The 72,089-nt window shown below is 32.2% G+C and overlaps 6 protein-coding genes across 8 annotated transcripts; 3 read left to right on the forward strand and 3 right to left on the reverse strand.

Annotated features, from left to right (window-relative positions):
• Positions 1-6,903: 6,903 nt before the first annotated feature.
• LOC132746062 (uncharacterized) lies at positions 6,904-14,564 on the reverse strand. Of its 3 annotated transcripts, XR_009627937.1 has the most exons (4): positions 14,438-14,564; positions 12,531-12,564; positions 8,740-12,144; positions 6,904-8,684 (listed from the first exon to the last, which is right to left on the reverse strand). XR_009627937.1 is itself a non-coding variant. In XM_060735123.1 (3 exons), exons 2-3 carry the CDS (start codon positions 12,541-12,543, stop codon positions 9,692-9,694), a joined length of 2,466 nt encoding a protein of 821 aa, XP_060591106.1. In that variant the 5' UTR covers positions 12,544-12,564; positions 14,438-14,564; the 3' UTR covers positions 6,904-9,691. The 3 variants fall into 3 exon arrangements, 2 of the variants coding, with proteins under 2 accessions (XP_060591106.1, XP_060591107.1); XM_060735123.1 differs by having other exon boundaries at positions 6,904-12,144; XM_060735124.1 differs by having other exon boundaries at positions 6,904-12,144; positions 14,447-14,511.
• On the reverse strand, positions 14,348-20,226 carry LOC132746055 (uncharacterized). Its single transcript, XM_060735114.1, has 7 exons — positions 19,938-20,226; positions 18,293-18,368; positions 17,618-17,690; positions 16,976-17,053; positions 16,126-16,215; positions 15,533-15,664; positions 14,348-14,524 (listed from the first exon to the last, which is right to left on the reverse strand). Exons 1-7 carry the CDS (start codon positions 20,053-20,055, stop codon positions 14,348-14,350), a joined length of 744 nt encoding a protein of 247 aa, XP_060591097.1. The 5' UTR covers positions 20,056-20,226.
• A 4,244-nt stretch (positions 20,227-24,470) lies between these two features.
• LOC132746056 (uncharacterized) lies at positions 24,471-34,315 on the forward strand. The gene is made up of 11 exons (XM_060735115.1): positions 24,471-24,999; positions 26,515-26,575; positions 27,200-27,260; positions 27,805-27,882; positions 28,335-28,424; positions 28,664-28,768; positions 29,311-29,388; positions 29,785-29,862; positions 30,997-31,071; positions 31,437-31,473; positions 31,893-34,315. Exons 1-11 carry the CDS (start codon positions 24,870-24,872, stop codon positions 34,313-34,315), a joined length of 3,216 nt encoding a protein of 1,071 aa, XP_060591098.1. The 5' UTR covers positions 24,471-24,869.
• Positions 34,316-37,794: 3,479 nt separating this feature from the next.
• LOC132746057 (ras-related protein Rab-8B-like) lies at positions 37,795-44,271 on the forward strand. The gene is made up of 8 exons (XM_060735116.1): positions 37,795-38,100; positions 40,028-40,088; positions 40,875-40,935; positions 41,347-41,424; positions 41,917-42,006; positions 42,300-42,404; positions 43,915-43,962; positions 44,266-44,271. The coding sequence occupies exons 1-8, from the start codon at positions 37,977-37,979 to the stop codon at positions 44,269-44,271; spliced, it is 573 nt and encodes a 190-aa protein (XP_060591099.1). The 5' UTR covers positions 37,795-37,976.
• Positions 44,272-45,558: 1,287 nt separating this feature from the next.
• Positions 45,559-47,760, forward strand: LOC132746058 (probable serine/threonine-protein kinase pats1). Its single transcript, XM_060735117.1, has one exon. It carries the CDS (start codon positions 45,559-45,561, stop codon positions 47,758-47,760), a length of 2,202 nt encoding a protein of 733 aa, XP_060591100.1.
• A 1,525-nt stretch (positions 47,761-49,285) lies between these two features.
• LOC132746063 (uncharacterized) lies at positions 49,286-59,428 on the reverse strand. Its single transcript, XM_060735125.1, has 3 exons — positions 59,107-59,428; positions 51,205-51,701; positions 49,286-50,645 (listed from the first exon to the last, which is right to left on the reverse strand). Exons 1-3 carry the CDS (start codon positions 59,210-59,212, stop codon positions 49,647-49,649), a joined length of 1,602 nt encoding a protein of 533 aa, XP_060591108.1. The 5' UTR covers positions 59,213-59,428; the 3' UTR covers positions 49,286-49,646.
• Positions 59,429-72,089: the final 12,661 nt, after the last annotated feature.

Below are 72,089 nucleotides of genomic sequence, written 5' to 3' on the forward strand. Positions count from 1 at the left end.
CAAATCAGGGTTTATTTCATATATTAATTTAATGATTGTGTGATACTGTGCTTTTATAGTCCAATGTTTATGGAAAACAGCATCAATTGTAATTGAAGAATGGCTGAGGAAAACAGGGTTGATTTAAATATTTCATAAGTTATAGTGGGAGATGACCAGATTTATTTTGCTCGTTTGTCAACGAGCCCATTCCAAACAACCCTTGTAAGTATTGAAGAAGTTTTAAGTATTATTTGCATTTTTACGAAAACACTTTTCTATATCGACCACACAAGATATGTATACGGATTCTTTTGAACTATTTGAACCAAATGTACATTGAAATTTGTACTCATATTGGTGAAATCAAATAAATTTCTCATAATCTATAAATTAAATTCAATATTTTATAACTTTGGGTATGGATCAAGTGTATTGTTGTTCTAACGTATGTTGGTTGGGATTATGTTTTTAAAGCTCACAGATCGATTTTCAGCTTGAGGAAGACCTCCAGTGCCCCAACGTGCGTCATATATTTCAGGCACGAGCACCCACTAAAGAAGAACCACCAACCTGCCATAATAAAACTAGTATTGCAACTTCATCAGAATAATTCATAATCCATGGCAAATTCGAAATCACGTCCGTGAAGGACAAGTTCGATGTAAGCATATAGCCTTAACGAGGTCCTTATTGTTTTAAAATAGCAGGCACACAACGTTTCAGTCGAACATATTATGTTGAGATGTAAATAAAATGTTGAATTTTATATAAATTTATGCAATAAAAACGTTTTAATTTAGTTTACAATAACAGATGTAAGCAAAAGTTTGCCAAATATTTTAATAATGGTAAAAATATATCTATCTATTTCTTGCATATCAGAAAGGATTATCTACCGTTTACACCGGTGCTAGAAAACCCTGTTTTACACGAGTGAGACTAAATAAAGGATTGGAGCACCACACTTAATACCGTATTCCGGTATATACCGGACAAGGCGCTTGAATCGTAAAATGCCAAAATCTTGCATTTTTACGCAACGGAATGAACTTTAATAGGTCTTATTCATCTTTTCACACTGATTTATGTATGATAATGCATGAAAAATGTTAAAATCAGCGAAAAAAACGATATTTGTCTATCTTGTGATCATGATTTCTGCAAGCGTCTAGAGGTACTGCTCCAATCCTGTATTGAGCTAAATCCGTTTTACACCCCCATGTAAGACAAGTCGCTTGCCTTAAATGACGTCATTGCTGCGCGCCTTTTATGAATGGATTGCGCACTTAGGATGACATCACTTAACAAGTATGAATGAAGTTGTACGTTCATACGCTACTATAAGAAAAACGTGCAGACTGTGGTACAGACGGGAATATCTAGCTCTCGGGTAATTGTTTAGCGGAAACTCGGCCGAGCCTCGTTACCGCCGTAAACAGTCACCATCGAGCTAGATATTCCGGTCTGTACTGGCAGCCAGTGTAAGATTCATATAATATATAAATGTAAAATGCTTTATATTCCATTTTTATCCATTCTGTTATTTGAAATGAATTGTATAATTATGACTTGCGCACAAAGTCATAACAACGTATCATGTATTATAAATGTTCATGTTTGTTTGTATTACATCAGTATATATATACCTTTATACTTATTATTCATTCGTACAAATCCGACAACGTTAAATGTTCTTTAACCGATTTAATGAAACTAATTCGTACTGCTTTCAATTCGGAACAGTCGGATATAACATTAATCTGAACAATATAGTTCTAACATATTTTCTAGATACAATACAACATGTATCATGTTTATAGGTTCAGTAGAAGCTGGTCAGTATGTTGCAAGAAAGAATTTTCTCCTTGATGATCAAAGGATTTGTCTGGAAGAAATTTTGTTAAAACATTTCTTTATCATACAGCATTGTAATCACTATCAAAATTAACTATTTATTTATCAATCTATTTATTTTTTATTTATTTTTTATTTTAAATGAACTATTTTATTGATTTTTCTTTCAACATTCACTCATTATTAAAACCAAAGAATACTATATGTAAAGGTTACATATGACACCTTACAAAATACAAAAGCTGACACATTGTTAAATGTTAAACGTGATATTAATACATATATAATGTGGTAAAACATTACTCACAGTAAAAACTTTATTATATGTGGCAGCATGAGGATAATTTATTCATTAAAATAATTGAAAAATGTTTATGAGAACAATGTTTCAAAGAAAGAGAAGAAACTGATCAGTAGCCTAACAGACCTCAACTAACACCATAAATCATTATCAGCAGCGTGTTTTTATACTCGGTCTAGTATGTTCTAAGAATGGTAATATGGTAAGAAAATAATTCAACTTCTTAACATAAATTACGCAAGTGATTTAAAGGATTTATATTTATTTAAAATTTGTAAATTAAGATGAAAGGATTTTGTGTAAACAAAAAATATCATAATGATTTTCTTTATTACTTTTCTAGGTTGCTTACTTCCGGAGGCAAATGAGAGACTCTTACCAAGTTTAAATAATTATAGTTCAATTTATGTAAGTCGGTACTTATCGAATAATATTAGAATATTGTGTTTGATAAAACCTTTAAAAAAGCCAAGGAGCTGGAGCTTAGATATTTGGCGTGAAACATCTTCTAGTGAGCGTCTACCAAGTTTGTTAAAAAATAAAGGCTCTAGGGTCAAAATTGGCCCCGCCCCGGGGGGTCATTGATTTTCCTTATATGTATATAGGAAAAGCTAAAAAGTTTTCTTTTAAAAAACCCAAGGAGCTAGAGCTAAGATATTAAGCATGAAACTTCTGCTAGTAAGTGTCTACCAAATTTGTTCAAATAAAAGCTCTAGGGTCAACATTGGCCCCGCCCCGGGCATAATTGATTTTCCATATATGTATATAGTCTGGACTAGAACCTTATTATTAAGCATGAAAATCTTCTAATGGGTGTCTACCAAGTTTGTTCAAATAAAAGCCCTGGGGTCAAAATTGGCCCACCCGGGGTTCATTGATTTACTTTATATGTATAAAGTAAAAACTTAAATAACTCAAATAGATATAGCTAAGATATTTAGCATGAAACATATTCTAATGGGTGTCTTCCAGTTTGTCCAAATAAAAGCCCTGGGGTAAAAATTGGCCCTGCCCCAGGGGGTTATTAATTTTCCTTATATGTATACAGTAAAAACATAAAACTGTCTTGTTTTAAAAAACCCAAAGAGCTAAAAGCTTAGATATTAAGCATGAAAAGAAAAATCTTCTAATGAGTGTGTACCAAGTTTGTTAAATAAAAGCCCTTGGGCCAAATGGGTTAATTTTCCTTATATGTATATAGTAAAAACTTAATAAAAATTCTTCTTTAAAAAAAATCTAGAACTTAGATATTAAGCATGAAAAATCTTATAATGGGTGTCTACCAAATTTGTTCAAATAAAAGCCCTTGGGTCAAAATTGGCCCCGCCAAACGCGGGGGGTATCAGTTCCTTACGGAAGTAAATGCAACTAATACTGGTAAACTGCTTGAAAGGCCGCCCAGGAACGATGCGGTGGCTGAACTCAATGCGGCTTATTGCCGTGATCTAGAGGTTAAACTACTCACACCACCACCACCACCGTTAATAATTATATTTAAAAGGAGTCTCTTTATATGTTCCAGAAAAATATGCTATGACAAAATATGAATCCGGCGTTCTGAAGAGAGCTAACATCTGTGATGTATGTCCAGCTTGCAACATGTGTAGAGACGGATTGGTTAATCAGGTAAATATTATTATTGTTTATGCTAGGCTATGTTACATTCATATTCAAAGAGACTGTGTGAATGCCACCTCCCTTCAAATGCAACGGTACAATTTTTTCAGAAATAATAATGAACGTCACACGAACCTGCTTGAGTTCACTTATGTCAGCTTAGACCAATTTAAAGCATGTTTAAAGTCGGAAATCTATTTGTATTTTGCTCTTCCCCAGGGAACGAAGTTCATTTATGTCACAGCGAATACAACAGCCCGAAATTTGTATTTGCAACACATTCATAAGATGATATTGTTTAAATGAAAGTTTATACCATTACTTTCTGTTATTTTTATCATGCATAATGGTTTTTGAATCAGTATTACAGGGTTAAAAAAGTGTTGTTTTAAATTGTTAGTCCTTGCAAAATCATCAAAATTATGTGTCAAATAAATCAGTCTAATTTGGAATAAGAACAACGAAAAATAAAACATCATTTGATATATTTATAGACTTATTTTTCTATTTTCAGATTGGGATTGGGCGATAGAAACAATCAAACATGAAACGCCAGATGAGAGAATTCTTTTGAAATTTGTTTGTTTTGATGATATGATAATATAGATTAAAATAGTGTTTTTGTTATTCTATACACCACCTTCCATTGTTCGAATAATCATCTTTGGTAATTTAAGCGTTTATCATTACATTGAACTTTTTTATCTTTTAAAGAACAAATGAGCAGTTTCATTATATACCTGAACACATGCAACCCATTAAATAACGTTTTCCTTGGCATCGTACAAATTTGTCCAATTCTTTCAAAATGTCAATGCGTAAATTAAAGAGCGATAATTATCAATAAATTTTGTTCAAGATATCCTTTAGAATTAAAAATAATTCATTCGCAGTTTGTACTTTCTATGGTTTCATATACACATTAACATCTGAATTTTGCTAGGATTAGTCATGCTTGTTTAATAATATTTTACGCTCATGGTTTATTTGAAAACAAGAAAACAAAAAGTTTGATTAATCAATTTACACGCAGTTTACATTTATTGTAATTAATTACCGTGTTGTAAATTCAAAAATATGGATATTTTGTTTGAATATATAAGAGTCTAATTCGTCCGAAATAATATAATTGTATTGACTTACTGGCCAACTATTGAAACGGCCAGCACTGTTTTACATCATTACATTATGCCGTTAAAAATGTTTCTTTTTCTGTCCCATTGATTACTGGCGTTGGATAGTTTCTCATGGCCTTCTTGGACATTTTGTGACACCACTTCTTCAACATTGTGATAAATTTTCATCAAAGTGTTATTGGGATTAACTTCACAAATATGTTCAATCTGTCAAGCTCATGTCATGGAAAATAATGTTGGTTCACCGACGTCGTGCCCTTGAATTTGATTTAAGGTAATTTCAAGGACAGATAAAAAAACAGAAGTTGATGAAAATTATTTTTACTATTATTTGTATTTCATTCTTGGTCAAAATAGAAACAGGTTCATAAAAAGGGAAAAAGTCCTTGCTTACCTTAATTGTGGACTATCTGTCACAGAAATAAGCAAAATTTTCAAATTAAAGGGCAGATAACTCGAAAACGATCCTTTTATACATCTCAAAAATAATTATACATTAAATTTGTTGTACATGATACGATATAACATATATTTATATAGCAGGTAATAAAATGTTGTAGAATAAAATATTATTATAATGATATAAATGTTTATTCTAAATCACTCACAACTTTATCAACATTTTTTTTAATCAACTTTTTATAAAAAAAGTCCAAATAATGCATTTCTATAACAATCGTATTAATAAATATTTGAAAACTTTTATTGAAAGGAATGTTTTGCACTTTATAATCCAGGAATCTTCTTTTGTGTTGAGGAAAAAGTGAGATTTCTTAATAAATTGACAGCAGCCGTGTATATAAAACTTTATAATACTGCACGTTTGTAACGTCGCTTTTCATTGGATAATCGTGACGTTTATATAGTTTTATATACACGGCTGTTGTCGATTCATGAAGAAATCTTACTTTTTTCTCTAAAAACTGATGTTTGCTGTATTATAAATTCGTTATAAAGATTGTTGACAGGTTATATGGCCGTATATAAACGGCTGTTTGCAATATAACCCTCGCCTAGCGGCTCGGGTTATATTTACAAACAACCGTTTATATACGGCCATATAACCTGTCAACAATCTTTATAACTAATAATATAAAAGTCACGATTATCTAATATGTACAGTATATAAAAAGTCATTAACTGTGGCATAATGGGCAAGTGAATTTCAATATATAACGAATAATAGAAAATTTCCTTAAAACGGAGATTAAGAATTGGAATTAATATGCTTTTTTATAAAACTTTATTGATGATTTTTTTTTACATCAATTGAAGTTTTGATTTTATTTTTGTTTATAACTTTACTATGTGTGCCTTCAATTCAAGCAACTTCCTGTTGAATGTTGGTGTGTAAGATTTCATTTTCGATTGTGAATACTGCTTTTAATCATAAACATGTTTATTATAAATTCTTAAAACCCTAGTTTATTTTAAACATCTGTCAGATGAAAAGTTTGTATCCTACCTATGAACACATTCCTTTTGAACTCACACCTTAATGATCTGAAATTATAGCTTTCTAAAATTCTAAATTTCCAAAGATTTTGTTGACTTAGTATTTTCAAAGGTACGAAAAATGAAAATCTTGAGAAAGAAATATCTTCCAATCTTGAAATCCTGGAATACTGACAGGCACTTTTTAGATAATGTCATAAATTTAATATGAATACTTTCTCAATGTATGTCTCCCTAAACAATATCCAAATTTATATTCTAAAAACATTTAGTTTGGATAGACTAAATAGTGCCAACATTCGCTTATAGGAGTATGGCATTAAATAGTACAGTCACGTCATTGAATATAGTTAAATATAGCTGTAATTGAACCGTGATAATTATACGACAATACCACCAGCAGAGCTATTCAATAAGTGTCTTCTTACGTCTGTAAGAAGGCACTTATATTCCACTAGGATTTAGTACAGTTGAGATATACGGTGTCCTGCTTGGGCCAGTTAATGGACTCCTATTGACATGCAAGATATTCTATAAGTCTTATCCCGTCTTTCTGTATTTGTCTAGATAAAGTAGCAAGATTTTACATTCTCTGAAGAAACTTTTTCGCGCCATTCAACGTTGAATTTGTCTCAGGCTTAACTTTAATCCTCGTGCGAATCCAAATGTAAATATCTCATATCGGTGATTAACATTTTCGCATGTATTCCCTTTTTTTCAAAAACTGTAGCATATTTACAGTATACCAGTGACCATAGTGTAAAGTTCTTCGCAAGAGAATGTTATCTATAAACAACAACTGCTCGACTATTCGCAGTGCCTGATAGAATAATAAGGTTCTGAATAATGTAAAAATTTCTAAGTTCAAAAAGGACCATAGTTCTATCAAAATTCACAACTACAATAGCTCTCCCTTTTTTTCAAATAGTCGAGCTTAAACAAGAGTTTTAGTCAGTCTTAAATCTTAGCAGGCGATATTTTAACTGATTCAAACAGGACAATATAGAAACCGACGGAAAGTCGTAGCGAACTTGATAAAGCAACTCATGAGTAAATTCAGTTTATCGAGAAATGAATCAAATAAATTGTATGGCCATTTCCAGGACAAAGTGACTGTTTATTTTAGCATTGACGAAACTAACAGTTATTCGCATAGTGGTTAAGGTGTCTGCCACTCAACCCAGAGATCATGGGTTCGAGCCCTACTCGGGTCACGACCATGTTTCTTCATATGACACCAGTACTGGTTGGTTCCAGGAAGCGGACTCGAAAGTGATTAATATAAGTTCGCAATTGAGCTTAAATAAATATGTTTAAACGAAACAGTTATTCAAAACTTTATCTTTTTCGTATATCGTCTGACATTCTATATATAAAACAACATTAACATGACATTTGCTGCATCCCCCCTCTCCTCCACAAAAAATCAACGGCCATAAACAGCTGAACATTGCGTTAAGCTCAACATGTGAATAAGGAATCTTATCAAATTTGGGGTAAATATGACTTTCCCTTTTCAGCCATTTTAACATTGAATATCATGAATGAAAGTGAATTATGTCCCATTTAAATGAGTGAACGAAAATTCCGTGCGAATACAATTTACCTACACATGCACTATCCAAAACTTAAAGGTCTTGCAAATATTTTCTATAGTTTTATATTTTCAACGTGAACATACAATTGATTTCAATTAGATCTATTTATGATTAAATGTGTTTATTAATTTAATATTCTTTGCACTTAAACGTCGTAAGTAAGATACAGTTACTTGTATGACGTGAAGAAGACAATTTGCTATGACAAAAATCAATTAGTCATCGGCTTCGCCTCGGACAATTTTTTGTTTATTCTAGCAAGCTATCTCCTTACGTCTTTAAGAGAACAACTCGTACTTTATTCAGATACAATTGCAGAATAAATCATGCATGAGGAACAAGGGGGATAAAACTACACAATGTAGTGTATGATTTCGGATTAAGAGTTGTCTTTCCACTAGTGTTCTTCATCTTAAAATGTTTAAAGGTAATAGGGAGATAAAACTAATGGAATTGTAAACAAATATAATTAGAAAAGGCATTTTATGTCGAAACTTCATGTCAGCGGCGCATCTTTTACACGTGATATTGTTTTTTTTTCTTTAGTTTAACATCCGGATCATAGAGGTTAGCCACAGAAAGTTAAGCCATTGCATCTTTCCTGTGCATGCTATGAAGCAGGTTACTAGTATTAGATGCCTTCATTTTCGCATGGAAATCTTACTTATGTACATGCAAGAGCAGCGACACAATGCGAATGACTGTAGGAAGGGTTTCATGATCGATCACAACGTATGTGACCTGCACCGTCCGGGAATCGGACCCAGGTCTCCCGATTCTCAGTCCAACATTTTACCAATTGAGCTTACCAGGCGGTGATTTATGTTACTAGAATTGATTCATCGGTCGTCCTGAAATCGTTCAACGAACCGACCAATACCGCCTTCTATAATATCCCTTTACATTTAGGTGAAGTCAAACAATGTGGGGTAATTTCGTTGGTCAGTGTTCTCGAAAGAACTTGAATTTTCTACTAAACCACTGTTTTACATTAAAAAGAATAATTTACAAACTTTTTCAATATTGTTATGCCTTCAATAAACATACAAGTTGTCAACAAATCTTAATCAATTTCGAATTATTCCTTTGACAAAAGGTTATCTAAATTCAAATGAACAAATACAAAGTGATCTATTATTGGCAAATTAAAGCAAAAAAATCTGTGTTTCTTAAATTGTATCAAGCTAAATATTTACTATATAAAACTATTGTTTGAATTCTAAAAAAACTTCCAAAATGCTTGAAAGAAATATGCAACTAAATTGCCATAAAAATGAGAATGGCGAATGCATGGAATCATTGCTAAATTGCTTAAAACATTATTTAAAATAGTAGCATAATTTCGGGTGTTTTATATCGCAACATTTTATTCTATAGAAGTAAAATATCTATGTGAGTTAAATAACAGAGAAAATCTATGGCACTACTCTTTCGAGAATCTAACGTAATATTATAGGAACAATACAATTTTACTGTCGATTAACGTTTTAAAAATAGTCCATTAGATACAGCTTTATACCCTTTAAAATATACCATGTAGATTAAAATTTTTGCATTCTAAAACATGCCTTTGATCTTTTTGATATAGTACACAATGTAGAAACAAATGTTTTGACTGGAATCCTGATTATATTTGCTTTAAATCAAATTTAAGTTTGAGGAAGTTTATTTATTTACAATTTACTTTCAAGAAAACCTGTTAACACAACCCACAACGTTCAACAAACGACAAAAACCGGCCTCAGTCTTTATATAATGCCGTCAATAATGTTTCTTATTCCGTCCCATTGAACGCTCAGAGTTGGGCAGTTTCTCATGGCCTGAACTAAAACATCAAGAGTCGCCTTCTTGGACATTTTGTGACACCACTTCTTCAACATGTGATAGATTTTCATCAATGTGTTATTGGGATGATCTTCACAAATATGTTCAATCTGTACATGGGTAAGGTCAAGCTCATGTCCAAGTATTTGCCAATTTTCTCCTATACAATGCGATATCTTGCTTATTAACTTGTCGTTCAATCGAAGGTTTGGGATAGTGTCTGCATCCCTAAAGCCTCCAAACCATTCCGCTTTTGCATCAATAGCGTTCAAGTCATGTGCCATTAAATCTGGACATGGGATAATCTTTGAGTCGTCCAGACTAGATATGGACTCGGTGTTATTACTACCATTTCCGCAATGACTCTCATGGTTACATCTGAATTCCAGTGTATAGGGCCGAAAACCTTCAATACTGTCCCGGAGCTTTCCAAATTCATGGAATATAACTGCTTCAGAAAATCGTCTGAAAAGATCAGCCTGTGTGCTTTGCACTTGCAGCGATGGACATAGGCTGACAATTGACAACTCGATCACATTCAAACGATGTTTTGCAATTCCAGCATGCATAACGTCAAGACGAACAACACATAGGTCAGAGAACAGGAGGGGTTTACCACTTGTACATACATTGGACCATTTTGCCATTAAAGCGGCAATATATCGGTGAAATATTGTGGCAACTATCTGATGGTTTTCAAATGACATCACAATTGTGACAAGTGCTTGCTGTTTACCTTGAAGGAACTCATGAAGTTCTGATTCATTTGACTGGTCTCGAAGAAGACTTGGAACAATATACCACCCCAGTCCAGATGATGTTTTTGATGTTTCGTCAAATGTTGTGGCTTCCGAAATAACATGGTGTTTTGTAAGAAACGCAAGAAGTATATCTTTATACTGTAGAAATAACTTTGCCTTGTTGTTCGGTTGTCCCCATTGCCGCTCTATAAGACATTTTTCTAGTCTTGCCTCAGTCATCAGTTTTTTCCAAACTTGTCGCAGTTCTTTGTCTAAAGAACAAAAACGCTCGCTAGTTATTATAGACTTGAAAGCATCTACAAGATACTGTGGATCTAACACGACGTATTCAGATATTGGTTCTTCGTCGAAGTATACAAATGTTCCTTTCACGTGGTGGTACCTTAGGAACAACTTTACCTGATCCAAATCGCCCAAAGGATATTCATTTTCACTATCAATGGCCATGATGAATTTCATGGAAAGTATCTTCATATGCATCCTTTCTTTCATATTCTTTTCGAGATGGATCCATTTAGCCGGTACCTCTAAAACGCATGTTTCATCCTCTGCAATTTTCGTTATTGTTTCTCTCAGTAACGCCATGGACATATCTTTTGGGTCTGTGTTATCAATTGCAAAAACCTCTGGGTGTAAATGGTTTAGCAGAACAGTTCCGTCAAAAAGTTTTTTGATGTCATCGAAATAATTCTTCACATATCTTTGTTTCTGTTCAAGGTTTCCTTTGACCTTATCTTTATGTGTACCAACTAAAATGACTTTTGGTTGCCTTCCATCAGCCGTGCCAACAAAAGAATGAATTGACTGCATCCAAAACTGGAGAAAATATTCCATAGACCTATTGCCGGATTCAGTTGGAAATTCCTCATCTACAACGATGTGTTTAAGGTCTAGAGATAGATCAAATACCAAAAGATATATTGCTCTTCTGCTATGAAATATGGTATGTGTAGCATAAAAGATATATTGTCCACCAAAGTCCCATACGTCAAACGCAGTTTGCGAGTGTGTGTCAGACTTAGCTGATTTCTTATGAAGTGCTTTTGTAAAGGAATATATCTCTTGATCTGAGCGCACTGTAGCTTTCCTTGTTTTCTCGATTTTCTCATGACTACTGTTAGTTGTGCTGCGCAATGTTGTTGACTTTCCATCGACTGATGTCTGTCTATCATATGTACATGCAGTTCTCTCCGGTTTACTGTATCCCACTTGCTGCTTACGCAAATCAAGATTTGATGCAGTAGCTTGTTTTAGTGACTGACTGAGCGAAAGCTGCAGCAGCTCTTGATCATCATCCCATTGCTTTCCATCAGTTTCTTTAGAAAGTGCCACTGAAACTAGCCTTCCAACAATATCGAAGCTTTTATCGTCTATTTTTCTATAGCTGTATTTTCCATTTTGAGTTTTGTGACACGTATAACGCCCTATTTCTATGCCATTTGTACTTCGTATATCACGCATTTTATTGCCAAGCAGTCTCTTTGTTAAAGATGTTTTACCTTGTCTGTAGTTACCGACAACATTCACACGAATAGACTGATCTTTCTCTGTGCCGTCTTTAAGTGCTTTCTCATACAATTCTAGAGTATAAGGATCTGGCTCTAATTCATCTGGAACTGAAAACATATGTATGTTTGAGCTACTTTATCTGTGATGCAAATGCATTTTAATTGTATTTACCGTTTCAATAAATAGCAAAAAGAAAAGAGTCATCTACACTAAATAATCATTGTTTATATCAGATAACCGTACATCATCTCTACATAAAAGAAAGTAATTTAGATTTCTTAGGAGCTATCTCATTTCAAGTAAATGGTCGTGATTTACTGGCTCCATATGCGAATATATATAAACGAAACAAACCTGAGCTCCTTTTCTACAATGCATACAGACAATCACGTTTGTACTTAGGTGTGTCATAAAGGGATATGTTTATATTTAACATAGAAAATGATGTCAAACGCTACTTGTAAAAGAAAATGGACTAATGAATGATGAATACCTGACTTTGACATCCCTTGGAGCGCTCCAAATATCTGCAATAACATTAAAGGGTATTTCATAAATGTTTTGAATATATCAATGATGTTATATGCTAGTTTTGTCGTAAAATGTGTATTTTCACTTTCTACTCAATTCTAATACATAGCATCGAACAACAAACAATAACCCATATAAATTTATATACTTCATAACTGTTCTTACCCAATATATATATATATATCTATTTTGGGAGCTATCAGCTGCCCCTGGTGATATTAATGCTTATTTGGTGTAAATATTGTGGTGAAAGATATTTCACTGGCATGATTTCGTTATCCAAATTTGGATTTCTGTTACCTTCAGATTCATTTACAATTAATTCAATATGTCAAATTTGAGAAGTTGTCTTTTCGAACTTTACTTAAATGCTGATAAGTAAGTATGGTCAGGATGGTCTGTTTAAGTCATTTCAAGGCAAAATTTGAAAACAGTGGATAGTTGTATGGTACACTATTCGGTTTACATGTCTGTTTTATCGTTTGGTAGGTAAAAGACATAAACCAATCTATACACTTAACGTATACACGATCCTTGACGTGGGCGGGTGAACATTTGCGTTTTCTTTCTTTTAACTCACCATACCTCGTCTGCATTAGTACTTTCTTGCAAGGCGCTATTTAGAGATTAGTCCCGGGTCAGTCACGCATGATGTCGGAATTTCAAATTAATTAATACAATGTACAAAAATTCGGCAAAGCTTCACTGTCTTTAATTAATTTAACTTTGTCACTTATAGACAGTTCTCGTCGAATTCTTTTCGGCCATGGTATAGAACTTAGCGCCGATCAATGTCATTTCCGTTGTGTTGTCATTTAGGAAATGAATATACAAAGTGCATAGCAGTATAAAAAATACTCCATTTTTTTATTCATACTGATTTTAACTTAACAATTCCTCCTGCATTTTGGCATATATAAGACGGTAACATTTATACCTTACAATAAATCAAACTGTGCTGTCTCTTCGACAAAAAACTGTCGAAACTTCTTGATTTCACAACTTTGCTGAAATATTTAGTAAGACGCAAAGATGTTACTCGCATTGACAAATAGCTCACGTAATTCAACAAAGTTTTTTTTGCAATTATTAAAAACTTGTACTTATTACGTATTTTATCATAACGTCTTCATGGAATGTTTTATGTATTACGTATTAACCATAACGTTTTCATGGAATGTTTTTGGTCAAAACGAGAAGAAACAAGTTGACATGACGTGAAACTTTTAGATAAGTGGAGGCACTGATAAGCTTCCGTAAATACATTCCATGAAGATATTATGATTAATACGTAATACATAAAAAGATTCTATGAAGACATTAAGATGTATACGTAATACGTAGAAGTTTTTAATCATTGAAAAAAAACTTTGTTGAATTACGTGAGCTATTTGTCAATGCGAGTAACGTCTTTGAGTCTTACTAAATATTTCAGCAAAGTCGTGAAATCAAGAAGTTTCGACAGGATTTTTGTCGAAGAGACAAAAGCTTCAAGCAAATCGATAAAAATTCAGTTGCAATGCCTAAAAGCTTTTCATATTTGTTAGTAAATTTTATTGAGAAATGCAAAAACATCTTATCAATGCGAATAAAAATAAGTTGACTTGGCGCAAAAAATCTCACCGACTGTAGGCCTTGATACGCTTCCGTAATCTTCCTTTTAACATCTTTTCAAATCTTTTATAAAATAACCTCTCAAATACTATTTATTAGGTCGTAATATTTAACAATAAACTCTTAGTCGAGGTTCTGTAGTTCTAACTATTGATGTTCAAGCATTTATACAGTTCTCAATATATCGCAATTTATTTCAATATGTCTGTGAATATCGCAATATATTGCAATATGCAATTTCTTTAAAATACCCACCCCGACTACTGGATTTAAAAGGCGATTGAAAAGTCCCCTTTGTCTTCCACTTTCAGCTTCTTTGTTTACATCCGGACATCCTGTTGACTGAAATTACATGAGATGAGATAAAAAAAATATTTTTTTCATATAAACATTAAAGTCAAAAGATGATACAGAAAATGAAGATAATTACACTTTGTAATTAAATGAACATGTAATTTCTTAAATATACTTAATGTCATCACGTGATAATTTTGTTTGTTGATGTGAAAAAAGATGATGAGGCATATCCGCCCTTGAGAATAAAAGTTATTGTGATGTACATTTCACATACATTTTACATTTGCCCTACTCGAAACAATATAAAATATGAAGATATTAAGAGGATATTTTTTCGTTTTTCGTGAAATATGGAATATATTTTCACGAAACATGATAAAATGCCACATATTTTCACGAGCCGGGACGGCGAGTGAAAATATGAAGCATTTTATCATGTTGAGTGAAAATATATACCATATTTCACGAAAAACGAAAAAATAACCTTTTTATTTAATTTCACTATCAAAGAAAAATGGTTATGAACCCCCTTGCCTGCTACGCAACTGCAATTATACAGCGCGCAGTAATATAAGTATCGTCTTGTTTTGCACGCGATATTTAGCGCTAGATTGTGACGTCAGGTAAACAACTTTTTAAACGTCTGTACAGCGTTAATGACTGAATTAAAGATATTGGTGTTCGGATTTATTTTCTTAGTTAGACCATTTTCTATCTTTCTAGATAGTTTTCAAAACAAAATTCAACAAAAAAGTTGTTTGTATTTATCAGATTTTTCAAACAAAATGAATGGCGAAAGAAGTCCCTTAAAATAAATATGAGTTTTGACTCCGCCCACTTTCATATTTATATTTCATATTTATTTTTAAAAAAAATATGAAATATATTTGACTGATATAGCACCATATTTCATAGGTAAAATTAAATATATATATATATATATATATATATATATATATATATATATATATATATATATATATATATATATATATATATATATATATATATATATATATATATATATATATATATATATATATATACATTTACCATTACCATATTTCCTGAAAGCTTTGGTATGTCATACATCATATTGTTAATTATTGTTATCATCAACTGTTGAACGTCATCATTTGTATTTGAATCTGCTTTGATAAAGTTCACATTGAAGGAATCTGCAAGCTGCCAATATATATCAAATGACTGACATATTTATATCAGTTGTTCAAAGCTATGGATAGATCGATCCCCATATGACCTTTACCTTTCTTATTTAAATTATTAGATTAGGCATCTAAATAAGAATATTGCTTTACAAATAAAAACATGCGGTTAAATCAAATAAAAGGTCCCAGTAGGGATCTATCCATTGTTTAGAAAAAAATATTACATTAATATGTATATCCAGATTGTTCAAAAAACAATTGTTGTTTCAACGTTCAAAAATCATTGTTTCATTGTTTAATATTGTAATTTGACTGTTTAGCATTTGTCTAATTTTACAAGTATTCACTTTCTTTTTCACGGCCCATGGAAAGTGAAAATATCACATCACATGAATTTTATTTTTTTTATATGAAAAAGTTTTGATTTTGTCCAACTGTAAATTAAATACTCGTATGTATATGGATTAAAATGATTACCTCTTTTCCTAGTTCGTAGTTCACAATATTTTCTGATGCATTTTTCCCACTGATCATGACAAACGTTATTTTGATGTCAGATCTTACTTCCTACAATATACCAAACACTTTCATACTTTTATTTACATAAGATATACTTTAAAGTTTGAAAATTAATATTAGATGTATATCTATATGTATATGTGTTTTCTGCAGTGCACAATTATTATAAGACATCAGAAAAAGTTGAGACACCTCAAGAGCAATTAGAACATATTATTTATTTTAAAAGGTTGCAGACTTAGTTTCAACAGTTTTCAAGCCACCTAGCACCGGCTTGAGCAGTTTTGAAAGATTAAACGACAAACAAATTTAAATAAGCATCTAAAGACCGAAAAAGAGGTTAAATAATTATTTGATTATGTTGTAATTGACAACTATAATGAAAAGATGATGTATATTAAGTCGACGCTCACGATGCTGATAAAAGTATGAATACCAACACGAAAGAGCGGAGTTCACGGGCAACTTCCATCACGCAAAACCACTTTAAAAAATCTGGATAAAGTGTGATCCCTCGAAAGCATGAATCACAACAAAATAACTTGAAAATTGCAGACTTGGTTAAAATTAGTCTGAACATGAGGGATAATAAAAGTGCAACATCGCCCATGACCACTGGCACCGGCTTGAACGGTACTCAGCTGTCAACACTTAAAAGTGTTGGAATCAATGACCCCGAAAGACTAGAAATATATAATAACACTAAGTTACCAAGTACCTAGGACAGCGGACAGAAACGATGCAAAACTGTAACAACATACTAACAAAATTAAGCATAAAAATAAGCATCAATATATAAGTTTCTTACTGTTCTCAATTTCCGAATCGAATCTTCTAAAGTATCAAAGGACATACTTTCTGATGTGTCATGTACAATAACAGCTCCCTACAATAAATATATAAAAATCTTAACAGGCTAACTATAAGGTATTACAAATAATAACATTTTCGAAAGCAGAACTTCAAGAAAGAAGAGATAACTCAATGTGATTTATAACACTTAAATGAGTATCTATATGTAAAATCTAGAAATATTTGTCACAATGATTTATGGGTAAGAACCAAGGTCAGGATCAGGATCAAAATTCAGATCACAAAATTTCTTGCTTATTTTAATACATTTAATATTCAAAAGCTACAGTGGAATGTAATGAAATTTGAGGGGGAAAACATCATTACTTTAAAATTTATGCACGTTTAAAAGTTGACCAAAATACATTGTATTGCTTTTTGTTTTATTAGTCTTAATCCTAAATTCTATCTAAAATAGGTTTAATTATTTTCAAATCAGCATTAAAAACAAAATGTATGTGTACCATACTATTTCAGACTAATATAATCGGTGTTTGTTTCATACAACATAATCGATGGGAACATAGAGAACTGAGTATGGAATATTATTATTTACCAAATACAATGTTTTAATATTATTTGATAAGTACCGACTTACATAAATTGAACCTTGCAACAATGATTGTTTAAACTTGGTTAGAGTCTCCCATTTGCCTCCGGAAATAAGCAATCTAGAAAAGTAATAAAGAGAATCATTATGATAATATTTGTTTACTCAAACCCTTTAAACTCAAATTGATATAAATGTAAATCCTGTAAATGACTTGCCTAATTTATGATATAAAGCTGAATTATTTTGCTTACCATATTACCCTTCTTAGAACATACTAGACTGAGGATGAAAACACACTGCTAATAATGTTTAATGGTGTTAGTTGAGGTCTGCTGGGCTACTGTTCAGTTTCTTCACTTTATTTTAAAACTTTGTTTTCATAACATTTTTTCAATTATTTTAATGAATAAATTATCCTCATGCTGCCACATATAATTAGGTTTTTACTGCGAGTAATGCTTTACCACATTATGTATGTATTAATATCACGTTTAACATTAAACAATGTGTCCACTTTTGTATAATGTAAGGTGTCATATGTAACCTTTACTAAATAAAAGAAATATAGTATTGTATGGTTTAAATATTAATTGAATATAAACGAAAATCAATAAAATGGTTCATTTGAAATAAAAATAAATAAAAGATATATAGATTAATAAATAAACAGTTAGAATTTCGATAGTGATTACAATGTTGTATAATAAAAATTGTTTTAACCCAATTTCCAGACAAATCCTTTGATCATCAAGGAGAATATTCTTTCTTGCAACATACTGACCAGCTTCTACTGAACCTATAAACATGATACATGTTGTATTGTATCTAGAAAATATGTTAGAACTATATTGTTCAGATTAATGTTATAAATATATCCGACTGTTCCGATTTCAATTATAATAAAATTAAAGCAGTACGAATTAATTCATTATATTAGTTATAGAACAGTTTAGGCTGTCGAATTTGTACGAATGAAATTTTTGTTTGTTTGTTTTGGGTTATACGTCACATCGACACAGTATAGGTTATATCGCGACGTTCCAGCTTTACTGAGGAAGACCTCAGGTGCCCTTCGTGCATTATTTCAGACAATTACGGGCACCTGAGTAGAACCACCGACGTTCCATAAGCTAGCTGGATAGCTTCCTCACATGAAAGAATCCAAAGTCCCTGTCGGGATTCGAACCCACAGCGGTGAGGGCAAGTGGTTTGAAGTCAACGACCTTAACCACTCGGCCACGGAAGCCCCGCTACGAATAAAATAATAAGTATAAAGGTATATATATACTGATGTTAATAATACCTACATGAACATTAATAATACATGATACGTTGGTATGACTTATTTCGCAAGTAATAATTATACAATTAATTTCAAATTAAGAGAATGGATAAAGATGGAGTATAAAGCCAACTATTGTTAGTACTGTACCAGTTGATACAGAATTACATTTGAATTTCCTAAAGTATATATATAGATAAATATATATTTACCATTATTAAAATAGTTGGCAAATATGTGCTTCCATCTGTTATTGTAAACTTAATTAAAACATTTTTGTTTTATAAATTTATTATAAATTCACATTTTTATCTACATCTCAACATTATATGTACGACTGAAACGTTTGTAGTAAAAGTGTATGTCTGCTATTGTTAAACAATAAGGACCCCATTAAGACTGCTTACATCGAACTTATACTTCACGGACGTGTTTTCGAATTTGCCATGAATTATGAATTATTCTGATGACGTTTTAATACTAGTTTTATTACGGAAGATTGGTGGTTCTACTTTAGTGGGTGCTCGTGTCTGAAAAATATGACGCACGCTGGGGCACTGGAGGTCTCCCTCAAGCTGAAAATCGCTATGTGAGCTTTGAAGATTAACAGTTACATAATCCAAACCAACAAACGTTCGACCAACGATATGCTGGATCCTTACCAGGATCCTTTTGCCAGACTAAAAGTTACAAAACATTGAATTTAATATATAGATCATGAGAAGTTTATTTGATTTCAGCAATATGAGTACATATTTCAATGTACATTGGGATCAAATCGTTCAAAAGAATCCGTATACATAATAATGAGCCGCGCCATGACAAAACCAACATAATGGGTTTGCGCAGTCTGATCTGGATCCATACTGTTCGCTTACAAACCCTATTACAAGTAGAGAAACTAATAGCGAACAGCATGGATCCGGATCAGACTGCGCGGATGCGCAGGCTGGTCTGGATCCATGCTGGTCGCAAACGCACTATGTTGGTTTTGTCGTGACGCGACTCATATCTTGTTTGGTCGATATAGACCATTGTTTTCGTAAAAATGAGAATAATGCTTAAAACTAGTTTAATACTTACAAGGGTTGTTTGGAATAGGCTCGTTGACAAACGAGTAAAATAAATCCTTGACGCTAGATTGGTCATCTCCCACTATAACTAATGAAATATGTAAATCAACCTTGCTTTCCTCTGCCATTATTCAATAACAATTTATGCTGTTTTCCATAAACAATTAACTATAGAACTACAGTATCACACAATCATTAAATTAATATATGAAATTAACCATGATTTGCTCAACTATTGTAACAGAACTACATCATTTATCTTCAGGGAAATTAAATATATATAAAATCACATGACGTTTCCTTTCGTTTAAGTAGATACAATTGTTTTCATGTGAACCTTTATCTCCTTACAACTTTGGTCAGTTTATTAGACTAAGTGTATCATATTCATATGAACAATTTTGTGGGTTTTTTCGGTTGTTTTTCTTTCAGTTAGTTAAAGAATATTATCATGATTCACTTTCATGGAAAGTATATGTAGTTCCTAGCACATGACTTAACGTCTCTCGTATTTATTAATAGCTGAAGATGTAATTGATAATAAAGAAAAGGAAATGTTCTTTTTTTCTTCTATTACAAGGTGTTTGTCATTTTCATTTTATTGTTTTTTCTTTCCATTTTCGTTTTCCTTTCTTTTCTTTTTGTTGTTTTTGCTGCTGTTTTGTATTTGAATCTTTCTTGATATTTGTCTCGTTCATGTGTTTATTGTTAACACATGCATTCGTTTATAAATTTAAAAGTGATCAAAGGATTATATATGTCAGAATGAAAACTGGATAATAGCCATTATTCAAACTTTGCATGATCTATCATGGAGTATGATATCTGAAATTGTTCGCCATACCACGTGACTTTGACGTCATGTTTTGGTAATACGGTAAATGTTTATTAAAGGTAAATAAATTAAGGTTCTTGTCGGTTCGTGACAAGTCGTGACGGTTAAATGGAAGATTCGCATTTCGGAACATCTCGTTGATAAATACAAAGCCAAACAAATGCTTTTCAATAAAATTATAGCTTTATAAATGAAAATTGGTGTGAATGAATACAGAATTACATTACTTGTTAGGTATCCAAAACGTTATTATTATACCACATGCTTTCATTATTAAAGAATTCAGCAAAATATAATCCATGTTTTATCTCATCATACTCCTTGCACCAGTAAGGCCAAACTTTGCTACTTTTCTGTATCAATCAGGCAAAGGAACCGTCAAGGGGAGGAATACTTCGCCGATAAACAAAGAGTCATGAATACCTCGGGAGAGTAGCGCTTGATTAACAAAGAGTCGCGATTTAATCGAAAGAGTAGCGCTCGATTAACAAAGAGTTATGACTACCTCTGGAGAGTAGCCGCCGTTTAACAAGGATTCATAACTACTCGGAAAAGTTGCGCTCGGTTAACAAAGAGTCATGACCACCTCGGGAAAGTAGCACTCAATGAACAAAAAGTCATGACTACTCGGGAGAGTTTCGCCCGATTAACAAAGAGTCATGACTACTCGGGAAAGTTGCGCCCGATTAACAAAGAGTTATGATTACCTCGGGAGAGTTGCGCTCGATTAAAAAGAAGTCTTGACTACCCCGGGAGAGAAGCGCTCGATTAAGAAGAAGTCATGGAGAGAAGCGCCCGATTTACAAAGAGTCATGACGACTCGGGAGAGTTGTGCTCGATTAACAAAGAGTCATGATTATCCCAGGAGAGTGGCATCCGATTAGCAAAGAGTCATGACTACCTCGGGAGAGTAGTGCTAGATTAACAAAGAGTTATGACTACCTCGGAAGAGTTGCGCTCGATTAACAAAGAGTCATGACTATCTCTGGAAAGTAGTGTTCGATTAACAAAGTCATGACTATCTCGGGTGAGTTGTGCTCGATTAACAAAGAGTCATGACTACCTCGGGAGAGTGGCGCCCAATTAACAAAGAGTTATGACTACCTCGGGAGAGTAGCGCTCGATTTATAAATTGTTATGACTCCTCGGGAGAGTGGAGCTAGAATTACAAAGAGTTATGACTACCTCGTGAGAGTTGTGCTCGATTAACAAAGAGTCATGACCATCCCGGGAGATTGGCGCCCGATTAGCAAAGAGTCATGACTACCTCGGGAGAGTAGTGCTAGATTAACAAAGAGTTATGACTACCTCGGAAGAGTTGCGCTCGATTAACAAAGAGTCATGACTATCTCTGGAAAGTAGTGTTCGATTAACAAAGTCATGACTATCTCGGGTGAGTTGTGCTCGATTAACAAAGAGTCATGACTACCTCGGGAGAGTGGCGCCCAATTAACAAAGAGTTATGACTACCTCGAGAGAGTGGAGCTAGAATTACAAAGAGTCATGACTACCTCGGGAGAGTACCGCTCTATTAACAAAGAGTCGTGACTACCTCGGGAGAGTGGCGCCCGATAAACAAAGAGTCATGACTACATCGTGAGAGTGGCGCTCGATAAACAAAGAGTCATGACTACCTCGGAAGAGTTGACCTCGATTTACAAAGAGTCATGATTATCCCTAAAGAGTGGCGCCCGATTAACAAAGAGTCATGACTACATCGGGAGGGAAGCGCTCTGACAAAGAGTTATGACTTCCTCGGGAAAGTGGAGCTCGATTTACAAACAGTCATGACTACCTCGGGAAAGCTGTGCTCGATTAACAAAGATTCATTACTATCCCGGGAGAGTGGCGCCCGATTAACAAAGAGTCATGACTACCTCGGGATAGAAGCGCTAGATTAACAAAGAGTCATTACTGCCTCGGGAGAGAAGCGCTCGATTAACAAAGAGTTATGACTACCTCGGGAGAGTTGTGCTCGATTAACAAAGAGTCATGACTACCTCTGGAGAGTAGCGCTCGATTAACAAAGAGTTATGAATACTTCGGGAGACTGGAACTCGATTTACAAAGAGTCATGACTACCTCGGGAGAGTAGCGCTCGATCTACAAAGAGTCATGACTACCTCGTGAGAGTGGCGCCCGATTAACAAAGAGTCATGACTACCTTGGGAGAGTAACGCTCAAATAACAAAGAGTCCTGCCTACCCCATGAGAGGGGCTGTGACAATGACCGTTTACAATAGAACATACCTGAGATAGCGACTTCTCTCTGTAAAGAACTAAGAACGGGTAAGCGGAAGATAAGTTAGACGTCTCTGATAAGAAGAAAATTATGATTTCGAAAGAACCCTCGATAATTTCAATAATGTTCTCAGTAAAGTAAGCAGTAAGTCCAGATAGTACAGCATGTTCATGTTGAACCGGAAATCTAATTAATGTAGCAAGTTAAAGTCTGCAACTCGTGCAGGTATTGCAGGTTACTTTTGAGCAGCAATTCCAATACTGCAGCAAGTTCAGGTTCTGCCGCAACTCAAAGTTGTGCAGCATATGTAACAATATATGATAACCTCATCATATATATGTCGCCGAGGCGCAAGACTGGCCGTCTCAACGGTAGAGTTTCTGGGGTCAGGGGATGACATATCAAAACAACTTCCGGCTGTAGCAAAATATATTCCTTTAATTATAATTAATTTAAATGATTTAAGTTAAGGTTATATAAACCAAATGTACACAGTGCAATCTCATTTTCTTTCAAAACAATATTGTTTAATTGACCCTATAGGTCAAATTAATATACGTCATAGAAAATCATTTAAATAACAAAGAAATAGTAAAGAGTAAAGGTGAAAAGACAGTGTTATTGTAAATCACGTTGAGTAGTCGATTTACAATGTTACGGCATACTGCTGAAATTTAGAGTATTAGTATATTGGGGATATAGGGATGATATAGGTAAATTTGTACACCTGTGACATATATATGCATGTACTTATATAACAAAAAAATACACAAAAGATGAATTAATAATTATCATCATATATATTATGTATCCAAACTTCCTAAATTGTAAATATAAAGTTAAATTATTTAAACATTCAACCTTGCTAAAAGTTTAAACATTCTAGGTCTCTCTTTAGAGTACATTGAAGTATGTTTCAAATCTTTATATCGGGGACAAAATACAACACTAAAAGTATGTTTAAATCAGTATTAAAAGTTAAGAACAAATACAAAATTTAATATAGAAAATTCTCCTCCTCATCATCATCATCATTTAGCATCATCACATTTCATTACAATGCTTAAATGATGTATGAACAAGTTAACACACAAATGCCCTACGTTATTTATATTAAGTTGATTATTAAAACAATGGACATTTCAGTCAATTAAGTTCAATAAGTCACATGACACTGATTTAAGCTTTCATATAAAAACTGAACGACATCATTTTGTTCAGTGAGAAAATGATCTTATTTAATCAAAAACAATTTAAGTGTTGAACATATCCAATGTCGTGAATAGGGGAGTAAAATAAAATCAATATAAGTCCAGCTAGACATTTACATTTATATTAGCTCTATATTGCCATTGTAGGATATTTGTTATTTTTAACACATGAAAAAAAGTAAAGTCTGAAAAAAACAGCGTTTACATCTGTAATTCTATCTCTATGATACACTTAAAATTGAAATTGATAAATAAATTATTTTTCTTTTTTCCCTTATTATCCAATATGTTTTATAATAATAGATGCATTACCAAATTGGACACTTATTTTGTACTGTTCTATTAATGTAGGTCAGGCCCGGCCAACAATTTTATTGAGGCTAATCGATATTGTGTATCCAAGGCCGGGTAGTTTTTTTCTGTTTTATATTTTAGCAATTATCTATATTTAGCGCACTAACTCGGGCGTAACTATATTGCTTTAATAACACAATTTCTACTATACCCAAGAGTAAATACAGTGAGTTTAGGATGTAATAAAGAATGCAAATGTACATTCGGTTTGATAAAGCTAAATTATACCAGTTTATTATGCATAAACAGATGTATACTTAGTATTGGGCGTGCAAAAAGGTTCAACAAGGAAAAAACAAAATGGAGTTTTCAGAGACAAAGAGTCGCATTTTTAAACTAGTTATAATTGGGCATAGTGCAGTTGGTAAAACGTGTATTTTACAAAGATTTTGCAGGGATAGATTTTCTGAAGAGCATATTGAAACTACTGGTAAATAACCTTCCTATTTACTGTTGTTGTTGTTGTTGTTTTACATTTTAATAAATGACCTTAATACAAGTGTTGAGTTTTAAGCATACTTAATGCACTTAACATTGACTAAGTCAGAAACTAAACTCATGAATAATGTAAGATATATAACGCTTAATTTTAAAGAAAAATAGATATGAAAAAGTCGTATTATTTAAGCGTTGTTAGGGTCAACCAAACTAGTAGTATCTAGTAGTATCGTATTACTTTCAAACGCATAAATATAACTTTAAAGACATAATTTTATACACTGTTTAAAAGAATTTTTAACGCACACGACAAGATAATAAAATATTGGGGTTAAATTGCTTGAGGACTTTGAGATCATGTTATTTAAATAAAAAAGGACATTCCTTCTTTTGTATTTAAATCTACCCATACACGGTGATAATTGATGATAAACAATAAAGGATCAAAAAGTTATAATATGATATTTATTTACACAACTACCTAAAGATAGATAGAAATTTATGTAATTTTGATACATGGGTATAGATTTTTATCTTCTTTGGTGATTTTCACCATGATGCAGAAGTCGTTTGCAAATATCGCAACTTTGCATTCTTAACGTTCACCTACAAAAACGAATTTTGAAATTGGTTTTATTTTAAGAACTTGCTATCGTAGCGTATCAATTATTTACGTGTAACGTAGCGTTTATAACGAAGTGTGGTAATAAGATGTAGCAAGGTCATCTCTTACTTTGATTACAGCATTAAAACGTTTTTTTATAGTAATGAATGTAAAATAGGTTAAAACTTCACATTTTACAAAATTCTGGTGTAATTAAATTAAACCATTTATAATAGTAAAAAGGCCCATCCCTTTAAAGAGGGATGTATAGTGACGTTGTGTTTAAAGAGTCTGTCTGTCAATCAGTGGATCGTTGGCTCGAACCCTTCCATGGTTACAAATATATTTCATCCTTTGACACCAGTACTGGTTAGTCGTACCATGAGTGGTCAGATAAACTTCATAAGCTGAGCTCAAATAAATGAAGGAGTTTAATAAGTATCACGTACATCGTTATGATAAAAACAAACTTTGTATTGTATGATTTGACTGATTTTGTAGGCATTAATTGTAAAGTTCAAGATAACTTAATTTTATGATTAACATACGCTCTATCGAATGTTTTCTGGAATTGCGAATGACATTTTGAGGGAATATATTGGGATACACAATGTACAAAAGTTCAGGGGAAAAAACTGCTTGATTGATATGACCAAACAGTTTCATTTTAATTGTGATAATCATTCTATATTAGTACGATAATGTTATCATTTAAGAGTGTGTAAAATTACATTTTTCTGAATAAAATTATGTCAGTCTGAAGCGAATGAAAAGTCCTATGCTCTTTACTTCCACTTCTCTAAGAGGAATTTCTTACTCCTCTTCAAATATAGCCAGTTAGATCTGGTTACGCCCATTTAGACTTCGTCGGAATAAAACATCTGTCTTTTTGTTTCTTTACAGCGGTCAATTTTGCTATAAAACACACAGAAGAAGCGGGACAAAAGATACAACTATATATTTGGTAAGTTGTTGAACGCCTTATCAATAAGAAATACGTATTGTTTTTCTCAATACGACACTTTCAGGTCATTCCAATTAGAGTTCATATAAATAAAATAAGCATTGAAAGTGTGTACACGGAAATATATAGTAGTTGTTGGTTGGGTAAAATGTTCAATTTTATAAGTTTAACATGATATATTTTACTGGTTATCGGAATATATAATTATTCTTACAAGATGGAGAATGAGAAATACCATGTAAAATATGATAATTTGTTTCGTGATGATTTTTCTAGATTGCAAGACCATGGACAAGTTTGACATTACTTTAATCCTTGTTTTGAATTATTTTTCTAAAAAAAGAATCACGAGCGCCTATGTTATAATTCTAAACATCTCAATGTTGAATTTATATAACCATGGATTGTATTCATTTTATGCATATATATCTAGCTTTAGCTTTGCATATAACGCTTGTTGTCATCTTCGCTAGAACATTACTTTAAGAAATTCTTCTATGGTAAAGTACATACAGTCCTGAGTTTGAAAAGTATCAAAACTTTTAAGTAGTATGAGGGTTGCAAAAAATCTCAAAACTGCCAATAACGTGTCTCTTGAATAAATTTTGAACTCATTCTTTAAAGGGACACGTGCGACAAAGAATGTCATCGAGACATTATCGACTTCCATTGCAAACCAGCTATGGTAAGGAATTACATTTTCATATGTTAATTTTTCTGTTACAGTAATAAAACCTTAACACATTATGTTTCTATTATTTACAGAAACAGTATATAAATCAGACCCATACGTACAAGACATAAATTCCGCATTACGGTTGTCCAATTTTCCCGGATAAATAAAACAATGGATTAATTTTTGTTGGGTGTTACATCGCAAAGTCTTGTATCGTCATTTCGCGAATTTCTAGTTTTATTTGTTGAGAAAGACCCCAGGTACCCGTCCGTGCATAATTTAAGCTTCCATCAAATGCCCCTGGCGGGTTTCGAGCCCATAGCGATAAGATGAATGTCGTACTAAGTCAACAACATTAACCATTCAGCCACAGACACCACTCTCTTTGCCCGTAAAACCTTAACGTAGAGAAAACCATGCTATAACTTTACTATATACTTTACTTCAAATCATTATTTCACTTTAAAGATAAATGCCTCAAAACTTATTATAAAGCTTTATGTTCGGAATATGCTGGAAAATTTATATCATTATTTATTGTCTACTGTTTCAGGGGTTTATTCTTGTTTATGACATTACAAATGAGGAAACTTTCAAAGGAATGGATAAGAGGATCAAACATTTAAAAGAAGTATATCTTTCCAAATTACTTTCTTACTTTCCATACTAGACATAATTTTAACTTTTAAGTCGCAGGATAATTGGAAGAAAATAACGAAACCATAAACAAATATTTATGGGTTTGAGTGACAATAGTTATTGTATTCATTCCCAAACAAGAGCAATACTTTCAACTCCACTTAGCAATATCTTTACATCATAGGTTTTCTATCTTCTCCGTATCTATATCATGTAAGAAATAAGATTAAAGATATTATCGCGTATCGCATTCTGTTTATCGAAACAGCTTTATGTTACTTAAATGTGAAAAAAGACAACAAATTAAATAAAGGTAAGGTGGAAATATGCACAAATATGTCACAGCGTAATGAATGTATGGCACAATCATATGATAGTTTACTACTTCAACATACATGTATACTTTGTCATAAAATATAAGAATCTTTTTTATTTATTTCTTAGATAGCACAAGATAAGGATCCTAGTTTTCTGATTGTTGGAAACAAGTTGGATGCAGAAAATAGAAAAGTTAGCAAAGAAAAAGCAGAACAGGTTTTTTATGATTACTTGATATGAGTAATTGTTCATTGTTTAAAAGAAATATGAAAAATTCTCATTGTCTTAGATTTTGAATTATCTTTTTTTTATAATATATAGATCTTTCAGTATCCTTTATTTACTTCTACCAATTCATGCCTTTTCATATACGTCAAATGTCAATAGTCTAGCTTAAGAGTATGTACCCAACTTTCATTGAATAAATTCAAATGATTGCCATATGATATTTTCAGTTTGCAGCCGAGAATGGGGCTAACTTTATTGAGGTGAGCGCAAAGGCATCAACTGGTATAAATGAAGCGTTTAATATGATAGTAAGGAAAATAAGAATAAAGATGGTAAGTTTCTAATGCTTATTGTAGATATACCTTTTCTGTCCGTTTTTACAAAGACTATGAATTAAGTATCGTAGATATGTCTCTAAAGCCAGTGTATGGACATATATGGGGTTTCACAATTCAATATGTATTTTCAACAACACAATCTTAAAGTAGAGCAACACAATCTCAAAGTATGCAGAGACTGTTCCATTTCAGTCAAGGAGAATCTTTTCTCAGAATTATATCCTCAATATAAACTACGATATTTAGGATTTTAACTTGGTATCAAGCATTTTCTTGGTAAAAACATTTCATTAGATACATATACATTTTTGTTTCTTTTGTTTTGATCAACAACATTTATTGCTATGCAGATACCTTGTTTACTTATATTTATAAATAAATGTCCACAAATCTCTATTACACCAAATATGCTTTATAATCATTTCAGTATATTGAAAGCTATAAACATGTTCTCATTTAACAATAAAGTGATTGCACCATGAACAAAGCAATATAGGAATAACATTAATAAAAGATATAAACACTTCCTTTTTTAGGATTCATGGACTTTGGTAGACGACAATGCAACAGAGAAACAGAATGAAAAACTTCAAACTTGGTCTGGGTGGCTTTTGGTTGGTAACACGTTTTGATCTTTTCGCAATAACAGCTAAGGTTGCAACAGTAATCGAATTTTGTTCTGGTTTATAAGTTTTGCTACCATTATTACTAATTTTCGGAGAATATTAAAATGTACAATGTGCAAAATCATGCGTTACAGTATCAATAACCTAAATTCGTTACTTTTCACGATCTATCAATAAGTCTGTTTATTTGACGAGTCAGTCGAGAAATGTCTTTAATTAAGTTTTACTTGGCTTTGCACTTGTCCTTTGAGACAATCAATGAGGCACTACGGACTACCGACAAAGAAGCACTGACTTCTGGTCAGATAACTAAAAAGCCAAACTTATTGATTCCGAAATAGACACCGCAGTGGTGAATTGCGAAACATTTTTGATATTTTGCAGAGTGAAAAGGAAGAAAAAGAAACATCGACTGAACAAAATGAGCAAGCAACGAATACTTGGTTTGGATGGCTTAGTCCAGTAAGTGACCTAACCTCTTCACTTTATGCCTGTATGCATATTCATTTACCTTACCAAATAATGCGTAAGAAACTATTCTAATTGTATAATACGACTTGGATATAATTCCCATTAACTTATCGATTTGAAGAGCTATATACTTGTAAAAACATTTAGATCCATAAAATATACCCATTTTACGTTTTCTTGGTACGTTTGATGTCAAATATAATTATATTACATATATTGATATACACAATTGCTTTTCAACAAGTAAATATTTTCTTCAAAGTTAATACACACGAATATTGAAGGTAAACAGAACGCAATTTTACAGACAGACAGACAAACAAACAGACAGACATGCAGACATACATACAAGTATTTCATCTTGTTTACAAAAAAAGTAAAATGAATACAATGTTCCGAAATAAAACATTTTACTGATATTACTTTAAAATTGAATTTATTGAAAAAGATTAATTGTTATCTTGTGCATAATGTCATGTGCTCAGGAAAAGGTTGAGACTACGGGCAATACCAGTAAACACTAAATTGTTTTCTGGAAAAAAATACATTGTAAAATAAATGCTCAAGACGAAACTGCTCTAAAAGTAAGTGTTGCATATCCAGGATCACATTTTCAATCTAAATATACATACCAGTCTAGTTTTATGCCATTTAAAGCAAAGTGATGGGTGCTTTTGTTTTTCTCTACGGTTACAGATTTCCATGAATCCTATAAACGGGTTTTAGCACATTAAATGTTGAAAATGAAGTACCGCTCAAGCCGGTTCAAAGGGGGCGTACGAGATGTTACACTTTTCATTATCCCTCATTCACAGAATCAATCAAACCGAGTCTGTTTTCGTGTAATTTTGTTGTGATTAATGCTTCGGAGGGATCACCCTATTTCCAGATTTTCATATTATTTTACAAGAAATATATTTTTTGGAAATCAAATCAGCCGTTATACCAATACAGCATGTAATTGGCGTATGATCATTAAGACAACCACATCAGTTAGCAAATAGTGACTTTCTTTAAAGGTATTCATTTAAAGATGTAATCTGATTATCAATCTGGTAATATTTAATTATAACAGTTCTAGCTTTTTCTGTCTAATTTTGATTAAGAATAACAATATCATTATAGGGCTATGATGATAAAAAGAGAAAGAGATGGTCATACAAAAAAGCAAAGGATATGATCAATGGATGGATGTTTCCAGTAAGACTTAGTACATTTTGTAATTTTTATTTTAAACTATCTTTTCAACACTTTTTTCCATGAATATCTATAGACACAGAATAATGGCATTGTATTGAAAGTTGTTCAACACTGCAAAATAAAACATGTTGCAGAATCAGTGCCACGGAAATATCCATGGACGGCTGTGGTTCAATGTAAGCTACAAATCTACGAGTAATCTACATCACTTGCATCATTTTGATTTGGTAAATAGTAAATTTTGATTATAAAAGTCACCCGCAGATACATTCACACAATTTTTAATTTATTATTATTTCCATTCAATACAAATGACTTAATGATGTTTTAATAATGCATTAAGTAAAGCTTATTTTCTCTTTCAGCACTTAACAAAGAGCAACTCCACTGTCTCAGATACAGGTAACAAAAAAGTTAATAAATTTTTAAACATGTTGATTATACATGTAACTCACAATTTTGATCGCTGTATATTTGAAAAGACTTGACTGAATATCTCGAATGCTAGATTTTCTTTTAATTCAAAAAGTGAAAAATATGTATATTTCCCCTTTGTGACTGAGGGGTTGCCTCTTAACGACTAAGTGGGTCCGAATTAATGGAGTCTATGCATCTTTTACCTTTAGCAGGTGAGGTGATTTTGAGCTCTAGTGTTGCTTCAACAAAATAACCCTTGTTCGGCGTCAAATGACCTTAACTGTGTTGGTGCGCAATAAAACAAAACAAAACGAAACAAAACATGTATATTTACGTATATTACAGACAATTTCTTTTAAAAAAACAATTTGTTCGCATTGTATCACATTCTATAATGTTTTTAGTTCCAGAAGAACTGATGAAAGATCCATTTACACTGCAGCTGTATAGATTGGCGTTGACAGAAGGTAAAGAGCTTGATAGGTCTATCCGTGTTAACATTGTTGGAAATTATGGCCAAGGAAAGACCACTCTGATGAGGAGGATTCTCAACAAGGACATAAATAACGTCAAAAGTACGAATGCAATTGATGTTGAACATTTTACTTGTCAACGAACATCTGAAGGTAAACTTTCATACAGCAAATACGATGACAAGGACTGCTCAAAGCTTGTAAAGAGACTGGCGTCTGTTGCTCGGTTCTTGAAGGATAAAGCGTCGTTATTTGAATCGACGGAGAAGAATAATGACGATGAAATAAAAGATTTGAGTGGAGAACATAACATACAGAAAGATTCAGAAACACCGCTGAAAAGTTCAGAATCACAGTCATCGGAAATACCCGATGCTATTGATGATAGTTACAAAATGTCCGATGAAATTTGTTCTGAAGGGTCAAATGACGACTCATTAGGAAGACGTTCCATTCTATCTGACGACGATAAAATTCGATTTGCACAAGAACTTAGTAGAGAAAATTCAAAGGAGGGAGACGATAATATGGATATTTCGGTAGAATTTTGGGACTTTGGTGGACAGTTCGTTTTTTATGCAACGCATATGATCTTCCATAGTAGAAAAGCTATCTATCTCTTGGTGTTAGACTTAACATCTCATTTAAACGAAATAGCTGTGGACCAAGATTTCCCTACGGAATCACATGAAAGAAGTATGGCATATTACGTACGGTTCTGGATTAATTCCATCCACTCTTTCGTCGGATCAGAAAATGGAGTGGAGCCTACCGTCATACTCGTTGGTACACATAAGGATAAACTGAAAGGAAATGTCGATCAGAAGATAGAAACGTTCTTTGAAAATATTCGAAAACTTTTTGATGGTACAAAACTCTTAAAACACATTTATAGAAAAGATTTTGCAGTGGATAATACTGTCGCAGATGATGAAGGTGTTACAGCGTTGCGTGAAGCCATCATTGAAATAGGGAGAGAAAAGGCCAACACTGTTGAAATTCCAGCAAAATGGATACAGCTTGAAAAATCATTGAAAGAAAAAATACATTTAAAAATAATAACGTTCCAATATGTCATGACAATTGATGCTTGGAATGAGTATCCGCTGGGTTCAGTTGATCAAGTACGAATATTTCTCCAGTACCACCACAGCAAAGGAACTTTCATCTATTTTGACGAGGATTCGATATCTTATTACGTTGTACTAGATCCCCAATATTTGATTGATGCCTTTAAATGCCTTATAACTAGTGAGCAATTTTGCAAGAAAGATCCCGACATTCGGCCATCATTCAACAAACTTCATGACGAGGGAAGACTAGAAAAAGAACTTGTCGATAAACTTTGGAGCAAAGATAAAGAATTAATGTATATGGAAAACAGGGAAATATTATTGGAGCTTCTTGCGAAGCACCATATTATCTCTGAGGCTACCAAATATGAAGAAGATACAAAAAAATCATCGGGTCTTGGGTGGTATGTTGTTCCGAGTTTACTGAGAGATCTATATCCCAGTGATGAGTTTGAGCAGCTTTTGTGTGGAAGGAGGCAGTCAGCACTACGGTTTGTAATGGAATTTGAAATCTCTACCATAATTCCTACAATCTACCATCGACTTGTCGCCGCCATTGTTGGCAAATGGCCGATTATTCATTTTCGAGATAAGCCGGTCATGTACAAAAATCTATGTGCAGCAAGGCTTGAAAATAACCATATTGGATTTGCAGAAATGAGATCAGAAACAATCGAATTGTCAGTAGCAAATCTTTGTTCAAAAGTTGCAATTGACGGTGATCGTTGTGATAGGCTACGCAGATTTGTTGAAGCTGTGATTGAGCATGAATTTCACAAGCTTAAATGTTCAAAAGAAACTTGTGCTAAACTGTATGCCATAAAATTTCGTTGTAATCATGAAATTCACGGAGTGAATGGGAGTAAAGACACAATCGAATGGAAGCAAGTTGTAACAGCTAAACAAATTCCTTGTCCGGATTTTGAATCACATGCTATCATTACAGCGGATGGATTTAGTGAGTGGTATATTGACCACAGAATGAAGCTTCAGATTCCGAAAAAGGGAGTTACAGAAAAAGTGCTTAGTCAAATCTCAAACCAAATAGGTCACAACTGGCAAACATTAGGACATGAACTGGGTGTGACCAAGGTTCAAATCGAACAGATTATTGAAGATAATCCACATAGTACGTCAATGAAAATATTTGCTATGCTTACAAAATGGAGTCAGAACGTTGAAATAGCTACGTTTGATGTTTTAGTTGAATCAATGCAGAAATGTCCTACTCTAAATGTAGACTGGGGCGAAATAAGAAACATTTTGGATAGCTTGGAGTGAGAATCATTTAGATGTAAAGATAGTTATAGCTGTTTACTCTAACACGTCGAAGTTAGTTCACACTTAATAAAGAACAGTAATAGTGATATTATCTGACCTGTGAAAACAAAAGATCGAATTCGAAGCCTACTATCTGCATTGATTTGTTAACAGAATTACTTAAAGCAACGTCTACAAAATCAGGTTGCAGAAACCTGATATTAGTGTCTAAATACAAATAAAAAAAATAATACAAACAAAAATTAATGAGAAATTAATATGCAATTTGCTTGTTAATGTTCAGTAATTATCATTTTCATAGGACTGCGATAACATTTCGCCGGATAATAATCAAATGTCAAAATAATAGCACAAATACTATTGTGTGTTTCTTGTTCTCTCAATATGTAACAATAAATATTTCAGAAATCACCCTAGAAACAATTAATAAATTACTACCTATTTCATAAAGTTTATTAACATCCAACATCCGCTCTTTAGCACGCAGTTTGCTGTTTATTTTATGCGTATTTGTATTAATTCGTACATAACATAGTGCAGGGAAAAATACAGGATAAATAATTGATTTATAAAATAAACAGCAAATTCTTGATAAGTGGGGTTGACCCCTCGAAACGTTGGAGGTTGATAAACTTTGTGAAATATAAAGTAATTAATATTTCAATCCTTGTGTGACTTTTTTCTATTGTCCAAAAAAACGAACATGTAGCTGAAGTTTCTATAGAAGCTATGATTTTCAATCGAACATACTTTTCGATGACAATTATAAACACTTAAAGGGACTCCACTGAGGTTAAAAACCCTAAAAACATAACATTTTTATTTATTACATAAATTAGCTAGGGCACTTTAAACAGAAATATATGCAAAGAAAGTTAAGAATTATACTTTGAAATATATTTAAAATGGATGTTTATGCTTTTCATAGCCCGATTTGAGTGAAAAGCGTTTAAACGCTTTTCATTTTGTATCATTATTTTACAATTTGAATAATTATTCTGGAAAGACGAAGTGCACGAATCATTTGAAATTTTGCACAAGGATTAGTGTTCTAAACCTAAATCAAATAGTACATTTATCTGAAAAAAACACATTTTCAGTCCCATCATGTCATAAACCTCAGTGGAGTCCCTTTAATATCTATATTAATTACTGAGCAGCAAAATGAGAACTTGCAATGAAAATAATTTATCAAATGTTATTTTGATACATTTAATTAATTCAATCGTTTATCATGTACACACCTTCACACTCCTTCATAACCCTAACGTAAATTGTGAGGGAATGTTATAATGGTTGTAGTCATTTTGATAGATACCCGGATAATTATCTCCTTCCTTCAACAATATACATACTCAATGACCGTAGTCCGAAATAAGTAGACCAAAATATGACCAGTATTAAGCATGCAGCAGTATGCTATAAATGCCCCCGCCCCATTATACCCCATTTTCTATTTTTGAAAAGGTTTTTACTTTTGGCGTACTTTTAAAGTTTCCAAAATATTACTGATTGTCCAATAAACTCATCATCTTCACTTCTGTTGATTTTCGGCAATTATATCAGCTATAATGATTTTGTATATTTTATGACAGACAAAATACTGTTTTGTTTACATTTTGCTAATTTTGGGATAAATAATTTAAAAATTGACGCTACTTTTTCAGGTAACAAGCGTCTTACAAGCTCTTTTACGTTATTTATCGTTATAAAACTTCCAAAAAAATAAACATGTCTTTTTCATTTCTGAGGCATAATAAGCCTTTAAAGTATAATGCTGTATGGAATTACAAAAGTTGAAGCTCTTTCAAGCTTATTAAGCCTCAGTACCTTAGCGTTACATCACGTAAATATATATGGTCATTTAATGCACAAATCTGTGAAAATTCAGTAATTTAACCTTCAAGCTCAAGGTCATTAAAGAGCACAAGTCAATTGTTCTGTTATAATATAATAGCAAAGTTACAGCCAGTTACAACAACAAAAAATGAAAATTTCAATAATTTGACCTTCAAAGTCAATGTCATTTAAGAGTGAAGGTCAAGGTCTGTCAGGTTATTTTTAAGGGATATCCTTGAAGATTATTATGTTCAAGTTTGTAGACAATCCATTCAAAAATAACAAAGTTACAGCCAATGATAGCAAGAACAAACAAAATTTGGAATTAAGTAAACTTTGAATGATATACTGAGTATGAAAACAGAAATAGTTCGCCATGCCACATGACTTTAAAGTCACGTTTTGGTGTTACGGCAGTTTTGAATTAAGGTTCTTGTCGGTTCTTGCCATTAAATAAGATTCGCATTTCGGAACATCTCGTTGATAAGTACAGAACCAAATAATTGTAATTTTCAGTAATGTGAGCAGCATGTTCAGATATGTAGCAAGTTCAAATTCTCAACAAGTGCAGGTAGGTATTGCAGTTAATTTTGGGCAGAAATTCCAATCTGCAGCAAGTCCAATAATACTGCAGCAAGTACATTTCTGCAACAAGTCCGATACTGCAGCAAGTCCAGGTTGCGCAGTATATGTAACAATGTATAATAACCTTCGTAAATAGTATATACATATATCACAAAAATTGATGAATTAATAATTATCATTATATTATGTATCCAAACTTCCTAATTTGTAAATATAAAGTTAAATTATTTAAACATTCAACCTTGTTAAAAGTTTTAACATTCTAGGTCTCTCTTTAGAGTACATTGAAGTATGTTTCAAATCTTTATATCGAGGACAAAATGAAATAGTAAAATTATGTTTAAATCAGTATTAAAGTTAAGTACAAATACAAAATTCAATATAAAAAATCCTCCTCCTCATCATCATTTAACATCATCACATTTCATTACAATGCTTAAATGTTTGAAAAATGTCCTACGTTATTTATATTAAGTTGATTATTAAAACAATGGAAATTTCAATAAGTCAAACGACACTGATTTAAGCTTTCATATAAAACTGAACGACATCATTTTTTTCAGTGAGATAATGATCTTTTTAATTAAAAACAATTAAAGGGTTGAACATATCCCGATGTTAAAAACGATGTAGTGAAAAAGGGAATGAAATAAGACCAGCTAGACATTTTCATTTATATTAGCTTTATATTGCCATGGTAGGATATTTGTTACTCTTAAAACATGAAAAAAGTAATGTCTGAAAAAGAAAACAAAAACAAAAAACAGCGTTTACACCTGTAATTTTATCTCTATGATATACTTAAAATAGCAATTGATAAATAAGTTATTTTTTATTTTTTTCCCTCATTATCCAATATGTTTTGTAATAGGTGCATTACCAATCTCGACACTTCTTTTGCACTGTTCTATTCAGTTAAACATAAAAATGTAGATCAGGTGCGGCCAACAATTTTATTGAATAATGGCAAAAAAGCTAATCGATATTGTGTATTCAAGGTCGGGTAGAAATTTTCTGTTTTATATTTATGGCAATTATCTATATTTAGCCGACTAACTCGGGCGAAACTATTTTGCTTTACATGTTTTCTAGTATAGAAACAAGAGTAAATAAAATGACTTTAGGATGAAATAAGGAATGCAAGTTTACATTCAGATTGATAAATCTAAATCATAACAATTTATTTATGCATAAACAGATGTACACTTGAAAAAAGGTTCAACAAGGAGGAAACAAAATGGAGTTTTCAGAGCGTCGCATTTTTAAAATAGTTATACTTGGATATAGAGAAGTTGGTAAAACGAGCATTCTAGAAACATTTAACTGGAATGGATTTCCTGAAAAACATATTGAAACTACAGGTAAATAGCCTTTCTATTTATTGTTGCTTTTGTTGTTGTTGTTGTTGTCTTACACATCAATAAATGACCTTAAGACACGTGTTAGAGATTACAGCATACTGAATGCACTTAACATTAAATCATGAATGATGTATGATAAAACGCCGAATTTCAAAAAAAAAATTGTAAACATTAAATACAGCACAAGTTGTACTAATGAAGCGCTGTATAGGTCAACCGTACTAGTAGTATCGTCGCATACATTTAACTTTAAAGAAATAATTCTATACACTGTTTAAAAGAATTCTTAACGCACACGGCAAGATAATACAATATTGGGGTTAAATTGGTTGAGAACTTTGAGATCATGTTATTTATAAAAAAGCACATTCTTTCTTTTGAATTTAAATCTCCTCATACACGGTATGTATCCAGATCAGCGAGGCTTGATGATAATTGATGATAAACAATAAATGATCTTAATGTTATGATATGATATTATAAGAATCTTACACTGGCTGCTTATAAAAATCTTACACCAGCTGCCGGTACAGACCGGAATATCTAGCTCGAGGGTAACTGTTTTACAGCGGTAACGAGGCTCTGCCGAGTTTCCGCTAAACAGTTACCCGAGAGCTAGATATTCCCGTCTGTACCAGCATTCGGTGTTTGATTCTTTTTCTTGCATATTACGTACATGTCAATTATTTTCGGAACAGAAATTATGAAAACTAATATCATCATTACGCACTTATTTATTAAAGTAGCGTATGAACATACAGCTTCATTCATAACGGAAAAATGACGTCATCCTAAGAACACGATTCATTCATAAAAAGGCGCGCTTCAATGACGTCATTTAAAGCACGCGACAGAGTTTCCTAGCACCGGTGTATGGGGTAGATAATCATGTCTGACATACACGAATTATTTACACAACTACTTCAAGATAGACGGAAATTTATGTAATTTTGATATTATGCTCAGATCTATCTTCTTTGGTGATTTTCATCGTGATGCAGAAGTCGTTTGCAAAGATCGCAACTTTACATTCCTAACGTGAACTTACAAAAGCGAATTTTGAAATTGGTTTTATTTAAAGACAAAAGTAGAAATATTCACTACCGTCTCATATCAATTGTTATTTACGTGAATAACATAGTGTAGTAAGCCTATATAAAAAATATAACATGTAGCTAGGTCAACTATTTCTTTGATTATGACATTAACACTTATTAAATAATCATTAATGTAAAATAGTTCACATTTTACATCATTCTGATGTAATAAAATGATACCATTATATAGATCTAATATTGAAAAGGCTCATCCCCAAAAAGAAGGGATTATACTGACCTTGTGTTTAAGGAGTATGTCTCTCAATCAGTGGATCGTTGGCTCGATCCCTTCCATGGTTATGAATATATTTCCTCCTATGATACCAATACAGAATGGTCAGATAAGCTCCAAGAGCTGAGCTGAAATAAATGAAGGAGTTTAATAAGTAAACAAGTAGGTTGTTATGATAAGAAAACTTGTATTGCATAATTTTGCTGATTTTTATAAGCAAAAAACTAAATGTTATGATTAACACACGTTCTATCGAATGCTTTCTAAAATGTGAAATGGTATTCTGAGGGAATGCATTGGGACACACAATGTACAATAGTTCTAAAAAGAATCTGCTAGCTTAATATGACCTAACATGTTCATTTTAATTGTGATAATCATTCTATTTAGTACAAGTATGTCATCATTTAGAAGTGTGTATAATTACATATTTATGAATAAATTATACCAGTCTGAAGCGAGTAACAAGTCCTATATTTGTTATCTCTAAGAGGAATTTCTCAGTCCTTTTCAAATTTAGCAAGTTAGCAAGTTACGCCCATGTAGACTTCGTCGGAATACAGCTTAAGAAATTGTCTTATATTGGCTTTCCTTTCAGCAATCAATTTTGCTATAAAACACACAGAAGAAGCGGGAGAAAAGATGCAACTATATCTTTGGTAAGTTGTTGAAGTTAAGGGAGATTATGTGTGCTATTTTCTAACGCCTTATCAATAAGAAATACGTATTTTTTATCTCAATGCGACACTTTCATTCAATTTTATTTAAGTGGCATAGGGGACCCCCGAAAGAACAATTATTTGAGTTACAAAATTTTCCAATTCCAATTTATACAAATAATTAGCGTTGAAAGTTTGTAAATGTTAATACATTTGTTAATGGTTTGGGTAAAATGTTCATCAAAGTTATAATTTAAGATGATATATTTTACTGGATATCCGAATATATATCTTTACTTTTTTACAAGTGGGACAATTGTTTGTTTGTTTGATTGGGTTTTACGTCACACCGACATAGTATAGGTCATATGGCGATGTTCCAGCTTTACTGGCGGAGGAAGACTTCAGGAACCATTCCGTGCATTAGTTCAGGCACAACAAGTTCGAAAATGAGAAACGTCATGTGAAATATGATCATTTGTTTCTTGATAATTTATTTAGATTAAAAGACCATGAAACAATCTGACATTACCTAATACTAGTTTTGAATTATGTTTCTACAAAACGATTTTCACCAGCGCTTAAATTGTAATTTTAGAAAACAAAATGTTGAATTCACATAACCATAGATTGAATTCATTCAATACATAAACATCTAGCTTCGCATATAACGCATTGTTAGGTATCTTTAAAGTTCTTTTATTTTTATAGTGTGAGGAAACGCAAAATTCTAAAACCTGTCAATAACGTGCCTTTTAAATTGATTTTGAACTGATTTCTTTAAAGGGACACGGGCGACAAAGGCTATGAACGAGATATTATCGACTTATATTGCAAACAAGCCACGGTAAAGTATTAAATTTTCATGTTTTGATTCTTCTGTTACAGTAATGAGAACTTAAAACATTCTATATATATATATAAATATATCAGCCCCTAATCTACGTAGAAGTCATTGATTACACTTTATAATTTTCCAGGTGAAAAGGACCCCATGTCTGTTGGATTTACATCGCAAAATCTTGTAATGTCATTTGGTGAGAAAGACCTCAGGTACACGTCCGTTTCTTTATTTTAGGCACGAATGGGCACTTCAGTTAAACAACGACGTTTCGTAAGCTAACTGCATTGAAAGCTTTCACATGAAAGATTAAAAAGTCTCTGGCGGATTTCTAGCCCACAGCAATAGGATGAAAGTCGGACAATGACAAAAGTTCTTCTGGAATATTTATATCATTATTTATTTCTACTGTTTCAGGGGTTTATTCTTGTGTATGACTTTACAAATGAGGAAACTTTCAAAGAATTGGATTCCAAGATCAAATATTTAAAAGAAGTATATCTTTTCAAATTATTTCATTACTTGCCAAGAATTTTTACTTTTAAGCCTCATGATAATTGGAAAACTAACACAATCATGAAATAAAATTTGGGGTTTAAGTGACAATCGTTACTGTATTTGTTTTTACTTTTGATGCCTAAACAAGAGCAATACTTTCAACTCCAGTAAACTTTCCAATATTTTTTTAAAAGAACAGATGTCATCACATGCGTTTTATCTTGTCCAGCTCTTTATCATGTAAGAAAGAATATTACAGATTTTCTCCCATTCTATTGATCTATTGATACAGCTTTAATTTACTCAAATGTACAATGAATCTGCAAAGTAAGATATAGTAAAAGGTTAGTTGAAAACAAGCACAGATATGTCACAGCGTAATGATAAATGAATGTATTGTACAAGCATATGAGTGTGTACTACTTCAACATACATGTACAATGCTTTATGTCATTGAATATAAGAAGTTTTTATTTATTTATTTCCTAGATAGCGCAAGATAGGGATCCAAGTTTTCTGATAGTTGGAAACAAGTTGGATGGAAAATCTAGAGAAGTTAGCAAAGAAAAAGCAGAAAAGGTTTTTTTATGATAACTTTATATGTGGAATTGTTCATTGTTCAAAAGAAATATGAAAAATTCTCATTGTCTTAGATTTCTAATTAATTTCTGTCTCTCTCTTTTTTATGTATTATTTTGTTGAATCTATATGTTTTTTTTATGAACAGAGATTATATAAATGATTCAGTATCCTTCATTTACTTCTACCAATACATGCCTCTTCATTTACGTCAAAGTTAAAGACTCTAGCCTAATAATAGATACCCAACTTTCATAGAATAAATTCAAATGATTGCAATATGATATTTTCAGTTTGCAGCCGAGAATGGGGCTGACTTTATTGAAGTGAACGAAATGGCATCAACTGGTATAAATGAAGCGTTTGATATTATAGTGAGGAAGATCGAACAGAATATGGTAAGTTTTTAACACTTATTGTTGCTATACCTTTTCTGGGTCCACTTTTACAATAAAAAAACTATGAATTAAGAATTGGAGATATCTCTCTAAAGCCAGTGTATGGGACATATAATGGGGTTTTACAATTCATTATGTGTTCTGAACACAATCTCAAAAGAGAACAACACTATCTCAAAGTATGCAGAGACTCTTTCATTGCTGTCAAGGAGATTCCTTTTTTTCAAAATTATTACCTAAATATAAACTACGATATTCAGGTTTTAAACTTGTTAACAAGCATCTTCTTGGTAAAAAAAAACAACATTTTACTAGATAAACACATTTTTGTTCTCTCTTGTTTTTATCTGTATATGTTCTTAGTTAAAACAGAATATATTATCAAGCAATAAATCGGTATCCATTATTTGATTAGTATGTATAAAGTGGCAAGATTGGATTCATGTAAAAAAAAGACATCTTGATATGTTTTGCATTGAATATAAAATAATTTATTAAAAAATTGTCAGAGAGTAAAATATTAGACAAGACTTTCAGGAAGTATAATGTTAACAATATCTATTGCTAAGCAGATACCTCGGACACTTAACATATAAATAAACACATACCTGGCAAAACATCAAATATGCTTCGTAATCATTTCAGTATAAGAACTTATATCACTTATAGAAAAAAAAACAACTTCATTAATGCTTTTTCCCGGGCGAGTTTAATACACCGAGTGTTTTTATTTCATCAGACCTATAATGTAGCTGGTCAGTTATAGTCCGTTTCAGAAAAAAATCGCAAAGCAGTGGACGGAGCACAGAACATAAATTCCATTTTAAAGAATGTTCACAGACATCATTTTAATGTGTAGCAAGTGACTGTTGTTAATTACGCAAGAAGCTTATTAAGTAGCGCATGTAGTCTATCTAACTGTACTACGCGTTTAGTAATTGTGATATTTTTCTTTTGGGCAATTTCTCCTACATTCTGACCAAGAACAAAAACAAATATCACAGAATATAACTGAGCACGTCTAGAACGGGATGTTAGAGTAAATCAAGTATTTTTGTTGACTTTATGTGTCGACAACACACAATAAAGGCATTTGGCAAGAAATGAAATATTATTTCTATATTCATTGCTAAACGGCGATTCCAACCATTTTTGGAAATACTAATATATAAACCATAATTACTATTTTGTTGCTGGACGTATTAAAATATGCAATGTACAAAATCAAGCGTTTACATTACCTGCAAGCTCAATTCGCTACTTTTTTATGATCTATCAATTACTCTGTTTAATAAACGAGTCAGCTGAGATTTTTTTTATTATTGAATTTGCATTTGTCCTGTGTAACTGCCTATGTCAGACACTACAGACTACCGACAAAGAATAAGAAAACTAAAAAGCCAAACATAATGTTACCGAAATTCCGAAATATGCATCGCAGTCATGATCGGCGAAGTATTCAGTGATATATAAAAGCATAGATTTTTTATATTTGGGATATTTTTTGCAGAGCAAAAAGAAAGAAAAAGAAAAGTCTTGGTTAGGTTGGCTAAGTCCAGTAAGTGACCTAATTTTTTACTCCTTGTCTGTATTCATATTCATTTACTTTACCGGTAGCTTCCTATGAAACTGTTTTAAATATATATTAAGAATTGGATATAATCTGCATTAACTTATCGATATTAGAGATACATATTTGTAAGAACGTTCCATAAAACATGCCAATTTTTACGTTTTTTGTTAGTAGATGTCAGTTAAAATATATTGTTAAACACAATTGCGTTTAAAAAAGTATATATTAACAGTATACATTCTGGTACCTTTACGAAACATTACTGCATGTTCAACGCTACTTTTTCAGTTGTGAAACATCTAACATGCACTTAATCCCCTATTTAAACATTATAAAACACATTTTTGAGATTTCATATTCATTAGAAATATATTGATTTCTATGGAATAGTGTGCCTTTAAGAATAACAAAATCATTATAGGGCTATGAAAGGAGCAAGGTATGGTCACTCAAAAAAGCAAAGGATATTATTGCATGGATGTATCCGGTAAGACTTAGTAATATTTAATATAAACTTTCTTTTCAACACTTTTTTCCATGAATATTTCAAGACATAGAAAAATGACATTATATTGAAGGTTGTTCAATACTGCAAAAAAAACGTTGCAGAATCAGTGTCACAGACAATGTTCATGGACGGCTGTGGTTCAATGTAAGCTAAAATCTTCGTGTTGTACATCTTTTGTATCATAAATAGTAAATTTTGATTTTAAAGGTCACCCGCAGACACATTCATATAGCAGTGATCACACAATTTTTAATTCATTATTATTGCCATTTAATACAAATGACTTAACAATGTTTAAATAATGGATTAAGTACAGATTATTTCCTCTTTCAGCCCTTAAAAAAGAGCAGCTCCACAGTCTCAGATACAGGTAACTTACAAAAAAAAAAAAAATCTTTAAACATGTTGATTATTCATGTATCTCACAATTTTGATCGCTGTATATTTGAATACTTAGTAGATTTGACTGAATATCTCGAATGCTAAATTTTCTTTTAATTCAAAAAATGAAAAACATGAATATTTCCCCTCTGTGACTGAGGGGTTGCCTCTTAACGACTAAATGGGTCCGAATTAATGGAATCTATGCATCTGTTACCTCTAGCAGGTGAGGTGATCTCTGATGAGCTATGGTGTTGCTTTAACAAAATCACCCCTGCTCGACGCCATATGACCTAAACTGTGTTGGTGCGCAATAAAACAAAACAAAACGAAACAAAACATGTGTATTTGCGTATATTACACTGTTTGCAGACAATTTCTTTACTAAAAACAATTTGTTCGTATTGTATCACATTCTGTAATGTTTATAAACATTTTTAGTTCCAGAAGAACTGATGAAAGATCCATTTACACTACAACTGTATAGATTGGCGTTAACAGAAGGGAAAGAGCTTGATAGGTCTATCCGTGTTAACATTGTTGGAAATTATGGCCAAGGAAAGACCACTCTGATGAGGAGGATTCTCAACAAGGACATAAATAACGTCAAAAGTACGAATGCAATTGATGTTGAACATTTCACTTGTCAACGAACACCTGAAGGTAAACTTTCATATAGCAAAAACGATGACATGGACTGCTCAAGCATTATAAAGAGACTGGCGTCTGTTGCTCAGTACTTGAAGGATAAAGCGTCGTTATTTGAATCGACGGAGAAGAATAATGACGATGAAATAAAAGAAGATCTGCAAGATACAGAAATGATAGTTGGTTTAATTGGAGAACATAACATACAGAAAGATTCAGAAAAAACGCTGAAAAGTTCAGAACCAGAGTCAAAGGAATTACCCGATGCTATTGATGCAAGTTACAAAATGTCCGATGAAATTTGTTCTGAAGGGTCAAATGACGACTCATTAGGAAGACGTTCCATTCTATCTGACGTAGATAAAATTCAATTTGCACAAGAACTAAGTAGAGAAAATTCAAAAGAGGGAGACGATAATATGGACATTTCGGTAGAATTTTGGGACTTTGGTGGACAGTTCGTTTTTTATGCAACGCATATGATCTTCCATAGTAGAAAAGCTATCTATCTCTTGGTGTTAGACTTAACATCTCATTTAAACGAAATAGCTGTGGACCAAGATTTCCCTACGGAATCACATGAAAGAAGTATGGCATATTACGTACGATTCTGGATTAATTCCATCCACTCTTTCGTCGGATCAGAAGATGGAGTGGAGCCTACCGTCATACTCGTTGGTACACATAAGGATAAACTGAGAGGAAATGTCGATCAGAAAATAGAAACGTTCTTTGAAAATATTCGAAAACTTTTTGATGGTACAAAACTCTTAAAACACATTTATAGAAAAGATTTTGCAGTGGATAATACTGTCACAGATGATGAAGGTGTTACAGCGTTGCGTGAAGCCGTCATTGAAATTGGGAGAGAAAAGGCCAAAACTGTTGAAATTCCAGCAAAATGGATACATCTGGAAAAATCATTGAAAGAAAAAATACATTTAAAAATAATAACGTTCCAAGATGTCAGGACAATTGATGCTTTGAATGAGTATCCGCTGGGTTCAAATGATCAAGTACGAATATTTCTCCAGTACCACCACAGTAAAGGAACTTTCATCTATTTTGACGAGGATCCGATATCTTATTACGTTGTACTAGATCCCCAATATTTGATTGATGCCTTTAAATGCCTTATAACTAGTGAGCAATTTTGCAAGAAAGATCCCGACATTCGGCCATCATTCAACAAACTTCATGACGAGGGAAGACTAGAAAAAGAACTTGTCGATAAACTTTGGAGCAAAGATAAAGAATTAATGTATATGGAAAACAGGGAAATATTATTGGACTTTCTTGCGAAGCACCATATTATCTCTGAGGCTACCAAATATGAAGAAGATACAAAAAAATCATCGGGTCTTGGGTGGTTTGTTGTCCCGAGTTTACTGAGAGATCTATATCCCAGTGATGAGTTTGAGCAGCTTTTGTGTGGAAGGAGGCAGTCAGCACTACGGTTTGTAATGGAATTTGAAATCTCTACCATAATTCCTACAATCTACCATCGACTTGTCGCCGCCATTGTTGGCAAATGGCCGATTATTCATTTTCGAGATAAGCCGGTCATGTACAAAAATCTATGTGCAGCAAGGCTTGAAAATAACCATATTGGATTCGCAGAAATGAGATCAGAAACAATCGAATTGTCAGTAGCAAATCTTTGTTCAAAAGATGCAATTGACGGTGGTCGTTGTGATAGGCTACGCAGATTTGTTGAAGCTGTGATTGAGCATGAATTTCACAAGCTTAAATGTTCAAAAGAAACTTGTGTTAAACTGTATGCCATAAAATTTCGTTGTAATCATGAAATTCACGGTGTGAACGGGAGTAAAGACACAATCGAATGGAAGCAAGTTGGAACAACTAAACAAATTCCTTGTCCAGATTTTGAATCACATGCTAGTATTACAGCGGATGGATTTACTGAGTGGTATATTGACCACAGAATAAAGATTCAGATTCCGAAAAAGGGAGTTACAGAAAAACTGCTTAGTCAAATCTCAAAAGAAATAGGCCACAATTGGCAAACATTAGGACATGAACTGGGTGTGACCAAGGTTCAAATCGAACAGATTATTGAAGATAATCCACATAGTACGTCAATGAAAATATTTGCTATGCTTACAAAATGGAGTCAGAACGTTGAAATAGCTACGTTTGATGTTTTAGTTGAATCAATGCAGAAATGTCCTACTCTAAATGTAGACTGGGGCGAAATAAGAAACATTTTGGATAGCTTGGAGTGAGAATCATTTAGATGTAAAGAAAGTTATAGCTGTTTACTCTAACACGTCGAAGTTAGCACACACTTAATAAAGAACAGTAATAGTGATATAAGCTGACCTCGTGAAAACAGAAGATCGAATTCGAAGCCTACTATCTGCATTGATTTGTTAACAGAATTACTTAACGCAACGTCTACCAAATCAGGTTGCAGAAACCTGAGATAAGTGTCTAGTTATTTAATACAAATAACAATATTATTAATGAGAAATTAATATGCAAATTGCTTGTTAATAGTTATTATCATTTTCACAGGACTGCGATAACATTTCGCCGGATTATAGTCAAAATAATAGCACACAAATACTGTTGTGTGTTTCTTGTTCTCTGAATATATAACAATAAATATTTCAGAAATCACCCTAGAAACAATTAATAAATTACTACCTATTTCATAAAGTTTATTAACATCCAACATCCGCTCTTTATCACGCAGTTTGCTGTTTATTTTATTGATATTTGTATGGATTTGTACATAACATTGTGTAGAAAAAAATAGAGGATAAATATGTGATTTATAAAATAAACAGCTTACTCATTGATAAAGAGGGATTGAATCCCTTAAAACGTTGGAGGTTGATAAACTTTGTGAAAGTTGTGAAGTTATTAATATTTCAATCCTTTTTTCTACTGTCCAAATAAACGTACATGTAGCTGAAGTTTCTATAGAAGCTATGATTTGCAATCGAACATACTTTCCGATGACAACTTGAAACACTTAATATCTATATTAATTACTGAGCAACAAAATGAGAACTTGCAATGAAAATAAATATCAAATGTTAATTAGATACAAATAATTAATTCAATCGTGTTTATCCTGTACACTTACTCCTTCACATGCAATATCACGATCTGCAAAAACTACCAAAGGTGCAAATTGTATTCAGGGCATGAAATGTCTACAAAAGAGCACATGCTGAATGTGATCATAAACGTTTCGGTAAAACTAAAATCAATTCAAAAATACAAAATACTAGATTTATTTTCATCATGGCGTTCAAAAACAATTCAAAGGGCTATACACTCTTCATTATAAAAAGAAAGAAGAAAAGAAAACGGAAAAAGAATTGGAAATAAATAAATTAAGTTGTTTAGATACATAAACAAACAATACAAATAAACAGTAGTCTTAAACAATTTAATACTTGATAAGTTAATACTGCTAACCCTTACGTTAATAGTGAGGGAATTTTATAAAGGTTGTAGTCATTTTGCTAGATACCCGGATAATAATCTCCTTCCATCAACAATATATAGACTCAATGAATTACGGTCCGAAATAAGTGGACCAAAATATGACCGGTAGTTAGCATGTAGTAGTATGCTTAAAATGCCCCAATTTTGCCCAGAAATACATTTTTTTCTATTTTTGAAAAGGTTTTTACTTGTGGCGTACTTTTAGAGTTTCCAAAATGTTACTCATTGAACAATAAACTCAACATCTTTTTCATCTGTTGCTTTTCTGCAATTAGATCAGCTATAGTGATTTTGTATGGCAGACAAAATACTATTTTGTTTACATTTTGCTACTTTTGGGATAATTAATTTTACAACTGACGCTACTTTTTCAGGTAACAAGCATCTTACAAGCTCGTTTACGTTATTTATCGTTATAAAACTCAATTTTCCTTTTTCAAAAAAAAATAAACATTTCTTTTTCATTTCTGAGGCATAATGTGCCTTTAAAACATAATGCTGTAGTGGCATTACAAAAGTTGAAGCGTTTTTATACAGTACCTTAGCGTTACATCGCGTAACCGGTGCAGTAAGCACCAAAAATAAAATTCAATATGAATTATACAGACATGGTGATTACCATTTCAATGAAACTTTGACAATCTTTAGTTTATTTTGGCGGATCTAATTGATAACCAAAAAGTAAAAAGTCTAGATAATAAATATCCTGAATTTTTGCTATGACGTCAGGTGATATTTCCCTAAACGCCTCTCTCAAATAGAAATCACGTTGCTCTAGCCGTTCTGCTGACGTCATCGGTTTTTGCAAAATGGAGTTTAATACTACATCGGTAACTTTTTGGCTGTAATTGTTCCAATCAACATGTCTTAATTGGTTAGGAAAGTCAATTTCTTTGCTAATAAATCCCTGAATTTGAAACGATTTCCATAAACGTCGAAGGATTTCTGTTTGATTTATGCAGTTTCTAACAGATCGCTGTCTAAACTTATCTCTCACCACAGCAATAATTCCTGGCACTGAACTTGTTGCCCTATTTTCATTTAATGATTTTTTCAACCAATTAAAACGTAAAATATTTACTCCGACACTATTTAATGTATGCTCAACATCTCTTGAAAATGATTCTTGTTTTATAACTTTAAAGATGTTGAATCTACAAGGATGACACAAGTGAGAAATAGGGGCCCAGTGAGGCTCTAAAGCTCGAGCAGAATTTACTTCAGAGATTATGAACCTCAAAAAGTCTTCAAAACTTGCACCATTAGCACATATTGGTACGATTCTTTGGGTTATATTTTTCTTAAACAACATTCCCTTTTCTCGCAAACTGAGTCTATATTTTGCCAGCCGACTACTTAAAGGCCTGTTTGAAGACCTTAAAACATCTATTGTGCTGGTTACATTGTACGGGGGTAGTAAAATGACGTTTTCCATGTCTGTAAAATGTTTCCAAAACAAAGGAACAAAAACTTTGTCAATATAAGCAGAAAATAATCTACTAAATGGATTTCTCGAAGTTATGATTGTACGAATTCCGTTGCGCAAAATTCTTCCTGGATCAACAATGAAGTTTCGTGTGCGTTCGTGTATTTCTGACCTTGACATGCGATTTAAAGTCTTTGAGAAGTTCTCCCCCTTGCTGAGAATCTGAAGAAAATTAGAGAAGTGTACTTTTAACGATCAATAAAATCAATGCATATGTTAATTATATTAAAAAGTGCAGTCATTTTTAATTACATGTAATTAATTCCAATCCTAGTTTTCTGCTAAGCACCAAATGGTATAATAGTTTTCAGACCGAATCAGAAATCCTAACTATTCGTATGCCCAAGCCAAGCCCTCTTTCCATTCTACATTACGAAAATATGTTAACGTGTAACAATACTTTAATACTGGCGTGTTACAAAATATTGATTTGCAGTAAATATTGTTTATACATACAATATCTTAAATCTCTTCACCTAAACTATAATCATTGGAACAAATGCAGTTTGCTTGTGGCATTATATAATGGTACTCTTAAAAGTCATGACTATGATGTCACGCTCCATACAAAAACTATTTGATTATATGCAACATATTGAAGATTTTCTTTCAAGATCAAAACTGAATTTGCATTTGCCATCTAGGTAAAGGTGAGATGGACAGCGTTTGGTAAATGTGACGAGTATCTAAGCTATATAAAATATCGCTGTTGAAAACTTACCATGAAAACATTCATCCAGAAAGTACTACCGGACTTTGGTACTTTACAGTACGCAAATTTATGTTCTCGTAAATAGTAGAAATCACTCAGGTTAGCCTTGCGCTGTTCATGCCGTCTATACATTGTCGCTTCCTCACATGTGGCTTTAAGAGTTTGAATTCTATGCGCATGCTCGTTTGCAGCTGTGACGTCAGAGTATGCCGTTCCATCAATGGGTTCATGATGATGGTTGCTTAAGGATGTTTTGTCAGTCAGTCTATCAACATGAAATACTGCCCCACTGTTTGATCTCAACACATCGAGATTAACAGAGTCGTTCAATTGATAATTTTTTCTCCCGATATCAAATTCACTTCCGTTTTGCTGTGGTTTGGATTTAATAATTTTATAAGATCCTCTTTGTGGATTATTTTTTACCTCTTGCACCACACCGGAAGTAACGATACTTAACCTTACAGTACCGGAAGTCGTATTGGGCATCCATGAGAGACGATGGTCTGCAATAAAATAAAACACATATAAATTTCATTCCTTACGGTCTTTGTAAACGAAACAAGAGGAAATGTTGAATGGATAAAATACATTTGAAAATAACAAGCAGTTAATTGATGAAAAATAATAAGACAATTTTGGAATAATCGATTAATATCCTATATTTTACTTAAAAGTATATACGTCAGTCAAATTTTATATAAATTCTGTTTTCGTTATCAAATTCATTTACTGGTAGAAATTCCGCTTTAAAAAGCAACCATGGTACAATGATGCGGTCACCCCCATGAATTGTGTACGAACAAAATATACACACATTGTCATAAAAAAGCCAAAATGTAAATTTATAATATACATTAATAACATTTTATGAACGACACTTGAGTTGCTGTTTGAACTTGCCATAATTTTATATAAGTTTATTAAGCATATAAAGGAGTGTGTCACCCGGGGCTGATAACATGTCGACAACTAATGCAGTTGTCATGTCATACATTTACATGAAATAATTACAATTTGTTGTACGCATCAAAAGAGATGTTCATTTTTTCATTGCTTTCATAAGTTTAAACTTTCAGAAGATTACCGTTAAAAGTGTGAGTGAAATAATGCATCATCCGATTTTTTCTTTATTATTGCGTTGTATGTCCGCAATTAGGGAGGCATTATAGAACAGCCCACCCGCTGTTGGGCTTTCATGCTGTCACGATATGTGGGATTGTTCATTCCGTGTCATTTTTTTTGTTTTTGCGTTTTTTGTTTGTTTGTTTGTTATGATTTTTTTTCTTTTTTTTTCTTTTGTTTATATTTTACTATTTTTATTTCAGTTTAAACTGAGTTGATAACAAGTGTTTTATCTTTATATTTTCGTGTATTATATCACTGGTGTTCAACAATGAATTTTTGTGCATGTATGTTCATATAAATTTATGAACTTTTTATATGATGTAGATCTAATATCTAAAGCATAGATAAAAGTGTATTGTAATATTCCCTTGTTATTTTTTTCAATTACAATGTATGTGGCAATATTAAGTTGGGTGTAAATTTAAGAGAGCAGCTAATGTATATAATCGGTTGATATAATGTTTTCACAGCGTTTGACATTTGTACAGGGACACTTTGATATTTTACTATATGTCAGAATCTATACTGGTGCACAATTTATGCTCAAATAGTTCACAATAGTTCAATCTTTTATAGATATTCACAACACAACTCGGTTATCTACAACTACTACAACTACAAATATTTTATTGCATTAAAACAACATGTTCCATAGCAATACAATTTTTTTATACAAAGACATGGTTTACAGAGGAGCACAATAATATAATATATGTATCTGCATTAAAGATGACTAGTTATTTCGCAAGTTTGCATAGTATATATATTTTGCTAAATTATTAATTATTTCTTTTGATTTTGCACATATGAGATTAACAAATTTCTGTTTAGTTGGCCACGTATAATAATATCTCTTTAAATATTTTGATCTTAAGTCCTGGAATTTAGAACATATTAATACAAAATGATACTCATTTTCTATAAGACCGGCATTACAATTACAACACAATCTTTCATTTCTTTGTATATTTCTATGCCGTCCACGTTCAATAGCCAAATTATGAGAAGATGAACGAAATTTGGATAAAGCTACCCTAAATTTCGGTTCAACGATAAAATCCAAATAGTTTTCAAATTCGAATGAATGTTTAAATAAACAATATGTATCTAATCTAGACGAGTTATTAATTGAGGAATACCAACTTTGATAGAATATGTCTAAAATTCGTTGTTTAATAATACTAAAATCGATATCTATAGTAAACTGATTTTCCCACATATAAAACAAGCCAGTCTGCTCTAAAATAGTCTTAACAGTATATGCCCAGTTTTTACCACTATAAGTTACACCATTGTCGGCATCTGTTTTTAACATAATAAAAATTTTATACAATATAGTTCTTTCGTTAAGTTTAAGAAGTTTTAACCAGTATTTGATCAATATTAGTTTTCTATGAATGGACATTGGTGTACGACCAAGTTCACCATATAACACATCTACATTGGTTGATTGTTTCACACATAACAATCTTCTACAAAACTTTGTATGTATAATTTCTATGTTCGGACCAGCATGATGCCCCCACACTTCTGCAGCATAATTTAATGTTGGTAAAACAATACTATCAAATAAACTTATCATTTGGGAAACTGGAAGTTCCAACTGGTTACATACAATAAATAAATTATGTAGTGAATATGACGCATGTTGCGCAATATATTTTTGAGTTCTGTTCCAGTTTCCATTTTTAAAAAGATACACACCTAAATATTTAAAAGATTCTACAATTTCAATTCTAGTGTTATACAAAAAGAAATCATAAGATGTATGTCTACCATTTTCAAAAATCATTACTTTTGTTTTAGACACATTTAATTTCAGATTCCACATATTGCAATAATGTTCTATATCATTCAAGATAGATTGTAATGAATTTGGATCATGTGTGAAAACTACAGCGTCGTCTGCAAATAACAACAAAAATACCTGTATATCATCAATGTTAACAATACCAGGAATGTTCCTATTTATATTATTTAATATATCATTGAGAAAAAATAAACACAATATGCTACTTGCTGGATCTCCCTGTTTCACTCCAATCTTAGAATTAATTAGATCAGAATGCATGTTTTTATATTTTACAAAAGATTTAACAATACCATACATTGACTTGATTGCAGTAACAAATTTTGTACTTATATTTTCATTCAGTAACTTTCTCCATAATAAAACCCTATCAATACGGTCAAACATTTTCTCCCAATCTAGAAATGCTACATAGAGTTTCTTCTTATTCGACAAAGTCTTTGTTATTATAGCATGTAGAACAAAAATACAGTCAATAGTTGACTTATTCCTTTGAAAACCATATTGATTATCAATAAATTTTTCATGTTTATCAGCCCATTTAATAAGTCTATCAACTAATAATTTTGAGTATATTTTGGACAAAATATTATTTAGGGTAATTCCGCGAAAGTTTTTTGCTTCATGAGCCCCACCTTTAAAAATTGGTACTATAATACCTTCTCCCCAGCATTCAGGAAATACGCCATCATTAAATATTTTATTATAAAATCGTGTGAGAAATGGACAAATTATATCAATTGAATTTTTAAATACTTCTGCAATCAGATGGTCAGTACCTGGGCATTTAGAATTGTTTTGCGAAAATATTGCATTTTTTATCTCAATCGATGTAAATTCAACATCTAAATCATTATCATATACGTAATCATTATGTACATCATTATTTTCATGATCATACAGTGGTTATCATTCTTCATACGGGAATACTATAGAGTCGGACGTCCTGCAATATATTTTATGAAATTGTTTTCAGAATTATCATCAAGACACGCCTTTTATATCGAAAGCATCTTTTGCGATGGTATTGATTATAAAGAAGCACGGCTCCAGATTGTATATCATGAAAATAAAATATTGTTGATTGAGGCAAGCCTTAAAATGATTTTTGTTTCCCCCTCTCGCGACCCATGCGTGTTTGGGTAGAGTAGGTAGGTTCCTGAAATACTTCATCTCATCTAGAGGCATGCCGTTTTAAAAGGATTCACCAAGTACATTCAATTTAGACGGTGCACGTTTAGACGTTAAGTGTACATACCTACCCTACATAGGTTTAATCATTAAAATGATATTTAAATAATTCACAATAAGTAGTCACTTTGAGTATCTTGTCATACCTAATTAAATTGAAATTACAGCAACAATGTAATTTTTATAAAGTGAAATTTATCAATCGTTAAAAGATATAAAGTAGAAAATTGAATATACGCTTGCAAATGTCTCTGCTAGAACTGAAAATGATCAGACTTTGTCGCCAGCATAGAACTAAGCGAGCCTGTTTAACCGTGTTCTGTATTGTAGGCTGACCAGCTTTAATCTTGATATCCCTTAAAATGATAATGATCGTCTAAAATAAATAAATAAATAATAATAATAATAATGATAATAATAATAATAATAATAATAATAATTAATGATGATGATGATGATGATGAATAAATAAATAAATAAGTAAAAAAAAGGAAAACTGGACAGTTTGTGTTTAACGTCAGCATTACTTGCAACAACAACAACAACAAATGTCTAGTTGTTTCAGATATAAATTAAGTTAATACTAAACTTAAGTGTCATCAAAGTGCACCGAAATGAAGCAGACTATCTGATAGGTGTTGTACCTTAAATAATAACCTTAATGTTACCAGGTGGTACATCGTTCATGATCTAACAGGAAGGCTATAATTAATTTTAAACATATTTTCTTGTTGGGTTCATTAACTGAAACATCATAAATATAGAGAAGTATGTAAAATGATACCACATATATATTCATGTATATATGAAAGTGTTATTCAGTAGACGACCATTACACAACGTAATGGACATTAACAACCCGAGGTGTTACAAAAATACAAAAGATGTCACACTAAAAATGTCATAAAACCCTTCACAATTTAAGAGTGCTGAACTGCATTAAAATGTAATAAATAAACTTTTTGTGACAAAATTCATTAAAATACTGAATATTATGTAATTAGCATGTAGCCAAAACGTTACATTATTAACATTTCTTTTCTTTTTTCATTAGTTCAATCGGTTGTTTATTCATATTTTTAATAACGTTATTAGTATTCATCTTATTTCATTTCATAATGATTTCAAAAGTAGATATGATAATGATTTTTTTAAAAACGTTTGATTAGTTTATGAAACGCAGCGCAAAAAAAAAATATATACAAAAACAAACGTATGATTTATTCAATTTTAGTATCTAAGTTTTTGTTTTTTTTTTTTTAATATAATACTGCACGTTTGTAACGTCGCTTATCATTGGATAATCGTGATGTTTATATAGTTTATATTTACGTATTATAAACGGTTGTTTGCAATATATATACAAACAACCGTTTATACATGACCATGTATATAGGACAATTCTATGTGTACTTATAAACACGACTGCTGTCAATTTATAAAGAAGTCATTTCTCTAAATAGTAAGTTCGCTGTATATAAAGATTCCTGACAGGTTATATGGTGGCTCGGGTTATATATGTAAACAACCGTTTATATAGGGCCATATAACCTGTCAAAAAATCTTTATAACGGGATAACTGTATTAAGGAAAAAGTAAAGGGGAAAATTTACATCACACGACCAGAGAAGTATCAAAAGTCTATTGTCTGAAATAATGAAGTATCTCAACTGTGTATAAGTAGCCGGAAATGTCCGTCAAGATGATTTTCTAGTACTTTCAAGTAGTATAAGTACTTTTACGTATGAGAACCAAATGATTCCTATATGTTTTGCAAAGTAAGTATTAATTGACATTCATTTGTAAGAATATGGACGTGGAAAATAAATATAGACTTTATGCTGATTTAAATCAATTCCGTTTACATTACTCCTGCCGGTTAATTGTCAGACTACATTTATTTCCTGGAAATAACCTAATTTCCTGTCCATCCAATAAACTACGGATGCATATAAATGCCACCATTAACTATGAATAATTTGGCAAAATTATGAAAATTTTCCCATTAATAATTGGGGATTTCAGCTTAATGTTATTGTTAATTATCATAACCAGAAATACTGTTGTATGTAACACTTTAATTTTGTTAAGATGTGTATGTTGTTTCGTAAGTTTCGGGAAAAAATAAAGTGAGTGGTAATTTTAGCGTATAATTATAGTTTAACTTCCTGATGATAGACATTTGTGTCGCTTAAAACACAAATGTGGAAACTATAAAAGATAATGATATACATCTAGTTTCGTGAAATTCTTTACCATACCTTTCTTTGTGTATTCATGTATAATAATTGTCTTATGTAATTGGTGGTGTATTTATGCTTCCGTATTAACCCAATCAACTCTGCATAATATGATTAGGCCTCAAGAGTGTTCACATTTCTCTATGATAATTCCATACGGCCAGACAAACAAAAGTAATAAAATGTCAATCATTGCTTATGTTACTTAATTATAAAATGATCGATTCCGGATTCTGAAGTATGCATTTTGATGAAGATTAGACAATATATGGGTCCGTAAAGTAAATTGACAAAAAGTTTTAATTTTACATAGCACACTGTGAAATATTCATATAAAAATCTTCAATTTATTATTGTCTTATTTCAATAAACGTGCATGTATACGTACATATATAAACTCGTTATCTATACATGTTTACATGTAAATAATAAACTTCAAACTTTTCGACTCAATATACATGTACATATTCGGTTAAGGTCGTGGATAAAATTACTTAACATGGGCAAAAACAAAATATACAACACAAAGTTCGTGTATTTCATTGGCCTTAAACAATACGTCGATTATACAAAAACAAGCAGTCTATCTCGTGCACGTTTTGTGACGTTTGTCATTAATTGTAGGGTCGTTAAGATGACGGCGAGTTGCTGATAACAATAACTTACTATTTATAACAATGACTTACTTATTTAGTATCAGACATAATTCAGCATTTTCCTGAAGTAACTAATCGCCCTAATTAACTTTGAGGACCCTGTACTTGACTGTTTCGAGTGGACAAACTATTTAAACAAGTAAAACATTGTTTTTCCCAACACTGATGCAATAGTTTCATAATTTACGCCCAATGTGTCGTATTGTTTACTTTCTAATAAACTTATAATAAACTTATACGCACAGACGAAGTATCTGGCATAAATTGTAAAATTATGAAAGGTTCTGCCAAGAATGCCATGCACGTGTATTTACGGTTTTCATATCATTCACGAAATCAAGATAACAGAACGTTGACCCAATTTATCTATTACTCATGTATACATGTTTTTTTCTAGTGCTAATACTTTTCTGTTTTGTTTGTTTGTTGTTTTCTTTGCTTTGTTGCTTCAAATTTTTGTTTAGAATTCCCCCTTTCAAAATAATTTCATCCCGTAAATATGTTTCAATTAAAACCTCTATTCTTAAGCATGCTATTTTTGTTTTGACATAATGAGTTTATTTCAAAGTAGTTTCTTCCCCACATGTAAAACACATTTCCCAAGTGAAACTTTAGAAAATTGCGAAACTACTTTAAAATACATTTAATGATTTAGCCTATTAATTAAGTTAATTTAATCTCGGAGCCTGGCATATATAGTCTACATGAAGAGCAAAAACAAAGTAAAATAAAAACAAGTGTAACAGGCAGACAAACGAAATGCGGTTCATTAAAAGCTTTCGCCGAAACTGACATTTTCAACAATAAATGTTCAAGTTGAAATAATGCAAATTCGTTATAATAAAACGCGTCGAAAATAGTATACATATTAAACTAAATTACTTACCATGGGTTGGTAATTTCACTGTGAAGTTCACATATCCCTGAATGAACAAAAAACCAATAAGACATATAAATGTAAACAGAACTAAAGTTTTCCTCCGCCATGCCATAATTTCTCTAAGAATTCTGAGTATACACGGTGCATCTTTTCCATTCGCAATGTGCGTAGTATATGCGTCGAAATCACTGTACTGAATGTGTTAACAGAAAATCTTATCCGTTTCGGTACAACTGCTTATGTGCGTTATTGTTCCCTGCGATATACTTGCTTGATGTTGTATTTTCCTTCAGCTCTTGTTTTAATACTTATGATGTTTTGCTTCTATTCATCATATAATATACTGTACATACATTTATGATAAAGAAAATAATTGTAGATTCTAGATTACATGTTTTGTATACTGTACCATACAAGGATAGGCTAAAACGAAACAATGTTTATTTTGCATCGTAAACAATAAATGCAATCTAATTTTTATGGTATATTTCTAGATCCAGATAACATTTACTTCACTAAAATGGTTAAAAGTTACACCGCTAATATTACGACTATATAATTGAATAACTTGTTTGGGGCAGCGTTCGAGTAGCCGTCCAACGTCTGACGTCATCTTCTTCACTGGCGTCTAATTCTCCTGCTTCAATGAAAGTCTGAAGTGGCAATAAAATAGTTTCATCACACATTTACACCTTGTTTATAATAACCTCAGACTATTTATATAATAATAAGACATTTTGCCTTTGAAGATCATGACAAGTCAATAATTCTATGTTATGCTTTATATGCTAGCATTTTTTTATATATTCTTTGAGTTAATGATAATAAACAATAACTTGAATTAATATCTGTGAAAAAAAACACTGAATTTTAAAAGTGATTGTTTTAGATCAATTCTTGTGACTTTTGTTTCCATTTTTATCTTTTGTTTTAGAGTTTTTAAACAAGCAAAACTGTTTATATCTTTTTTATCTCCATAAGAAATTGTTGAAAAAATGAAACGAAATAGTTAAACAAAAGCGACTGTTTTTTTTTCTTTTAGAACTATTTGTCGAAAAAAAAAGGATCACAAATGGCTTTAATAGCGAATATTAATTTGTCTTATTTCTTAATTCATAGAATTACTTTGTGCTTGTTCGGGAGAGAAATAAAAGAATCAAACACACTCTGTAATAACTTTTCTCGTGGGAATATTGTATATATGTCATTTATGTTATCTCGCATGTTTTGTATTAGCTGTTCACATATTATATGACCGCCGAATAATTTTTCACCGATTATAGGTCAGGATTTCACATTGTAACATGGCCAGCGATGGGCTGACAAAAAGTGCAGGGAAAACCGTATGACTCATTTTATACATGAGGTGATTGGATGAAAGTGGGGTATTTTTAAGTATAAAAACTAATTTAAAAAATGTCACACTACATTGTTTTCTGAAGAAAATGAAATATTTCATGAGTCTCTGTGATAATTTTGACTTGGATATTTGCATTTATAAAAAGTGTATGTCAGTCCTGTGATTCAATGAAATGGGGGGTAATCCTCTGAGAAGTCATTTTGCAAAAAAATTGGTTGGCTACCCCTATATAACAGGAACATTTTTATGTGTCAGGCATTTCATTCTGCTAGAAAAATCACCTCATTAGCATGAAAACTCAATTTTAAGGTAGGATTAGGGACCATTTCTTATAATGTAAGTCTATGGAAATATCAATGTGAGTGTCTGGCCTAAATACCGATAATGTGCAATTATTATAATTTACGTCTGTATTTATTAAAGTACTTTTTCAGCGGACGATATTTTTCTATTTTTTAGCAGACGATAACTTCGTAACAGACTACAAGAAAAAGGCGGGAGAATAAAAAACGAAGATTTAATAAAATTTCTAAATGTTTTAACGGTCTTATAAATTAAAATTATGGAAAGTTATAGTGTAACTTTTGCTGAGCGTTCTTCTGTAGAATTCCGCTCTGAAGAAACACCTCTCAACTAGCAGACGTCGAAATACCGGTGGGTACATTTATCGGGTTCATATTTTCAACTTTACGAAATTACGATTTCAACATACAGAATTCATGAATTCAAGTTTTCAACTTCATGAATTCAAAAATTTCAATTTCACGAATTTTTGAAGTTGAAATCATAAAGTTCAAAACATGAATTATTGAAGTTGAATTAATGAAGCTGAAATCGTGAATTCGTGAAGTTGAAATCGTGAATTAGTGAAGTTGAAATCGTGAGGTTCAAAACATGAATTTATAAAGTTGAATTCATAAAGTTGAAATCGTGAATTCGTGACGTTGAAGTCTAGAACTTATGAAGTTGAAATCGTGAACTCACAAAACTGAAATCGTGAAGTTCAAATAGTGTGATCGTGAATTCATGAAGTTGAACTTGTGAATTCATAAAGTTCAAATCATTAATTCCATATCTTGAAAACGTGAGGTCACGATGTTGAATTGTGAATTCACGAAAATGAAATCGGGAATTCATGAGGTTGAAATGTCCCCATCGGCCTTTCGTACAATAACCTGTAAATTTCCTTAAAACATCCGAGTTGTCAAGCTGTAAGTAATTAACACAATAGGACGGGTGGGTTCTTTATTATACATTGAGGTTACTGGAAAATATTAGTAACATTTACAAATCTAGAGGTTCGGAAAACGTATTTGTTTGTTTAGTTCTAATTGGCGCGGAATTAACAGTATATGCATGAATTATTTGAGAAGGAATGATGTTGGATTTATTGACGCCATCCGGACACCTTCTGACTATAGGACATGACTGATACTGCAGCAACGCTTTCTTGGCGTTTTGTTTTTAACGTTTTTTTTTCTTTTATGTTGCTTTGTTTTTTTTTTGTTTTTTTTGTTGTTTTTTTTTGTTTTTTTTTTTGGGGGGGGGGGGGGTGCGAGGGTCAGCTTTGTCAAGGTCATATGGCGAATCATTTTACTTTACAGAAAGAGGAATAATAAACTAACGCAGGAAATCATTTGTATTTTGTTTCCAACGAACTGACAGAGTAGAAAAACGAACTGACAGAGTAGAAAAACTAAAATAGTTAAAAGGAAATAGAACAAAATCATCATGAAACCTTAAGAAGTTTTAAGATACATGTAATTAAATATATTATGTGTTATCAAAAATGTTTATGTGACAATATCTTTCAAAATGGAATCGAACAAGAGACCATAGAGTTTTACAAGTGTTACTTCATTAATATATTTATCTTTTTCTGTAATTCTCTGAAATAATTTTCAACTTGATGAGAATAATTGAGTAAAAAATAATACAAATTAGATATAATGAATTGAATATTGCACATTCCAGCACCTGTGTCACTTCCATTACTAGTGACAAATGACTGTGTGTGTGTGTTTTTTTTTTGTAATTAGTCCCCCGTGATATACTATGCAACTTAATAATAAATATTTATCCAGTCACTTGCCTAGGGCTAACCAAATGTATGTCTATAGTTTACAAGATAAAAACTCTATCTAGATAATACTTCTAACTTTATAATAACTGTTTATACATAAAACATGTACAGTGAGCAAAAATGTATATCAGAAACAAACTAAAATCATCACTAAATCATCACTTAAGGTGATAACTATGGAAGCTTGAATTGACCCCCTAGAAGCCATATCCGTGTTAACTCGTGTGTCGGCATGTCGACACATTTTAACGCGACATGACGCCTTCTATCATTGTTTTGTGGGATATTAAAGACGTCTTGGCAACATCTGTTTCAACATATAATCTTCTCCATTATGGAGTTGATGAGAATTGCGAACAGCTATGTCAACCTGTTTCCTCTCGACAAGTCTTATAATATCTCTGCTTTTGGAAAATATCACAACATCATAACATCATGGGTACTGTCAGAAAGACATTATTAATATTCGGAAACTAAATCCCTCCCACCAAACCAAAATGTAAATACATCGAATGATTCATTCTTGAAAGAACGTTTTTGTAGTACTATTCGCTAGTTTCTTTGAAAGTTCATTTAATCTGAGTATGTGATTGTTTGTATATATGCATGTTTATCTAACTAGGAGTTTTACCAATTAATTAACTTCAGCAAGTGTTTGCTAAGCAACCTTCTATATTTTATATAGGTATAAACAATAATAATAAGAAGAACGTTTGGATACCTTTTAAAGGACATTTCACTTTTTAGTATTGTGCATATGAAACTGAAAGGTTACCAAAAGTTTTTTGACAGGGGTTCAAATGTAGTTAGAAAAATAAAAAACGAAACAAAATAGATACATGATAACAAGAATGAATTTGTTAGAAATATTGTTGCCAAGAAGAATATTTGACTGTTTGCTAGTGCCAAATGCATTACATTTTTATAGACATCAATTAAAGTTGAATTGTCCTTTAAACACAGATGTTTATAAGTGTTTATAATGGTGTCTTTATAATGGTGTCTTTCATCATAAAATACTGATTCATCAAAGCTGTATGTAACTTAACTGATTTACTGTCATTTACATTAGACGGCCCTCAGTTTGAACCATTTTGTACTTTACTTACATAAATATATGACGTTTACAACCGTAAATAGGTAAATATATGTGACCCTGATACTGCCAATCACTTCGTCAATAGTTAATTTGTGGCATACAAATAGACAGAAAAGTTTGCAGCAAAATATTAAAAGTTGTTCAGACGTCCCTGTAATTGTGTTCCTCTGCATTTTACTGTTGAAGTATAGTTACTAGCAATATATCCATCATACAATTGAGTACATAATGCACTATATTTTGTGTAATTTGTTATCATATAAAGATTTGTTGATATATCTAACAGATATACTGTTATTTGTAAGTTATCAATATAATAGATAGACAAAACGAAAACGGTAGATTTGGAGGTTAAATGAAAATGTTCTTTCAGTGGTATCCAATAGTAAATGTACAAATGTATATCATTTTTATAGTATTACGATTTATACATGTATATGAAGTAATTTTTCTGGTTTAACTGCCAGCCAGATAGATAAGAGACTACATAATGTACTTCAAACGCGAGTATATGCATAAAACTATATGTTTTTATAACCTTCAAAAATGTGCATTGAAAATTTAACCCGAAAGGTTATTTAAAGAGCACGTAAGTTATTTAACTTGTTTTATTTCCAGAAAGGTTATTCAACGAAATGCTCTGCACGTATTGTACTTAACTCAATTGACATACATGTATTAAAGATTGAAAATAAACACCAGACTGATATACTTTAAAGCCAAAATTGTTTTCTTAATAACGTACGGCTTTGATAATGAAATCAACGATATAGTTATGCAGTACGTCAATCATTACTCGATGGGCGGGATTTAGTTTCCGAATAATAATTAGGTTCCCATCCTCTTTTATAATAGACAAAAGTAAAGTCGACATGCTCTGATACAGGTGTTGTCAAGATTATATTTTTCCCCATTCAAACCATGGTAAAACACGCCATGTCGCACTAATATATGTCAACATGACCACATACAAATTATCACGGACCACGGCATCTCGGGGGGTCAATTCAAGCTTCCATAGATAACTGATCCCGACTAGAATGGGAGACATTTATATACAATTTGTATCATAGTTTGGAGACCTTTCTGTTGAAAATGTGTCAGGGTTAAATCGTTTACATATACATGCACAGTGCGTTAACTGGAATGCGGGTATTAGTTACCCGCACTCCAGAGCATGCCCATTGATTGGCTCATTTTTGCTGGGGTTTACATATTGTGACGGCAGAGAAAGGGTAAGCGACAGAAATATCATATTCAGATGTTCGTTCATTGGTCCATTTTTGCCGGGGTTTCATATTGTGACAACAGGGAATGTGTTTTTATGTTTGACTATGATACAAAAGAGAAAGAACACCAAAACACTCGGCAATCTGATTAATACTCGGGGGCTACGCCCCCTCGTACAAATCAGATAGCCTCGTTTTTCGGTGCTCTTTCTATTACTTATATGTTCTGAGGTATTAAAATATAATGTTAAACTTCTAGTTTATAGGCCTAACCGATATACCTAAGACTTTTATCATATGCTCTTGACAAAATAAAATACGTAGACTAAGCAAAGAGAGACAAGAATATGTATAAATCTATTTTCCTATACTATATAAGCCGGTGGTCTTGCACATTTTTGTCCTAGGGACAAGATTTACATAGCACATACATGTATAAAGAGCCACAATGTTATGCTTCCTGGCATACATTTTTGAGACATGTTTGTTAACTGACAACATGCACTGTGCAACATGCACTGTGCAAATAATTGGGACATACATGCACGTGTGTAATTATAATAAAATTTGTAGGTCAGCTAAGAAAAGCTACATGTCAGACAGTTTAGCTATGAGAACTGTAGTTTCACACAAGAAGACTTACATTTTTCATAAATATTAGCCTATAATGAATTAAGTGTTGCCCGGTATGTGGCCAAGTCAATGTTTGACCAACGAGCCTGATTCGTGTATTTTTGTAGAAGTACAAACGAAATATCTATGATCTAGGCAGTGTACTACACAAAATAATAGAATTCCTAAAGAAAGCTTGTAAATGTTGTAGGGTCAGTTTGATTGAGCCGTTCATGGATATTCCTACATTAGCATTGTCACAGCCAGTGTACCATCTGGGTTATACGGCATTAGTGCCAGGTGTATGTTACTAACTCGAAATTTCGACTTAGTAACTCGAAATTTCGAGATAAGTAACTCGAAATTTCGAGTTAGTAAGTCGAAATTTCGAGTTAGTAACTCGAAATTTCGAGTTAATAAAAAACATACACCTGGCACTAATGCTCTTCCGTAGGGTTACTTCCCGGATCATTATAATAAAATAAAATATTCCATTTATAAATAACTACATAATATTACTTTATGAACTATAAATGATATACTATGATAATTTTATGAATAACTACATGTTATTATTACTGGCCTCCCCAGCAAACACCCGACGTTGACACAACGTTGGATCAACGTTGAAAATTGGTCGCGACGTCGGCGACCTTCACACAACGTCAAACCAACGTTGAAACCCCGACGTCTAACAATCGTTTCATTTTGACGTCGACCCGACGTCGGATTTTGGTCGGTAATCTGACAATTGGTAAATTTAATTTATAAAACCAATATATATAAATATAAGCATAAACAGTGAGAATTTTAAGTTTCTTTAGAAAGGGAAAATTATAAATTTATTTGCCTAATCAAAACAACAACAGTGTCACGTGGGTGGCTACCGTACGATATTCGATAGGTGGCGCTCGGTAAACGGATAGCCGCAGATCAGTATAATATATATTTGCTCTATTTTTCTTTTTAAATAATAACTTATCTCCTCGAATTAGTAAAAGAAGATTGTTAAATAATTAACAATGAAAGTTGTAATTATTTTTGTGGGCTTCATTTTTAATAGTGGTAAATAATCTAGTAAATTCGAATTGGAGTCTTATCGGATTTGAAATTCAATTGTATTGGCGGACAAAAACGACGGGTTGGACAGACAAAAGTTGTATATTCCAAACAAATAGAAAAAGGTAGGCAAACTTTATACATTGTTTTTAATGCTTATTTACCGCATGTTTGCATGGATTCGACGGTTAATTGATCATTGTAAAGTTTGACTGGTAAAACTTAAATTCACATGATTTCGCGAGATAAATATTTTTCGTTTCCTCGTTAGACCACTTTATTATTTGCTTTAGAACAATTTGTGTTATCGGATCATTTTTCCCACACTAAATCGCCATTGCTAAATTTTTTTTGCATAATCAATGGTAATGGTAAATATACTAGCAATTGAAATCAATAAAAGGTTTAATGCAGTACGTTTAGACTCTTATTATTCAAAGGCTGGGCATATATAAATTTTTCCTTCTTATTTTTTATCAACATGATTTTTTTTATGAGGGGCAGTCATTTACACATGTATCAGATAACTGTAGGGTCTCACGCACAGTTTGATTTGATGTCTGTTGTAGTTGTGTAACTACAGGTTGTTAAATTGAAGTATTTTACCCATGAGCATACTTTAATAGTGTTTCTTATATTATGATTATGATTTCATGGCATTTTATCCATGTAAATGATACAAATGATACAACTTAGTAAGATATATCTGAAACCACTTGTTTTCGACTACTTATCTTTTCATTAATGTAATAAGACAACATATTATCAGTCAGTAAACACATTATCAAGGTTATAAATCAATAAAAATAATAGTTTTGTTAATTAGCCTGCTTATCAAATATAGTGAAACAAGTTATATGCTCATTATCATAAAACATTTGTACCCTTCAGCCAGTCTGTCCTTTATACTCTTAGCAGATCGGATCATGCTGGGCAGAGATATTATATCTATAAAAATGACAGTAACATGTGAATTTCTTTGATGTTGTAGCATTTATATAAATTATAATAAATATAAAAAATATCAGTTTCATATTAAATTTTGCGCAGGCAAAAATCGTAATTTTTACTTTAAATTTTCAGGTCATACTTTAATAAAATTAAATGTGAAGATTTTATTCAGGTTTTTTTTTTCGTAAACGTGCTTTTGATAATCGTAATATTGTTTTGTCTTTCAGTGAATATCAGAGATTGTGAAAATTATGATAAAATTCAACAACTGTCGAAAGTTCAGAGGAAGGAAGATAAAATTATTAAGAGGAAAAGAAAGAAGATGCCCACAAAAAACACAAGATTTTGTGACAGTATATTAAAAATATTACATTGATCACGAAGCCATTTTTTTTTTCAAAAATCAATGGATATATTAGGTACACGAAAACCTACATGGTTAAAACTAAAGTAAATAAAAAAATAAGCCTCTTTGTTAAAGTAGTTGGAGAGTTTTGTCAGAATTTCATTTATTGTAATATGTAAAAAGTGATTAATTTCTTGCAATTGTAAGTGATTATTTGATTTATTTTTAAATTTCAGATAGTGTGAATGATGATATCTCAGGTTGGAGACGGTAAAGGTTCAGATTATGATATGCTTAAACTTTAAAAGTATGCCCCAGATCGCCATAGTGGAGGTGAAGAAGAAATGCTAATTGAGATATATGAAACATTGATTTGTAGTAATATCAAATTATTCACAATATTGTTCCATTTAACATTCAGAACCAAAAAGTACAAAGAAAAATATACAATCAGTGAGTTGGATAGATGATTGAAAATCCCAACCTCAGGGTGATCGGTTCAGTCGGAAATAAGCCTTGGTGATAAAAGAAAAACATGCATGAATGTTAACCATTAAAAAATGTCAGTGTTAATGTTTATGAAGAATTTTGTATATCTAAAAACATGATTATTTAATACATGAAGCGTTATTTACGTACATACTGTCAAGTTTAATAGTTCAAAAATACATTATGTTAATGTTACATTTGTTATAGTACCACATTTATTGTTTTGTACATGTGATTCGTATTGCAAATAAATTGTTAAAATTATAAGAATGCTTATTTGTTTACCCTACTAATGAGCTTAAAATGAAAAAATCATATTCCAAAAAGTTTGAAATGAGGTTAAATCATGGTCAGATAAGGTTGGATTATGGTCAGATAATGGTCAGAAAAGGTTGGATTATGGTCAGATAATGGTCAGAAAAGGTTGGATTATGGTCAGATAAGGTTGGATAAGCGTCATTTTATGACGTTGTATAGACGTCGGATTCTGACGTCTAAAAAACTTTCAAATCCAACCTTCTGCCAACGTTTATCCAACGTCAGGGTCTAACGTCAGTACAACGTTGGTACAACGTCTTTTGTTTGCTGGGTCTATTATAGCTTGTTAACTAGTTGGTTAATTGTGACAATTATTGTTGACATTTATACCAAATAATCAAAATGATTGTTAGTGTTTTATTGCCATTTGTGGAGAAAATAACTATTACTTATTAGCTTAGTTAGTTAGTGTCACACGCGCGTCATTTGTGGCAGTATATATGGCATAGGAATACGTGAACAAGTCAGAAAACGATCCCGAGCCGACACCGACCTCGTTTTAGTGTTACCTGTCCTTGAATTTGATTCCAATTTCAAGTGCGATTAACTTATACATAAGTACGATAAACCTTATTTTTACTGTTTGTTTAACATTTCATCGTTGGTCAGGTCAAAATTCAATTTTTATGGAATTCCATTAGACTTTCGTGCTACATGCGTTCAGATGAGTCAAAATATTTCAATAAAATCAAACTTGAGAAAAATGTACTAAGATGTAAGGAAAAGTAAAGAGTTTCAAGATTTAATTAATATTTTACATATTATGAGCAATTAATGACTGATTTTTTAAAGGGTCTACACAGATTATGTACAGTTTAATGTAAGCTTAAACCATTAACTTGTGTGTAGATCATTCCCTCGCAGTTTTTTTTCCAGGATAATATTTTTTATTATACGACCTAAAATGAAATGCTTTTCTCCTATTTCGGGCTTCAAATTGTACCAATTACCGGTTTTCAATATAGTTCTGAATTTCTAAGTTATCCTTTGAAATGCTTCACTTGATGATCTATGTAAAAATTTCAAATTTTATGTACTTTATGCATTTTGACCTCAGTGAAGCTCCTTTATGTAAGGAAGATTTGTTTGTTTGTTTTGGGTTTTACGTCACATCGACACAGTATAGGTCATATCGCGACGTTCCAGCTTTACTGGTGAAGGAAGACCTCAGGTGCCCTTCCGTGCATTATTTCCGGCACGAACAGGTACCTGAGTAGAACCACCGACGTTTCGTTAGCTAGCTGGAAAGCTTCCTCACATGAAAGAATCCAAAGTCCCTGTCGGGATTCGAACCCACAGAGGTGAGGGGCAAGTGGTTTGAAGTTTACGACCTTAACCACTTGGCCACGGACGCCCCAAGTAAGGAAGATACTCATCATCAGTTCTATAAATTTTGCACAATTACTCAAAACAAAGTCTACGCGAAAAGCAGAAATAAGACATTGCAAACCTTGATTTGTGAATATTTATCATTTTCTGCTCTGCAATTAGAGATAAAAAACATACAGTTTGAAATCTTACATAGGTTAATGGAAAAATCTGCAAAGGATAATAATGAGACTAAGAATTAACTTAAATATCGATTTTTTTCTTTACTTTGCCCGATTGAAGCGAAAAGGCTTGCCACACTTTCCAATTTTGGATAATTTTGTATTAACAAGAGCTGCCGGTAGGACAATGTGCTCGACTATTCTCAGTGTTCGGTAGTTAAACAAGAGCCTTGATAAAAGGCCATAACTCGGTCAAAATCAATGTTAGTGTTATAAGCCTTAGACATGGACCTGCTTTCAAATAACTTTCTGAAGTTTCACCCCTTTTCTTCTATGGTTTTGGAGAAACTTAAAAATCTTAAAATTTTCACATAAATTATTGTGCAGCCCCTGTTTTCATGAGAACTGTGCGTATTATGAATAACCACAGGTAACGAATGTGGGATTCCGGGAATATCATAACAATAACCGGATTAAGGCTAAAATAGTGCTGGGAAATGTGCAGAAGTACGTTATTAGGCTACACATTGGGGCAGTCATTTTAGATAATTATTAGAGACATTGACTCATCTACCAGTTGTCCGTAAGGTAAAGCAACAAGCGAAATACCTTACTCACGTTACACACAAGATATAAAGGCTTTCCTATGACTATAATAATCACATGTAAACCAAGTGGACCAATTTTGACACTGGCGACATAATTCATTAAGAGGTCCACTAGGCAATACCTCACACCAAGTTACTTAGTTTTAGCCCATATACAAATGTAGTTTCACACATGAAGATTCAAATGTGTTTTCCTACACAGTCTTAGTAATACGATTGTGACCACCAGATGTGTGCCCAACTTTGACCTCAGGGGAATTATTTATATACTCGAACCTTTTATAGGGGGGGGGGGGGGGATTTATGCTACATATCTAAGGTTTGGGCAATGCAGTCCGTGAGCGGATGATTTTAGTTTCTATTAAAATCAGACAATAGGACAATAGGATGGGTCATTTTTACCCACAGGTCATGATTAATCTAACTTTAATAATAGTCCATAGGTAATTGCAATGCTACATGCCAAATATCTAAGCTCTTGGACATGGAAGTTTTACACAAGATTAATTAGATGTTTTTTTCTCATAAATTAGTCGTTGAGGGTATAATTTTGACCCAAGGGACATATTTTACTTATCTTTATAAACGTGGACCTAAAAAGCCTCCCCATGTTCAAACTGGGACAGAAGATACCATCTGTCCCAACTGGGACAGAAGATACCGTCTGTCCCAGGTTCAAACTGCCAATAGTATATGCATGCAGTTAATGGAATTATATTTTTTAAACTTGATGCATACACTATGGGATGTCTGAATACACACTGTGTTGATAAAATTAACAACAATCAAATTAATCATAGGTAAAAAAATTTATTCATAAATATTAGCACATTTTGTTTTCCCTCAATTTATATCAATACATTCTCTACAAATTCATATATTCTAACAATTATTCAATAATTTTCACCTATTTGCCAGGTATCACGCCCTCATCATGAATAAATACATAAAGAAACATCAATATATAAATTATAAATGTACTGATATAACAACAACAAGCCATTTTTACTTTGCCCACAAAATAAAACATTGAGCTTTACCTTTACCAACAGGTGAAAATATCCCAAACTCATCACAGTACAATATCAAACATAAAGACTTATGAAACATTCAAACAGTGACACTGTTTACCATTGGAGGTTCAGTGACTGCTATTCATATATATTACATATAAGGCATGTCTTTCTATATCTTAAACGAAGGGGGTTATGCAACAACAAAAAAAATCTTGTAAATTTTCAGTAATTATTATAAAATAAGAGCTTTCCATAGCTTTCTATTTGCGCAATATGGCCATTTTGCTTCAAGTTTTATAAAAGAAAAAAACACAAAAAACAACAACAAC

Source organism: Ruditapes philippinarum, unplaced genomic scaffold (assembly GCF_026571515.1).
Source record: "Ruditapes philippinarum isolate M1 unplaced genomic scaffold, ASM2657151v2 ctg892_1_1_1_1, whole genome shotgun sequence".
Taxonomy (NCBI): Eukaryota; Metazoa; Mollusca; class Bivalvia; order Venerida; family Veneridae; genus Ruditapes; species Ruditapes philippinarum.

Excerpts from the sequence above, each read along its gene's own strand:
- LOC132746055 (XM_060735114.1), bottom strand. The coding sequence starts at position 20,055 with ATGGCAGAGGAAAGCAAGGTTGATTTACATATTTCATTAGTTATAGTG. Across the intron at positions 16,216-16,975 it reads CGATTCGGAAATTGAGAACA|GAAGTAAGATCTGACATCAA; the intron begins GTAAGAAACTTA and ends GGTATATTGTAG. Across the intron at positions 15,665-16,125 it reads ACTACGAACTAGGAAAAGAG|CTTGCAGATTCCTTCAATGT; the intron begins GTAATCATTTTA and ends ATATATTGGCAG.
- LOC132746056 (XM_060735115.1), top strand. The coding sequence starts at position 24,870 with ATGGAGTTTTCAGAGACAAAGAGTCGCATTTTTAAACTAGTTATAATT. Across the intron at positions 27,261-27,804 it reads TCCATTGCAAACCAGCTATG|GGGTTTATTCTTGTTTATGA; the intron begins GTAAGGAATTAC and ends CTACTGTTTCAG. Across the intron at positions 28,769-29,310 it reads GGAAAATAAGAATAAAGATG|GATTCATGGACTTTGGTAGA; the intron begins GTAAGTTTCTAA and ends TTCCTTTTTTAG.
- LOC132746057 (XM_060735116.1), top strand. The coding sequence starts at position 37,977 with ATGGAGTTTTCAGAGCGTCGCATTTTTAAAATAGTTATACTTGGATAT. Across the intron at positions 40,089-40,874 it reads AAGATGCAACTATATCTTTG|GGACACGGGCGACAAAGGCT; the intron begins GTAAGTTGTTGA and ends ATTTCTTTAAAG. Across the intron at positions 40,936-41,346 it reads TATATTGCAAACAAGCCACG|GGGTTTATTCTTGTGTATGA; the intron begins GTAAAGTATTAA and ends CTACTGTTTCAG.
- LOC132746058 (XM_060735117.1), top strand. The coding sequence starts at position 45,559 with ATGGACTGCTCAAGCATTATAAAGAGACTGGCGTCTGTTGCTCAGTAC.
- LOC132746063 (XM_060735125.1), bottom strand. The coding sequence starts at position 59,212 with ATGGCATGGCGGAGGAAAACTTTAGTTCTGTTTACATTTATATGTCTT. Across the intron at positions 51,702-59,106 it reads AGTGAAATTACCAACCCATG|ACCATCGTCTCTCATGGATG; the intron begins GTAAGTAATTTA and ends ATTTTATTGCAG. Across the intron at positions 50,646-51,204 it reads TCTGGATGAATGTTTTCATG|ATTCTCAGCAAGGGGGAGAA; the intron begins GTAAGTTTTCAA and ends AATTTTCTTCAG.